The sequence below is a fragment of the Colius striatus genome, chromosome 1 (genome assembly GCF_028858725.1).
Source record: "Colius striatus isolate bColStr4 chromosome 1, bColStr4.1.hap1, whole genome shotgun sequence".
Taxonomy (NCBI): domain Eukaryota; kingdom Metazoa; phylum Chordata; class Aves; order Coliiformes; family Coliidae; genus Colius; species Colius striatus.
In genome coordinates this window covers 121,410,289-121,462,871 of record NC_084759.1, presented here as the reverse complement: position 1 = coordinate 121,462,871, position 52,583 = coordinate 121,410,289, and the positions used below count along the sequence as shown (strand labels likewise).

Genomic DNA, 52,583 nt, shown 5'->3' with positions numbered 1-52,583 from the left:
GGTCATGTTCCTGTGTGACCTGATCAAGGTGAATCTGTTTTAGCCTGGGGTTGGACTGGATGATCTCTAGAGGTCCATTCTAAACCCTAATATTCTGTGAACCTAAAGACTGCTTGTTCCCTTGGGCCTGGCCGTGGCCCCACCAACAACAAACCATTCTTTTCCTCCTGTGGTCAGGAACCAAAAGCTTTGGGAGGCCAGGAAGCAGCAGTACTGCTGTGTGAAGGCTCTTGGCTTCCCAAGGCTATTTGTATTAGCTGAGCTGGAACCAGAGCAAGCCCCAGGTTGTGTACAGAAGTGTCCATCTTCACCCTGTTCAGCCTCTCAGATTTTGGAGGAAGGGAAGATCAGCTCGGAGCTTTGGAGGAAGCTGTCAGCCTTGCAGTGGGCCCCAATCTGATCACAGACCACCTATAGAAGCAGTAGCCAGGGAAAAGAAATCCACAACCTTTTCCAAGTTCATTATGGAGGAGGTTAGGGAGATACAGGAAAACAGCTTTCTTACCACTTGAGATACTCTCCATTTTACTAGCATCGTGTCAACATAAAGCAGCACACAGGTCCACAGCAGGGCTGTAAAACTTGTTACAGCATTTCAAAGCAGCTAGGGTAATCTTGTTCATAGATAGTGATTTATGCATATGCAGTTACCCTGCTACGCCATCCCGCCCTACATCTGCAGGCATGTTGCTCTCTCAGTGCTCTCTCTTCTCTCAGCACCTCCTGACCCGGCAGCATATGGATGCACACATGAAAATGGAACAGACACCCTTGCCCCAGTGGATTATCTGTCAGTACCGGAAAGCACTGTAACCTAAACCCATCACCTTCCCAGTCCAACATAAACTCTGGAGTGGTGTTGAAAGACAAATCAAAGCACTCTGCTTGGCCAACTCCCAGCACACCTTCCCTTCCTGCATGCTGTTGTGGGACACCATGTACTGCTGAGAGATCCCTTTCCCCTCATACTCACTCCATCTTCCCCGAGCTCCAGGGCCCCTGGAAGCCCTCAAGTTCAATCCCTTCCTATACTTCCCAAGAGTTCAGGTCTGGGGCTGAGACAGCAGAGTCGGTATTGGGAGAAGTTGTTTCAGGGATTGAAACCTTGCCCATCTCTGTAGCCAGATGTTTCACCAATCTACTACTTTAGCTGACAATATTGTGCGGTGAGGTGTTGCTAGTGCCTCACACAAGGCTCTGGAGCCAGTTGCCTAAGGTGACAAAATCCTTTTCTCAACCCATTTCCTATACCTTGACCGTGTGGAGCCCCTTTGGCCCTTATCTCCCCACCAAATTGCCCAAAGATGATGTTTTCTGACCATCCATAACCAAGAGGCCTGGTCCCATCATCTACTTAGGCCAATTCTTGTGTATAAAGCCACATTTCAGCCAACAAACACCCTACCTTGGTGGCTGTCGCTGTGCCACAGGCTTATGGTCAGGAACAGTACTGCAGCAGAGGCGTCTCCCAAGGGACTCCCGTGTAATTGTGTCCCCCAGCCAGAAGGTGCTTACCTCTCCTTCAGCACACCAAGTCCCTCCAAGCACTGTTTAACAGTGAAAGCCTCCATCCCTTTTCTGTCAGAGATTTGAGTTGGTAATGCTTAACCCCACATTGCCACTAAGGCTCCATCACACCTCAAAGACCCTTACCACTCCGGTGAAAGACGGACAAACCCCAAAACACCACCCTCGGCTCCAATTTCTTCTGAGCTAGGCACCACAGCCCCTTATGATTCAGATAGCTGAGCTCTGGGCAGAGGCTAAGGGAACTAGTCCCCCCAGCAAAGCCTGTTCCTTCCATCAGCTTCCACAACCCACGGTGAGAGGTGTGCACCACAAACGGCAGCGAGCGGGTGCTGATTCGGTCTCGGCGCCGAGCCCAAGATGAAATGGACCATGGCGAACACACAGGTAAAGACACAGCTCTGGAGGCCCAGGACGAGGCTGACAAGTCCATTAACTTGTTTATGCCAAATTCCTGTTTCTTACACCTTCCTGTGGCACACCTGAGGTTGGCTCCTGCAGAGCCTCTACTCACACAGCTCCAGTCCCCCACGTCTGCTCTTCCTCTGAGGGGGAGGAGGGGACCAGCGCTGGCTGCACACCCACCACAGGCTCTGCAGGGCAGCAGCACGGTTTCCTCTGCCTGCCTGCCCACCTCCAGCAGCTTGACTGCAAATAAGCACAGGGCTGGGCACTGCCAAAGCACCAGCAGGATGAGGGCAACAGATCAAAAGCAGAGAGATCAAGGGAGGTCACTAGGCAGGACAGAGCACACCCCCCTCCCACCCTTCCTGCTTCCTCCCGGGCCCTAGTTCAGCGCTCTGTAGCCTAAACACATTCATCTCCCCCCACAAGCAGAGTATTATCCCCGTGGCTGTTTCTCTCCACCTGCATTTATGTGAGTGCTGCTTATCTCCACAACGGCAGCACTCTATTTTTCACAGCACAGCAGCATCCTGTGGGCTTTTTTCCAGCAGTGGAAGGCACTGAGGAGAGCTGAAGGGCAGGGCACAGTTGCTAGGCCGGGTACTCCCCATGAAAGGGGGCTTTCCTGAAAAGCAGGTACCAAAGACTGTCTAGGTAAGAAAGCTGCTCCCACATTTCCTTGGGCAGGGCTGCTTGGTTTTTTTGAGCTCTTGGCGTGCCGGTGATTGAAATTGGGAGGTCGGGAAAGCTGCACCCACAGTTGTTGTTGAGGCCCAGGCCATGCATGTCCTTGGTTTAGCAGAGCCCGGGCTCAAATCCACACAAACAAGGAGCACTGGCTTTTCCACCTCTCGCCCCTCCTCCTCCCCACCAGATCCAAATAAGGAACTCTGCAATGAATCCTGCACTTCACAAGTTGTGTGCCAACTATGAGAAGACAGGAGGCAGAAAAACCTGTACCTGCTCCCATCACGCTCCCCCCCAACCACACACCCTCCCCACCCCAGCTGCATTTTTTTCCCCCCATCATTTGAGATTTCAGGTGTTCAAAGCAGTCTTTCTTCGGGGAGTGATAAATGAGTTTGCTTTTTTTTTTTCCTGTGGCAGGGCAGATGAGAAAGGTCTAGAAGGAGGGGCATAAAAAGACAAGCCTCAAAAAAGGTTAAACCACATGTTTGCAGGGCCCCTCCCAGCCACGGCTAAGGAATGTTTGAAGGCCTTGAAGAAAAGCTTGCCCTTCCTTTTTTTTTTTCCTCCCCTTTGTCTGAAAGGATAAGAGGAAGGAGCAGGACAATTGGATCTGGTTTCAGTTTATTTCCAGAGTTTTACTGTACAAAATATGCAAAGTGTAAAACGGTTTTATGTTTCAGTTTAAAAACAACAAAACCCCATCCAGCTATAACTTAAGAGAACCCAGCTTGGAACAGAACAATTTACTAGGCTAGACCCCACAGTGCATTCATGTCACAGGACACCAGCAATTTGCTCACTTAAAGGTTCACGATTAGAAAAGGACAGAAAGACCATGTACCATTGCAGTTAAAGTCACATGTGCAAAGAGGAGAAATTAAAAAAAACAAAGAAAAAGAAAGAAATGCTGGTTAGTGTCTATTAATTAGAAAACCTTGGCAAAACCCACCTTACTATACACAGTTTGTGTAGAAAAAGAGTATTACACAGTGATCAAAAGAGGGCGGGGGGGTAAGGGCACTTGCTCCCACCCCCTTCCCCAAGACACCATAATGCTGAATCAAAGAAACAGGCACAGAAGAGTGTAAGGTTTCCTTCACAGTTAGGGCTGTGCAGGTTGCAAGCCACAGCATCCCCCTCCCCCTACCGACTGTGCACACAGGAGACAGGGACTCCCGAGCACATGCCTGGGAAGCGGCAGCCGGAGGGAAGGGTTCCTTCTGGGCAGAGCAGAGCAGGCTGCTGCCTGCAGGGCTTCGGGAGGTTACAGGGGATTAAAAACCGGAGTCTTTTGGAGGGATGCAGAGGGGTGGCCGACACCAGCTGATACCCAGCTCAGGAGTATCCCAAAAATGATCCGCACCGCTCCCGGAGCAGCTGTTGGAAATGGCAACTTTTGGTCGTCACCTATCAGAGGCAGCAGCCCAAACGCAGGACGGTGTGTGTTCCTGTGGGAGACTTCATGGCCCAAAGCCATCTATTTTATAACAGAAATTTAGGGGTTTGGGGAGGGGGAAGGTTTAATTTACCCATCTTTCTTTTTAAAAACAAGAACCCCAAACAGCTCAATCCCAAGAGCGCTTCCTTCTTAACACAGTTTAAACACTGAACCAACAAGCTTGGCTTGAGGCTTTAGATGTGTATCACACACACACACACACACACATTTAGAAGGCAAAAAGCACAGACACACACACATACAAGCTAAATGAGAGAGCAGACACCTGCACATGCATCTCCTGAACAGCCTGTACGGCGAGGCAGAGCCGAGCGCAGCTGAAGAGCAGAGTCTGGGACCAGAATACAGCGTTTCTGACTAAAGACTGCAGGACTTTTGTTTTACCCTTTGAAAAGGGCACGTTCACAAGCCTCAGTGAGCAAGGTGAAATTGGCTTGGACAGGTTTCCACATTTAGCAGGGCATGGATCTTTCCAGTTTCTTCAGCAGCAAGCGTTGGGAATGAGTACATCTCTAACGAGGCCTTGAAAGGCTACTTCTGCAGGGCCTTCCTCCCCACAGCTTTTGGCATACTCGGGCAACAGCAGATTTGCATGGAGATCCCCATCCCAAAGAAAAAGGTTCCCTGAGGGTTGGGATTTATTCACATCTCTAAACTTGTGCCTTTCTTCGTGAGCTGCCTCTGAGCTCCAAACTGCAACCCCAGCACCTTCCATCCCAGCCAACACTTCTTTGCCTAACTAGGGAACTCTGGGGAAAACACAAAGGGAGGAGAGGATGGGAGCGGAGTGACTGCAGTTGCTGGCAGGAAAATTTTTAGAGGCAGAAATCAGAGGAAGAGCTGGCAAGACGCCGAAATCAGATCTGCCTTTCACTCCAGTATTCTCCCTTCAGGGATGATTGCTCTTGAAGGCATCCACGACAATCCTCGAAGCAGGAGCTGACCTTGCTCTGAGAGCAAGCTGCATCATACCACCTTCTCATGCACAGCATTCTCTGCTCCCATGAGTGGGAAAGGGGTCTGAGACCTGGGGCAGCCCCACAGAGAGTGCACGCAGATGGCTGCAGGCATACGGCAATAAGGCTAATAATAGATGTGGTAACAACCTTTGCCCAGGCCTAGTTACAGGACTGGCAAAGTATTAAAGGTCTAATATCTGCCCCTACACTTCTAGATGCTGCAAGAAATTGGAATCTTTCAACTCTTTAGCCATGAAAGGGAACAACGTGGAAACCCAACAGCCATTTCCATCTGATCCAGAACTGCTGAAAGTCTTAGCTGCATCTGGTTTTAGAAGTTCTCAGCATTTAGGCTGTAACAAATCTCAGGAGAAACACTAAAGCCTGTAAAGTATCCAAGCAGCATAATCGAGAGTCACAGTAAAAGGCCAACATGGAAGAGAGAAGTGGGGCAACATGGCACCCTACCAAATGGTTCAGCCTTTAGTGAAGGATGTCAAGTGCAGGGATCTCCTCTGAGATGAGACATTGTCCACTTCACCACAAACATTCATAAACCCCCCAAATTTAAAAGAAACAAACAAACCAGCAATTCCCAGCCAGGTACAAGCATTCAGGCTGGGAGGGAGGAGGAAGAATATGTGCAAGGAGACAGTGCAGGATAGGAGTTTTCAGAGGAAAGCAGCCTGTGCTTGGCTGGCAAACCTTACAAGTCTTATTCACGCTCAGCTCTTGGCAAGCTCCACAGAAGTAAAGGACTGCAGGATTTGGATCAGAGCTTTGTTCCCTGTGACTTGTCTCATGAGCTAGCTACAAACAGAGCTAAACAAACCAGTCTGCTCTCAATGCTCAGTATCTTGAATAAAGAATCTGAATTCCTACAGACGCCACAGATCCATCTGTGGGTCTCAAAGCACTTGACAACAAATTTGAGTTTAGCCTCACAACACCCCAGTGAGGTAGGTATGACAGTGGTCCCCTGATTTTGCACAGAGAGGGGGAACAAGAGAGACCCTGAAAAATAAAATGCCATTTAAAAAAAACACCCTCCCACCCCTCACACATCAGGGAATGCTCAGGAGTCCCAATTCCCCTTTCAGCCTGTCCTCACTCCTAAGCAGGTTGCGTGTCCCTATAGAGTTCGTTTGAGGGGCCGAGTCCTCTCCTTCATATATCATCAGGTAAAGCATTCATACTGCTGAGACAGGGAAGAGCATTTAATGTAGGAAGTGGCCCCTGGTTCAGAGTGCCCTTTTTAGGTTCAGGCAGAAAAGGCGGCGCTGAACCCATGGCACACAGATGAGAAGGCAGACCCAGAGTGAGCACACACCACTCCAGTCTGGTTCTCTCTGTGTGTGTGAGATTTAATGCATTTAAGACATGAGTTTCCTGAGCAGATACTGTTGGACGACCCTCCTCGTGCAGGAGGGAAAAGGAAAGGGGAAGGAAATGCTAGGAAAGTAGTAACATTTTTGCAGAGGTGCCTGTGACAGGGTGATCTCACCTACATAGCACACCCAAGCCCCTGGCAAGGTGGTTCTTGTTCTGGCTTCACAGAAATGAGCCAATTCAGCCACAGGCAGTAGCCTCTACACAGGCGTCAGTGCTCCATAGTCTCCCAAGCTACTCCCAGTCTCTCCCACCTTGCTGGTTATGCACACCATAAAACCCAGATATATGCATCTTTAGGAGAGCCAAGGGTGAGACACTATATGCTCTCACTTTTTTAAGACAAAAAGGATTAAACCAATCTGGGGTTTCTTTTCAAAAAACACCACTGTGAAGGCCACAGTCAATAAAGGAGTCCCCAGACAGGCCAGCAGAAAGTCTGACCTTGAAAGAAACCCAAACACTTAAGAAGGGAAAACTCTATCTATTCCCATCCTCTACGGGACATGGACCTGATCCCATCACGTATCCCACCATCTGGTTTCTTCACAACCAGGTCTGGCACGTTACGTGGAGAAGACGGGATCCAGGTGACTACCATGGACTTCTAAGAAAGGTGTAGGATTCTCCAGGTGTCACTTGGGTAGGAAATGGCCACTTTGGACCCTCACTCACCAGGGTGCTCCCTTGATCCTAAGAAGACTATCCACAGGTGCTGCTGGACATGCAGCACCATTGCTGCTGAAGCTGGAAGAGGCTGGACCCCACCCCATCCTGTCCACCCTGTTGAAAGTGGCTGCTCTCTCCCAGCAGCTTGTGGTGGGCACCAGCCAGCCCACAACAGCCAGGGCTAGCAGAGCCCCACTCTTAGCCAGGCCATCTCATGTTGGTGGGAGCAGCTCCACGGGCTGCTAGAGGAGCCCAGGGAAGACCAAAGGAAACAAGAGAGGCTGTCATAGCCTCCCTCGGTAAAGGATGCACCCTGGCAATGAAAGGCACTGGCTTATGTATCTCACTGAACTGGGGCCTTCTCCATTAAGACATCCTAAGGAGGTCAGGTCAGATCCTGCCTGATAAGAGATATTTGCATGGCAAAAGACTGGGCAGAATCAATGCAGAGTGTTTGCATTCACACATGCAAATCCACCTCCACAGAGCTGGGGAGGGGAGGGAGAACCTCAGAGGGACCTGACTGAAGGCAGGTGACTGCCAGCCTTGGAGGTGGCTCCAGAGCCACGTGATGCCCTGTGCTGGCAATCTGGCTTCAGGCACTGCTTTTAGGCTCCTTGTTAAAAGCAAACCTTCCCAAACCCCATAAAGCTCATGTGACACTGAAGTTGCAGGCTGATGGGCAAAGGCAGCCAGACAGAGGCAAAACTGCGTCTCTTGGGAGCAGATCCCAGCAGACTGAGCAGAAAGCCCCACAGCAGAGAAACGCTGAGAAAGGCAGGCAAGCAGATTTGCAACATTCAGACATAGTTTGGTATTTCATAGCTATAGCTGAAGGCATACAGAGGGGAAGGACACGCTACAGCATTTCCAGAGCACAGCAGTCGTTCTCAGCCCTTCCCTGGCTCCCCTCCTCGAGGAGGTGAAGTGCTTTTGCCCATCTTTCCTCCAGACACACTTGAAGCTGGCGAGAGAGGGATGGGCACATTCTTGCCTGCACCCTCCTTCCCCTCTAAGAGGCTGTCAGGCACAGGGAGGGCCTGTGATTTATCTAAGGAGGGGCCAGCTACTCACCTACCCTGACCCAGTGCCAAGAGGCAGCCCTTGCAGGTGTGAAAGGAAGTGGCGGTAAGGCAGACCAACCCCGAGGGGACCCTGGCTGAGGAAACACAGTGGGAAAGTCAGACAGAAGTGGACAGAAACCCTGAGTGCCAGGGCAACGATGAGGGCAAGCAGGAGAGAGACAAAGAGATCACAGGGAGCCCCATCACGCAGAACGGTTTCACCAACAAGCACTTGGTAAGAAGGACTAGAATAAAATTGGAAGAGCTGTGAGATGGGCTGACTCAGTTCAACACAGGCAACTTGAGATACAGAGAGCAAAACTATTTCACTAGGCAGGTCCAGAGCTGACAGGAGACGGCACATGGAGAAGAGGGAAAGAATAAGAACCTTCAGTCTCCAGACAGTGGCTCACAGAAGCAGCCTCTTCACGCCCTCCTCTCCTTGAGTGAACAAGGACCGCCACATCCCCCTGCAAGCAGGTTTCTACAGGGGAGAGGGAGACAGAAGGAGCCACAGGTAGCAAAAGCAGAGAGGCAACAGCACGGGGTTGTGTAAGGCAGCGCTCCCAACAAAAATACCCACGTTGCAACTGTGCGGAGAATGGGAGCACGCAGGACGCAGGGGATGCCTGGAAAAAAGGGGGGCAGGGAGGGGGAGGAAGAAAAGCAAAATCATCTAAATCATGTGTTCTGTCTCCAAGGCTGAGCTAACCGAGCCAAGTCACCCTGTTGCCTCTTAAGATATTTCTTTCTAGATAAGATATCCCAGCCCCTCCCCCCTACCCTTTCCAAATAAAGTGCAGATGGTCAAATATTACTGGTCCATCATCTGCCAGTTTCAGTCAGCATTGGGGAAATTAAACCCAAAAAGCACAATATTTAAAAAAACAACCAATAAAAATCTCCAAACAACCCACCCTCAAAATCCCTTAGACTGAAGTCTCAGACTGTAAGCGGAGGACAAATTTATGAGATTTAGGGTCTATGAACTCTTCTGAGAGTTTGATGAAGGGGATTTTCTTCACATTAACGACGAGGCTGAAGTCCAAGCACTTGAGGACAAAGACGATGCCGTCCTGTAACCCGCTGGTGACCGCTTCCTCGCTGACGAGTGTCCACTGCTTGGAGAACCAGCGATCCCTGTCGTACTGCAGGGTTGGGCCTGGGCTGAGGTACCGCTCCAGGAACGCCTGTCGGGAGACAGAGATGTGTAACAGTCACAGAATCTTGGCGGTTGGAAAGGACCTCAAAAGTTCATCTAGTCCAACCTCCCTGCCAGAGCAGAACCACCTCGAGTAGGTCACACAGGAACTCGTCCAGGTGGGTTTCAAATGTCTCCAGAGAAGGAGGCTCAACAACCCCTCTGAGCAGCCTGTGCCAGTGCTCCCTCACCTGAACAGAGAAGTTTTTCCCTGTGTTTCTTTGGAACTTCTTGTGTTCCAGCTTATACCCATTGCCCCTTGTCCTATCACTGGACATCACTGAGAACAGCCTGGCTCCATCCTCCTGACACCCACCCTTTACGTATTTGTAAACATTAATGAGGTCACCCCTCAGTCTTCTCCAAGCTAAAGAGCCCCAGCTCCCTCAGCCTTTCATCATAAAGGAGATGCTCCACTCCATTATCTTTATGGCCCTGCACTGAACCTCTCTCCAGCAGCTCCCTGTCCTTCTTGAACTGAGGGGCGCAGAACTGGACACAATATTCCAGATGTGGTCTCACAAGGGCAGAGTAGAGAAGGAGGAGAACCTCTCTCAACCTACTGCCCACAGCTCCTCTAATACAGCCCAGGATGCCATCACCAGCCTCACCACTCGCTCTCCCTCCACACTCTCTTCCCAGCCCGATACTCGAGAGGCTTCAGGCGTCCTATCCCCAGAGTCTCCCAGCTTTTCAGACCTCAGGAACAGACACAACCATCAGGAGATTCCTTTTCAGTTCATCCCGGCAAGCTCACAAATTCAAAGCCCAACTTCTGCTGTCAGTATTGACATATGGCAGCAGTTCAGTAGAGGTGCTTTCTCTCCTACCAGCCCCATAACCCATCCCAAGATTTCAGTCCCAGACAAGCAGATGGGATAGCTGGCCCTCACTTCTTCAAGCTAAGCTAAGGTGGAAAGCAGAGGTTTTCATGTTTGTAGCCTGAAGCTAGGAACCTGAAAGCAGAACAGGGAATGCCATTTGATGTCACTTGTGTTGTAAAAGTCTCCTCTGCAATCTTTAGGGCAGCAGAACTCCCCTTTACAGAGTTGGGCGAGGTCCCAGGTGAATACCAGTGAGAGAGAGAGTGCTAAGCCTCATCTCTTGACAACATTTCTGCTGTTAGCACAGTAAGTCCTGGTAAGTGCCCAGGAGTAAGTTTCTAACCCTTCTGTAGGATTCAGGGGTGTTTTCTTAGAGGGGAATGTGTGACCCATTTCCCTTATCATTCAGTGTGTCTGCAATTCAACAGTCACAGTCAGGGTGTGAAGCAGCAATCTGACATTTGAACAAGAGGCCCAGGAACTAGAAACACTGTCAGACAGACAGGGATTTAAATGATAATTAGAAGCAGTTCAAAATGCAGTGCTAAGGAGGTGGGGGGGAAAACAAAACAAACAGAAAAATTCCTAAATGTCCTTTACAGGTTGCCACCTGCATCATGTTGGTACAATGAGCCAGCTGAGAGAATTCCCTCTGACTCAAGGCTCATGTACACTTTCAGATACAATGAGACAGAAGATGCTGCAGAGGAAACGTTACTTCCCTGGAAGATCTGATGCAGACTACAATGCACCAACCATACAATGCACAGACGGCAACTATGAAAGCCTCCACTCGCCTCCCTTCAGAACTGTCTGTTCTGTGTGCACACACAGCTGTGTCATCGCTTTCCCCCTCTTGCCTGCACCAATAGTCAAGAGAAAGCATTACCTTTGGTGTCATGTTATTGGTGATGCAGAAGGACAAGTGTTGTAAGATGCTCTCCATGCTGTGGTACTGCTGCTGGCGGGTGGTGCGAAGGTACTTCTGCAGAGCCCTTGCCATGGAGGGGAAGATTGCTTGGGCTGCTTCTCGGGGATCCATCATTTCTCCTGGAGCTTTCTGCTCTTCCTCTGCCTGGAGGCGTTTGATGTGAGTGAAAGCCTCCTCCACTGCAACAACAAGCCTGCAAAGGGAAAATCAGGACATCAAGAGATGTAACAAGAGTGGGAGGACGAGTCTGTGGTTAAGGCAGAGCCTGGGAGTCAGGATTTACAAGCTCCTGCTCCCATCTCTGCCACTGAGTCACCGCCTGCCATCAGACAATTTACACAAAACCTTCTCTACTGACAGTTCCACTTAAACTTAAGGAAAAAAACTTCTTTCCCGTGAGGGTGAGGGAGCCCTGGCACAGGGTGCTCAGGGAGGGTGTGGAGTCTCCTCCTTTGGAGGTTTTCAAAACCTGACTGGACATGTTCCTGGATGACCTGATCTAGGTGGACCTGCTTTAGCAGTGGAGTTGGACTAGATGATCGCTAAAGTTCTCTTCCAACCGCTACCATTCTGTGATTCTGTAAACGGCAGCATTTCTTTCCTTGCCAAAGCCATCCGATAATTCAGGGTCATAAACTAGGATTAAGATTTTAAAAGCCTGAGTGTCATACTTGGTTCTGCCAATACAGCATAAACATCAGCTACATGACTTAAAGAAGACACAGCTACTCTTGCTTTTAACGCATGTCTTTGAAAACAATGCTTCCAGCATACAGTACCACAGCATAAAGTTTAAGGTCAGGTAAGCAGTCAGGAAGAGGCTGGCTGTAAATCAGCATAGACTCAGGACAGACAAATCTGAAGCTCTCCATGCTCACAAACTGCAGCCTGCTCTGATTTATACTGACAGGGTACAGCACTTGTGCTGCCAAACGATTGCTCTGCACCCCTCCCCTGAATAGTGACAGGGCTCCCATCTTCACTCCTAACACTGCACACAGGGATACCCTCTGCAAACCCTTCCTGTGTTGGCACAGGTGAGCAAAATCTGAGACCACCCAATAAAAAGGCAAACAGATGCCATGCAACACCTGCAGGTTAGCCCACTGCTACGTAACAAGCGAGGGGCTTACGCTGCAATTAGTGAGGGAAAAGCAACGATAATGAGTCATCCAACAAAACTCTTTTGCCACTCCAAACAGGGCTTGTTTCACACTGGATTTCCACTCAAGTCACCAACCACTGCCCATACTGCCCTCAATAGCCAAAGCATCTGAAAGCCAGGGGAAACTGCCTCACAAGCAGCAGAGGTACAGCGTATCACATCCCAAGGAACAGCATGAGAAGCCCTGGCCCCTGCCCGTTTTGTTTAATGTGACTTGGAGGAGGCAGAGGGTGGAAATCTTTTTCTAATCTCCTCATGGCTTTTTTTGTTGCAAGCTCTGACCTTCCTTCTTTGAAACAGCTGGCCTGATCTTCTAGTGACTGATGATGGTATTCCTCTGACTAAGCAGCTGTTCTAACCAAACTCAGCAAGCAAGGGTGATGGGCCTGAGTCAGGATGCTATGCTGCACAGAAAGTTTAAGTTCCTATTGCTCTGAGGCTGGAAGAGAGCCCAAAAGACAGCAGCTACAGAGCACGGGTCAGGCCAAAGCAGGCTAGTGGGGGGTGGGGGGGACGTGACACTGTGCCAGCACTTTCCCAATGAAACAGCAGTTGCCAAAAGAAAACACAAAACAAGCCAGCTCCTTCCAGTTACAACACACTCCTTCCAAACGCATCACAGTTCAGGGGCTGCCTGTCTGCAAGCAACTTTGACTCAAACTGTTAAGTATGTCAGCTACAAACCGTAATTAGGCCCCAGAGCAAATAAGAGGCATTATCTCATGTCACCTCCACCAAGCATCAACTTTGCAGCCTAAATGTGACTGGCAGAAAACAAAAGTAAGTTCCACAATAAAACTGTAACAGCTTCTTTCCTCCTGAGCTCAGTGAAAATGGCAGTCAAACTGCTCCTTTTAGTCTGCAAACACAAATATTCCCCTCGCCCACAAACAGGCAACATCAAGTACCTGCTGATCCTGTCCCTGGATTACTTGAAGTGAGACAACAAGTCTGGGCACAGGGAAAAATAAAGGGATTTCCTACAGTAACTACAGATTCGTCAAGCGCCGGACCGTGCCCTAATCCGCAACATTGCATTAGCTTATCTATAGAATACACTTGAACTCTGCTTTATGCACGTTCTTCAGATCATTCCAGTTGCAAAATGTCACTGTCCCTCATGCATCTGGGCTTCATACACTTCATTGTTGTGACAGATTTACAGCCGAGCCCCAACCCTTAACCCTGGGTGTCCCCTCGCCTCCCCTGGCCAGGCTCGGTGAGCCCCAGCTGCCCGGGCAGGGATGGCTTTACCTCGCACGGCGTTTCTTCACTCGGCGCTCGTGGTCGGCCTCTTCGTAGTAGAGTTCATTGTGGCTGGAGTCCCTGCGACGGGCGGCTGCTGCAATCATGGCACGGGACTGCCCGGAGGCGTTGTTACCTGGGCCTTTGGGAGACGAGGGTGAGAGAAGAGGAGATGAGACAGTTGACATTACCATCACATGAGTGGGGCTGGGACAGACCAGCATGCCACAGCATCTGTCACAACTGCTCTGGGGCTCCAGCCTTCCCAGTCAAAGCTATAAACCCCTTCCCTGGTCCTCTGGAGCTCTGGTAGAAACTCTGCTAGGCAGCAAGGAGCTGGGTGAGGGGGTTTTGGTGTGTGGATGAGGGAAGTTAGTTGGGATGACGGATCTCACACAACGTACACAAAGGCAGAGGTGAGGTGCACGTGCCAAGGATGCAACTTACCACCCATTATATACGTTTTCAGTTTGAAGGCAAGGGCAGCTGGAACACACCACATTTCAGCAACAAGACAGTGTGAGAGCACAAGTGAGGAGTTGGAAAGAGGAGAAAGACAAACACAAGAACATTATGAGACGTATAGATGAATGAACGAAAGCGAAACACCAGACGCTTACACGCTGGGAGGAAAAATGGGACGCAGAGGCGGCAGGGTCACCTTTAGACAAAGCATAGGGTTGTTTTCCAGAAGGGCAGATGCTGTCAGAGCAGCAGTGCTACAACAGGGCAGGCTGGGGTCTAATACATGAAGCAGCTTCTCAGGGCACGCAGAGCAGCACCTACTGTTACAGTCTCTGTTGCTGTTAACAGATCCCACACGGCTACAGGAACAGGGAATCTGCAATCTGCTCCGAAGCACCCAGCCAAGGGACAGAGCTGACTACTGCAAGACCTTAACTAGTGACCTTAAGATACAGTAGGAGGTTCTGCAGCTTTACCAATGAAGCTCACTGTCTGCTTGGGCAGAGAGAGGAAAAATATTGTCCCAGCAGAGTCTACCAACCCTTCTTATCTAGATAGAAGACAGAATTGGGTCTAACCCACAGGGAAAGAGGAGATGTCTAGGACTGCCTCCAAACCACCAAGAGCTGTTTTTCTGACTAACCACTCTGAAAGCCCACACTCTCAGCTTGCAGTGGTTGAGGCCAATCAATTGCAGACATGCTTGAAACTGTTCTGCTCATGCAAGGGCAACTTTTTAATTTTTTCCTAAAAAGCACAAACCAGATTCCAAGAGAGAAGCCTGAAGCTCAGCAGTGGGAAGGATAAGCATTCACACAAACAGCTTTTTTCTTAAGAGTCTAAATGCTTCAGACATTGTCTGACAGCCCTGAAATGGAGGATATGACTCAAGGGAGATACTAGCTCCCATATTTGGGTTAGAACTGTAATTTGCCTCATTGGCTATGCCTGGCGATGAAAATCCTGGTTTTGAAGGTGAGCTTCCACACTCTGTAGAAGAGAGATTACAGCAAGATGTTTTTCCTTCCTGGCTGTTCCAGTATCAAAGACAAAAGCTGCCAACAAATTAGGCTGCCTTAATAGCATTATTGTCTTCTCACATGGAGGGTGTAAGAGACTGACAGGATGCCAAGGTAATTGCAGCCAGAACTACGCTTTGCTTCATAAAATGGATGGGAATTTAAGGATGTGCCTCGGCCTGAGACTTCCACGTCGGCAAAGACACTGTGCAAAGCACAGCCTGGGGAACTGGTACTGACCCAGAAGGGAAAGCACGAGTTTTCAGACCCTGGTGAGGCTCATAAGCTGGATACTTGGAAAGGACTGACAGCCCCATCTGGAGCTTGCTTCAGATTCTTTCTCTTCCAGCAGAGTTTTGTGAGCTAGCAGCATTTAAGCTACCAACCCTACCAGACAGGCCATTTTCCCTCTGAGCTCACAAGTCCCAGTGTCCCAGCAGGTGCTCCAGGAACAGAGATCCTGCTACCTCCTGAAGAGATGCTGCAATGCAGAAGAGAAGCCATCTAGTAATCAGAATGGCATGGCCTTCAGCCAGCCAGGCTGATGGGCTGGTGAGTCTGAAGAGTATGCAGGCATCTGTGGGATGCTGAAGCCTCCACTTCCCACACACCAGGTCTTACTGAGAATGAGCAGCTAGAACAAAAGATTAAACCTCTAAATAAGTGCTTCCTCTCTCCAACTCAACTTATTCTCTTCTACATGAGAGCTTCCTCACTCCAGGCATCAGAGGGGACACAATGGGCACGCCTGCCCCTCTCCATCCTCCCTGCTTCACCCTTCCTCTGTCAGGGTGAAGACATTTCACTGTAAGGATCTAAACCTTCAATTAATTTTATAGACCCTGGAGTGCTGCATCAGGTTTGGGGAAACATTTAGAATAAGGTCTTTGAAACTTCTGAAGTCACTAAAAAAGGAAACACACAATCCCAAACCCCACCCCCACAACGCACTGAAATTTTACTGAGGGCAAAGCAATGGTGTCTCTCATGCTACTCCATGTGACATATTCTTCGTATTTCAGTCTCCATATCCTGCATTCAGAGCCACCTTGCCTAGCAAAGTCCCTTCAGTCTTACACTCTCAAAGCCTTTCAATACTAATGAATTCATATGCAGTATGTGCCTTGGCACAGGACTTCATCCCTCCTTCACCATAAAAGCTTCCCATGTCAACTGTCAGCTCTTCCATCAAAGGAATGCACACTTTTAAAAAGGCTGTGAGATGGTCAGACACATCCTGCTTATCAAGCCTAGCTTTCACTGATAGGGTTTAAGAGTGTCAAATGATTAAGTCCAGTTTTCACTGTCCACAGGGATCCACCCATCCATCCTCCCATAGGCCTCTAAAGCCCACAAAGTTTAGAAACAGGCTTGCAGAACAGCCAATCTCAAAGGGGATAGTTATCTGCCTCTCTGAATTTCTATGAGCTGCTTAGCATGCTATGACTTGGGAGTGTGGCCACAATTAAGCCAGGCACAGCTAGTTTAGTGCTAAGGCTGCAGGTTGACTGGCACTGCTTTCACTGGCAGCTGCTGCTTAATGTACTTGCCTCTTCCCACATTGCTATCAACCTCCTTTCCTTTCCCGAAGGCTGCCTGCGGAAGCAGCACAATAATCGACTGGGGAACTCATTTGGGTTAAGTTGTGTTTATTGTACTATCACAAGGAGATGACCCAAGGGTGACAAAAAGCAGAGGCTGCCTAAAACAAGCAGCAGTGCCAAAAAGCACTTGTCAAGCCACCTAATAATTAAGCCCGACCCAAAACTTGGCCATTTCACCTGGCAAAGACAAAAGCCTTATTGTGGGCTAAACACATCTGTAAAGTCATCTGGAACTGGCAAAGTCAGCACTGTTAGGAAGATTTCCAGCAAGAGACAAGGATTTGGCAAAGCAAAAAGGTGAGAATGTGTGCATAACAAAGCATAAGGCCAACCCAGCCCTTCCCCATCCCACCCAGTCTCAGAGACTACATTTTACCTCACCTACCATCAACATTGTAGACTTTCAGGCCAGCCATGTGCTTGGTTGCACGGGATTTGGAGGCTGTTAGCAAGGCTGGGTTGTAGACTGTGAAATCTCTGTAGTAATTTTCCAGAACCACTAGTGCAGCTCGCTGGATGCTAAGGAAAAAAAAATACAAACCCACAAGTCAAAATCCCCCCAAAATGCAACAAGTTCTTTTGTTTCCTTAAAAGAAAAAAGACACAACCACATTATTTGTAACAGGGTTGTCACACCCACAGAATTGTGCAGCATGTAGCATATTAATTGCTCTCTCTAGGACCTGAAATTTCACTTGAGATGCAAGATAAACACCTCTGCCCTCACCTCCATGAGAGGATGACAGGAAATCCCTAAACAAGGGCAGCACATAAACTGAAGCACTAGGCTTCACTAGGCTCAGCCCTCCTTGGCAGTTTGATAGCTGTGACAAAAAGACCTTTCCCGGGTTGAAGATGAGAGCATCGCACTAGTTTTTGCTGTAGCTGGCCAGCCTACATGGAGGGACCAGCTCAGAATGGATGCTTTTCCCTTTGAGTCACTTCCAGCCGCACCTTGCAGCTCCTCAGATCTCCTTCATCCCAGCACTGACAAGAACTCAGTCTCTTTCAGCTTTTACAACAAGATAAGATCGATGCCTGAGGAGTAGGCTGCTGAAGAAGGGATTACCTCAGTATGGCTTCTTAAATCCCATGCCACAGACAGAATAAGGAGCAGTGACACTCCCTCGGTCCCTTTGAAGAGATGTCTCTACACAAAATTATGACACAGGGGAGCAAAACAGCACACCACATGCAGCAGGAAAGGCTCAACCTAGAGCTATCTTCCTTTGCAATCATTTTGACAAGAGAGAGAGAGAGATGTCTGTAGGCACAGCTAACAACAGATAGGATGGTATTTCAAAACAAGCCAGAGCCACAATGTTTAAAAAGGCCAACATACACCCAGGATCTAGGCCATAGCTCTCCCCATGTTGCTCTGCCTCTGTGCCTCAGCGTGGCATCTGGCTGGCAGTCACATTCTCCGCAAATCACCAAGATCACCGATTCAGCCAGCTGGAGTTTGCCAAGAACCCACACATCTACTTTAATTTCAGACCCACAAAAGTTGTAAGGGAACTGCCAATACATTTGGTTGCCAGTTAATTGTAAAGCTCACACTGAGCAATGAAGCCTCTCCTAAGGAAAGCAACCAAGTATTCTCACACATGTTTCAACATAGGAAGAAAACATTACAAGGACGGTAACGTGGGAAAGTAAGACATCAACAAATTAAAACCTAAATTCCATTCTCAGCACTAGCACTGATTCAACGAGTGCTCCCGGAGGAGCAATTTCAATTTTCCTGTGCCTTGTGCTAATATTAAACTTCTGCATCACACCCCAGTAATTTAAACACACCTCCTTTGCCAGCCTTGTTCTCCAGCTGACCCCTCCCACCGGACGGTGCATTAAGCGCAGGTGCCAGCCCATTCAGGAGGTTCTGAGAGAGAAGAACAAACCCAGACTTGTCCACTTTCTACCTTCATCAGTCATACGTATTATGGTACAGCACCATGTATTTCCTTAGCTGTGTAACTCTAAAGAAAATGAATTCCGCTTTTGAAGCAAATTCTGTCTTTAGGACTGTTTGGTGGGGTCTTTTGCATCCAGCTAAAGCTTCTTAAAGAAGCTTTACCTTTCAGGTGCCAGTCCTCCATATTTTCTCTTATCAGGTGTCTTAAAAGCAACTCCATTTAAGCTCTTGGCTATTGATATGCAATAAAAAGCCACTATTCAATCGAGGAAATAATTTTCCTTTAGTGAAGCAGTACAGACTGACCCACTTACACACACATGTAGGCACTGACACAGAACAAGTGCAAGTCAGTTTATTGCTCCCTCAAAAAATTCTTATTTCTACTGTGAATTTGCTGCAGCTTAAAATCAGCATTTCATAAAAGAAGTCACATGGCAGCAGCACAGATTCCCCTTTCTGACTGCATTCAAACATGACCGAGTTTTTCCACATGTACTTCCCAGGATGGTAAAAACTCCAGAGAGTTTCATCTCAAAGTACAACAATTGGAAAACCAAGACCAACTAAACCCAAGAAGATATAAATGACTGAGTTATACTCTGTTAATACACTGCACTCGTTTCAGACAGCATTGGGACTTCCATCCCAGCAGTGGGAAACGTTGGGGTGGTGCTCCGCTGACCAACTAGTTCTGTTTGGACAAAACACAATGCATCACAAGAGATAATAGTTTATTTTTAATACGTACACATTTTCCCTAGATCCCACAGAGAGCGTTATCATCAGGATGCCAGCTTTCCTCACCCCTTCCATCCCCCTCACTAAATAACCTACTCCATCAATGCACTGGTACACGCACCCAAAATCCAAACACAGTAAAGCTTTTACATTGCAATAAGCAACCATCATGTCCCTGAAAATGCAAGCCCAGCTATTTTTTGCTGATGTAAATCCAGTATAGGCTCAGTCCAATGTATTAGATATCCCAATCACACAGAAGGTCCACTCTCTAAGCTGCAACTAATTACAATTTAATAAATTCTAATTAAAGATCAGTTTCCTGAATTTCTACCAGCCTATTCCCTTTCCCATGTAGTCCATCCTAAGCGTGGCAGGTTAGGAAGACAGCTGTACTACAACTCTTCAAATTCTCTTTTACAGGGGAAAAAAAAAATATTAAAGAAAATATGCTGCAGACAAGAAAATTAGAAGGGTCACAATAATTAGCATGAGAGAGGAGAAAGCTGAATCACAGCCTCTGTCTGGGCTGTGTTGTTCAACCTCTTCACCCACATCAAGGGGAAGCCTCACCCTGCTCAGCACAGGACAAGCCAGCCCTGCCCCATGCAGGCAGGAGATGAAAAGCAACAAAAGCCCCTACCAAACAGGCCATCCCAAAGACAGCAGAAAGGCACCCACCACACTTAGAAGGAGACAGGTAACCAAAAGCAAATAAGAATCCAGAGTAGCCCTGGGGAATGAGTTAGGAGCAAAGCAAAATGCTAAGGAGGCTTTGCTGTCCGCCAACAGACATTCAGGGCTTTTTGGGACTTTCCACTGTAGGGCAGACCCTGCAAACAAGATGAGGTGACTGCAGCAAGTCTCCTCTCCACCCCCATGCCAGCTCCAAGGGGGATGGAAACTGGCAGGCTTCCTGGAGACCTGTGTTCAGAGGGCTGTTTCCTTGCAGCAGGGTCTCGGGAGGAGTTCAGCACCATGTCGGTCACTGCATTCATTCAGCCCGCACTTCAGCAAACAGACTTTCCTAGCCTCTAGGATTTTAAAAGAATGGGGAGGGGCAGGAAGAAAATGAACGGAAAGTTTCAATACTTGATTGTCTGTTTGGAGAAGGTCAGAGTGAGGATTCCTCCTTAAGTCTTACAAAGAGAATCTGGCAGCCCAACCAATTTCGGGCATTGTTAACAAACTACCTGAACACAGAAAAGCTTATCTGGGCAAAAAAAAATGCATTTTCATGCAACAGCTTAGACTGAAAACCTATGACATGAGGAAAAAAAAGACAAAGATCACCTTGCACAGGCCAGTGACCTGCTGAAAATCCAGTTTTCCTTGTAGCAGTATCAGTTAGACTCTACGTTTTACTCCTTCACATTTTATGTAGTTGGAAAGTTGCTTTTTCTTTTTAAAAAAAAGTAAAAATTATTACTACTAGCCTGAAGAAAGCCACGCCACAGCATGCTGCCAAGAAGGAAAGCAAACAAGCAGACCTAACCAGAAGTGCAGGGTACCTCAACAGCATTTGGCAACAGAGCAATGCACAGTCCTTTACAAACAGTAATGAATTAACTTTTACAGGGCATCGAAGAAAGTGGAGGAGGGGATTATGTGACACAAAGGCAGCAACCACTGCCAATTTTTTTCCTCTCAAAAGGTGAGTTGGGAACAGTTTTGCCTGAATAATTGCTGCTACATGGAATTTTTATATTAGAGGCCTTGCCATACTCGGTAGCTCAGAGGCCATTTTGACTTTGGATTTGCCTTCTGTGACATAGCTACACCAGTACTGAAATTGGCTTTTTAAGAGGACTTCAAGGAAACCAAGCCAGTGCTAAACTGAAGCAAAACATAAGGAAAGAAGCCTATTTATATATTAAAAATACTGGCTTTAGGCCCTGCTGGTTTCCAGAAGATGGAGTTTGAGTCTTCCGAAGTGGTGGGAGCGAGTTAAAGAAAGAAATAATAAAAAAAAATTGAAGCCACACCTCTGCATCCAAAGTGGCCTTGGACACAGTAAGGTCAAACCCAGCAGGCTGCAGCAGCTGTCATTCATATGGTTTTAGCATTTTTGTGCTTTTCTGCTAAGCTAGAAAAGAAGCCTGTCATGGCTGTATACCAACCATCAGCTAGACACCGCTAATCATCAAAGGCAGAGGAGTGCCTCATGCTTTTGCAACGGGTATCAATTCATATCCAGAAAGAGACGAGCTGTTTGCTACCAGAGAACTCACTTCCTTACCTTGCTATGGATGCAAATCCTGCAGCACCAGAGTTTGTAGTGAGCGAGCCACACAGGGATAGCCAGAGAGGCCTGATCGCTGCTGTGCTAATTGAGGGCTGAGAGCAGAAGTGGCCTGGGGTTATTATATCAAATAGCTCCCAACACAGACTCCTCTTTTCCAAATAACATTTTTTATAGTCTCTGAAACAGACACACCATAAAACAAGCCAAGGTCTCTGGGCACACAAAACACATGCCACAGCCAGTTGGGAAGCTTTGGCACCTCAAAGAGAAGCTTAGCAAGGATTGCACAAAGCAGCCTTCCACCCAGAGTTGTGTTTTGCTTTACTGGCTGTCTCCAGCCTACAACTGTAGCAAGAGATGCTGAGGTCTCCTGGAGTGCTAAGGTTGCTCATCCATAGCACTTCTTACTCTCGCTCAGTACTGTCATCTCATATCCAACTTCTGCTCCTTCCCAGAAGCACTTTATGATCATATCTCACTCCCAGAAAACCCCTTTCATTCACATACTCTTTCACTAGGTGCATAGCTGGGGATCAAGTTCCTTGTCCCTCACCACGTTTGACTGCTCTTCCAAAGCAAAATATCACAGGGACTGTGGTCCTGAAAATAAAACTGGAAATAGATAATCAAAATGCTTTCGATACCAACATCCCTGCTGAAAACAGTTACAGAAGCTATTTCTACCATTCTCTACACAGACTTGCTATCCTGCTCTGCCTACCATAGATAGGAGCAATGCCAGTGCAGATGCCTAGACAGATGCTCCTAGGGCCCATCTCCTGCGAGCTGGCAGAGCACAACAGCTTTGGTACTCACTGTCCTTCCCAAGCAGCACCTTGGAGCAGGGCTCCTGGGAGGACCAAGGTCATGCAGAAGCACTGTGCAGCACCGGCAGTAGCACCAATACCTTAGCTATAGTTTTGTCCTCTCCAGTAAATGGAGTCAGATCTCAGCAGAGATGCCAAGATGAGGAATTCCTTCCTTCAGCAGCTGTGGCCAAACAAGCAGAGCAGAAAAATGCCTTTTGATTGTCGTAACTACAAGAGCATTTCAATTTGGTAGAGTCAAGAGAACAAGACCACAGCCCCTAGGAACAGGAAAACCACATTCTCTTGTCAGACAACCACAACTGAGGTCTCTGCTCAGCTAACGCAGGCAAGCACAATCCTCACCCTCCCTGGAACAGGCACCAGGCAACCGGGATGCAGCGTGTTTGTTTTAGATATTCAACTTTTGGCATTTGGTCAGGCAGGGAAGCGAATTTGCAAGGTCAAGCCTTTATAGGGGAAGGAAAGGAAACGTCGGTGTAGTAATAGGTTGCCACTGTGATGGCAGCATGGCTGCTGCCCCCAAGGAAGAGAATATCCATCCATTCATTAATGATGCAATTTGTATGGAGCACACGCACACACACACACATACACACACAGAGGGTTTGTCCCACAGTTTTGCAGCAACCAGTCCCCATCTGTTCTCTCTCCCCCCAGTCATTTGAAAAAAAAAAACAGTAAACACAGGAATTTAAGTGTGTTCCCATGCACTCCCAACACTGGACACCTGAACAACTCTCATATGAATGTTTCAAGTTCAAGGAGAACATCAGCCACGTTTCTAGGTGCAGATCTCCCCTTTTCTGTCCTGCACAGTCCAAGACACAGTGCGCCCCAACATGCAATCTCTACTGCAAGTCTCATGTTTTGTGAGACAGAAATCAGAATTAACACAGCAACTGAGCAGTAGAGTAGCTCACTGCTGATGCAGAAAGGATTTCAACATACAGATTTTATGAACGAGAGAGGGAGAGTAGGATTCACTTTCAGGTTGTTTTTTTCTGTTTTACTCGACAGCAACTAAGCCAAAACCCTGTGGCATGGATGAAAAAGGATCCCTGCAAATCTACTACTAACATTGCTGTCAACATTCAAATATTTTTATTTGGAAGACAAGCCGTGAGCATGGAAACATGAGCGTTTAAAACAGAGGACTTTACAGGAGGGTAAAACCAAGCTTGGGGAGGAAGGGAATCCACTCCTTTATGTCATATGACCCATACAAACAAGTTGTTTAAGCCTCTCTGAAGAACTCTATAAAAGTATTCCCAAGCCAATGCTGGTACAGAAGTACAGAGTGCTAAGTTTTAGCAAGCAGCTATAAAACTCCAGTAAACCCACAGGCATGCTTTCACTGCAATTCTCCTTCTGAGAAACTTCCCAGCCTGATACTTCAGGAAGTTAACTGGTCTTTAGGGTACCAGCATGGGGGCTGAATGTTTTTCCCCAGTCACCTTTATTGGTTGAACTTCAACTTGGATGAATGCTTTCCCAACAGCCACACTGCCCTTGCTTCCACTTCCAACAGCTGAAGGTGGCAGTTGGCATAATCAGCTAAGACAAAAACCCAAGATGGCAACATACAGTCGAGAAGGAACAGGAGGAGGACAGCACAGTCATCTCACTTGAAGAGTGGTCCAAAAAGTCCAGTAATGTGATTTACCAGGAAAAGACAGTGTGTTGAGGTCAGATACTGTGACAGCATCCCACTTTTCTTCCTCCGTAACAACGCGAATATTTAATTTCGCAGTATAGTGTGCTAAGGGAGGCAAATACCATAGGGGCACTTGTTACTCCTGACATCATATTCAACAGACAGAAAGTGAAACAAAAAACATGCTGCAAAAGCCTAATGTGAATTTAGAAACAATGGAGGTCCCAGAAGGAGCACTGGAAAAGCTTCCTATGGGAGGCAGAGAACTCTCTTCACAAGAAAGACTTAAGCTCTTGTTGAGCCTAAGCTTCTTCCCAGGTTCGCCATAAGCAATTCTAGGATGCCTCATTGCAGTGGCTCAACCTAGGTAATAACCAAGAAGAAAAGCTGTCTTCCAGCCCCCTCACAGAATAGCAAGAAGGAGTTTGTTAGCATATGGCAAAGGTATGTTGCACTGATTGCCTCAGCCCATCCATTGGGATGGGTATGTGAATGTACAAGAGCAGCTTCAGGGGCTGCATCTGAAAGAGGAGCTTGTGAAAGTCTGAGCATGTGGTGCAACAAATCTCTTTCTCAGAAGGCTGAGGATGCTGACTGCCAGGAGAGCAGGGTCCAAAGCAAACCACTCGCATTCTCCTATGCCAAGACCACCTCTCCAAGAGGAACAGTGTGTGTAGGTGGGTATTTTCAAGCACTCACTGTGCAGAAACCTAGCTGAACCACTAAATCCAAACGGTATAGCTCACAGATCAGCCAGTGGACAAAAGCAGCTTTCAGGCAATAACAACTTGGGCTGGATTTCAACCAGTTCCTTAGACACCAATAACCACACACAGACGCCCCAACGGCTCTCAAACTAGAGACATCAACTTCCCTTTGATCATATATAGGACATTCAAACAGGCGAAGGCACTAACTTCTCATCAAGCAGAGAGCGAACCCAGTGCCTCAGGGCCTACTGCAACGAAGAGAAGAACGATGAGAGCAAAGAAGCTGCCAGTGTCCAGCCATGCATCTGACATGTCCCAGATACCCACAGTGAACTGAACCAATACCTATCCAGACATCTGTACCACATGCCCATCACAGTGTCCTCAGGAGCCAGTGGTAGGTGAATTGTATCTGGAGCACAGTGGCTAATGGCTCCACATGCTAGAGCTCAGAAATGGGTTTTCCAAGCATATTGCTAGCACACCAAGCCACTGCTTGAGAAGAGCACAAAGGAGATTACTTAAGTGAAAAGCTGATGGGAGGAAGCTGCTGCTGAGCTGTCCCCACAAATCTTCACAGTATGGTAGATAGAGGCACACCAGACAGATGCAGTTACCAACAGAGCAGGGGTGAGATGGCTTTGCCAGGCACCTGCAGGCATTGCACCCAGCTGCCAGCAGCCCAAGCAGGCCCCACTTGTCTGCACCCAACCCAACACTGACTGTGACCAATTTGAGAGAGTCAGGGACACTCCTGAAGTTGATCTTACCGTTACCACCTCCACGGCTGAGAAGACTATTGATACCAACAAGCCCTGTGCAGGGAGACCTGCATGGTTCAAGATAACAATTTAAGAGATTTCAGTCTCACAGGTGGAGTGATAACTCTACACCAAACACATAGCAATAAGCTGCCATCCATGTGGTACATTGTGTTCAGCTCTACACCTTAAAGGACATGGTCTAGACTTTTGCAGCATGATACCTGTTACTCATGCTTGGGCCAGAGATGGTCCCTTTTTAGACCTGCTAGGTAGGACAGGAAAAGGAAAGATGTTAGGCTCTCCTTTCCCCAAGCTCCGCAGAGGGGCACACTTTTGCTGAGAGAACCAAGCACCATCAAGGACTGTTCCTGCTTTGCAGAAAGACTGCAGCAATAAATCCTCGTGCGGGCATCAGCAGGACCACTTTCAATGAAACCATCACCACCATGAGAGAATGCTGTCCTAACTTTTTCCTTCTGCTCCACCAACCTTTCTTCTGCCACCACCAGCCTTTGTGACCCTTAACCACCAGAAGGACAGTAAAAAAAGAACTGTAGAAATTGAGCTGAGCTTAATAATCCAGGAAGAAAGATGCACAAGTGAACTACGATATATAGATAATACAGAGACATAAGTTACCAGTTCCACCATTCAAATTCCTGTGAAACTAAACAAGGTTTCTTTGGGAGGAGTGAGGAAGGACCAGATAGTTTACAGAATTTGTTTTTTTCCAGCAGCATTAGTTTAAGAAGTGATGCACAACTATGATCAAACATTTATGCAACTGAGGAGTGCACCAAGTATTTCTGAGGGAGGCTTAACTTGCATTAAAAGTTCCTACATGCTTGAGGTTATATTTAGGATTTAAGGAATTTCAAACAAGTCAGGAGAGACAGGGCAACACGAAGGTGTTCTGAACACAGGAGCTGGGAGTAAGACCAAAACTTTACCCTGCATGCAAAAGTTAAACACTACTAGTACAGGTAGTAGAAACACCTAGTCAGGCATCTTAAGGGATGTAATAGCAGACTCTTCCCAGCCCTGTGCTACAGGGCACCCATCAGCCTCCACCTTATGCTTGTGCCCCATTCAAATGCCTAGCAACCTTGCAGCAGCTAGCAATATATGGTACTCTGGATTACCACTTCCAGTCCCTGGGAACAGCGTAATCCACGACATCCATACATTTCCTCTTCCCAGTATGTATGCCTCTGATTAGTCTGAGCTTCAAAAGAGAAAAAAAGAAAAAGCAAAAAAGAAAAAAAAGCAGGAACTGGCAGGTATGGCAAGAAGTTTGAGAGTCTGCATTTTCAATTTAAAGACCAGCCGTGCATCAAATGAGGCCAAAGCCTTTAGACAAGAAATTCTTCAAGTTACATTAATAGTAACGAAGTAACTAAGGGTGTGAAGTTTTTTGTTTGAGATTTTTTTGTGGGAGAGCTGGTTGGGTTTAAGTGAAAGCTAAGACATGCAACTTTAATTCCAAGGAAACACAAAGGAAGCGTTCAAAGCTTCTACTGTCGGAAAAAAAACTTCAGTGCTGTAGTAAGACTTCACATTTAGATGCTGCTGCCATGAAACATCAGTATTCAGCTCTTGTTCCGACAGCAGCCTGGTAGGATGCTCTCTCAGAAAAAAGGACCACCTCTTATTGACCCTCAGCAGGGGAAGGGATTAACGTGGCCAGACTTTGAATGAAGTTTGCCATCTGAGTCAATACAGCAGATTTAACTTCTAGAATTTCTCTCGCAACACCTCAGAGCCTTATTTCCCTGCAAGCCTACATGGGCAGGCCTGAAGAGGCAGCATCAATCCTACCTGTCAGCAGACCCTTGCACACAGATGAGTATCAGCTCAGACTACACCCAGCTCTCTCTGTTACAGCATCTCTCCACCACAGGGCACATCCCAACCAGTTCCACTCCAGCAAGCTTTGTACAACCTCATTTTATAGCCAGCCCCCAGCAACTCTACAGACAATGCTAGGGTTGCAGTGATACGGTCTTCAGTGCTGAGCATCAAAAATCCAGCCCCAACAATGATGCACATGATCCTCTGATAGGACTTCAGGAGCACAAAGTGGAGTCATAAGCCCCCAAAATGCAGCTAAGGTCCTCTGCTGCTGTGCCGGGAGCCTGTTTTGCTCTCAGCTGGGTAACAGCTCTCCCCCAGCTGTCAGTTGAGGTCCTCACTTGACCTAAATTGCACAAGGGGAATTTAAGCACAGAGGTTCATTTAAGGGGAGCAGGGGCCGGAGGTGGAGTCAAGTTATAAGTGAAAATACTGCCCTCAGTTTTGTGGCCAAAAAAAACCCCCAAACATTTACTACCACCCAGTTCTCTTTTAACTGTTCCTTATTCCCTCAGGGTAGCATCAGGAATTAGCTTCCAGTTTTCTTGGACATTACTCAGTTGTGCTGTGAATTTACAGTTCTTATACACTTTTTTTTCACTTTTAAGAAAACTTGAGACTCCTCCTTTGCCCCAAAGGGCACACAGCTCACTCATTAGCAGAATATTTGTATTTCATCATTCACCACAAGAAATAGATGTCAAAGGTTGAGGGGGTGGATATTTTTTTCTTCCCCAGTATTTGAAGATAAAAGTATCCTCATGGCCACAAAATTTGTTCAGCCGCTTAGAGAGACCGTCTGTCTCTGTGGGTGGTACACACAGGGGCTTTGGAGGGCACTGACAGCAAGGGAACAGAAATTACATGACAAACCCCTAAATATAGGGTGGGCTGGAGTGCAGGCTGTTCTTTTACTTCTCAGTAGTGTTGGTTTTGAAAGACAAACCAATGAGGGAAATCCTCGCAGATGAAACCAATGGCATTTCCTCCACACCATCTCTTTCAGAAAGATGAAGCCTGGCAGCTCCAGTCAGGGAGCAAGTAATACCATGTACTAGCCAGGGGGATTAATAATTGACAGCAGGCCCTTCACTTACAAGTAGGCTTGTAAACTTTTAAAGTATTAAGTATTTGAAAAATGTGGGACCGCTCCAGGGTATAACGATCACCCTGCACCACTCGCCATTGCTGCCTGGCGCATCTGCAGGAGCACAGTACGACTGGTATTGTAGCGCTCTGGTACACACAGCTTCACGCTCCTGGACCTGGTGAAAGGGAGAGAATAGGTGGTGTGTGCACAAGGAGTGCTGGAGGTGATCAAAGATCAACATCAAGCAAGGGAGGAGAGAGGAGTAGAAAGATGACCACAGACACTTCAGTTCCCAGAGCTCTGTCATCTTTATCAAAACAAAGAGCAACTCTGTGTGTAAAGCTATATATAAAAATCTCCTGAAAAGTGTGTTCAGAAAGGCAAGAGGGGAGGAAAAAATGCTGCTTTCAGAAAAGCAGAGCCCTCCCAGGCTTTGGAGTCAGGCTTTACCACATCACAAACTCTCAGATTAGTCAGATACTGACAGCCTATCCTAAACTCTCCTCTCTAATGAGAAGCACCTGGAACTCCTGGAGTCTGCTGTTCACTACTGTCACAAACAAACATCCTCTTAATGAGGTGTTGCTCTGACCCAAGCAAGAAGCCCTAACTGAACTTTGCTGACAACATGCCTCAAGCACCTCCAAACAGACCCCTCATAAAACAGAATGAGGCCCCATCCCCATAACTCATCTGGAGCATCAAAGGACTCTTCTCCCTACTCGGCAAGGAACAGCACACATTTTTTTTTTCAGATGCTACTGGAAAATTCCCTTCTGTGATTCCACACGTACCCTCACCGCAAGAGCAATCAGATGAACAGTTCTCTGTGACACCATCCTCCTGGAGGCAAGGCAGCAGACACAGGCAGGAGGGGGAAAGGTATGGCTGGTGACTAAGAATGCAGTTGGAAGTCTTTTCCCCTTATGTCATTATTAATTGAGCCCCAAGTCACACCTTCCTACCCCATGGCTGCTCCACGGCACAAGGTGTTTGAAGGGTGCTAGTGCTCAACTGCCCATGCCACAGGACGGTGGATGAAATTCTGCAAGCTCAGGGACTTGAGCATGGAGAAGCTGCCCAGTTGCCCAGAGGATGAGTTGCAAAAATGTGGTTGTAAACAGGCAGTTATGTGAAGTGCTGCTGGAGAGACATTGGCTTGGAGGTCACAAGTCTGACACCTTGCAGTTAGTGCTAAAGATGCTGCTCTGGAGCAGATCACTCCATTTCTTCAGGAGCTTCACACTTGCAGATGCAATTAACACCCATTTAGTCAGGTATCCCAGAACTTCTTGGCAAGAGAGACTATGCAAGGCTAGTGCTCACGCATGCTGAGTTTGGGGGTGGGGGATACTCACATAAATGCTTATCAGAATGCCTTGTAGGGATTTCAGGAGAGAGAAAATGCATTTAGGAACAAGGCTAATTTCACACACGCTGCTGGCTGGTGAAAAAGCTGCTCTGCGAAGTCACTAACTAGTCTATTGAACATGCTGTTTGAGGAAGCTCCTGTAAATCAAGGCAGCAGGATGTTTTGCTACAGAACAAGGTAAAAACTCATCATCTCAATCTCTTTCATGACCATGGAACATGATGAGGATTGAAGAAACTTCAAGGAGAAAGAGAGATCAGTGTAATTCCTCTAGTGCCTGTGAATGTACACCAAGCAAACTGCACACAGCTTAGAAGGAAGAACAGAAGCCCAGAGTGCTTCCACAGCAGGATTCAGCTGGGCAGGCACAGCATTGAAGTAATGTGCACCAAAGCTTGTTCTGTAATTCTGACTGCCCAACTGGAAAGACAAATAGCCCACAGGCTTATGGGATCAGTCCCCATTGCAATTAGACACACACATTATGAAGCTCCTCCACGAGAAAACAGCAAGATTTCAGCAGCTCTTGCCTCAGGCAAAAGATCCAGCTTCCTAAGCCCATAGTTAAATTGATACATTTCACCATAGCAGAAACAGAAATGAAGGTGCCTATATGCCATGGAAGCTTTCCTTTTGAGCGGTAGGGAGATTTTTAGGACAGTATAATCTCAAGAAAAGCGTTGATGAATCCAGGCAAGAGAGCTCTGTACAGTTCAAATGTTGAGCAGGTGTCCTTCATTAGAAAAAAATTCGCCCTTGGTAAGGGGAGGCATATTTGAACACCTCCTCATTGCTGCAAGATCAGATGTGCTAGGCTCAGAAACGCAGGTTGGCCCAAGAAGAAGGTTATTACTTCTCCTTAGCCCTCTAAGCACTCCCTCACTAGGGAACAATACTTTGGTGGCACCAAGGAACACAGACAAGACAGTGTTCATCAGGTTAGATCAGTAAACACTGACAGCCTAGAGAGCAGTTTTATAAGCCACAGATTCACTAGATAAGAGACTGCCAACCCAAAGCAGCTTGGTCAAAACTGGCATCAGCTTCCACCATGCAATTCGGTTTCAGCTCGACCTTGTATTAAAGGTAACCGCTCACACACCACCTAAGAAACAGCTACCCTGCTGCTCCAGTTCAAGCTGGGAGACTGGCTGAATATTTTCCCCTTCCACAAAACACATATTCACCTGGTTTTGTGAGCACATGCAAGCCACAGGATTTCTCAACAAGATATTGATAGTTTCTGCAGTGAAAATACAGGCTCTCCAGAAACAGGTACCTGTTCTGAGGAAGCAGCTGCTCCTTTCCTAGATTTTTAAACCACAGTTCAGCAAACATCCATCTTTATCCAACATGGGTACAGGTAATAGTCTAATGGACTTCTTCCACACAGAGCTGTTATTGCTGACTACTAAGCATCTCTTGATTAGATAAACAGATCTACAAATTGTCTATAAAAACATACCCCGATTCCAAAGGCGTACTGAAGCCTGCCCACTAGCTTCCCAGCCAGATGGTTCATAAAGGCAAGCCCATGCCAGGGAGGACAGAAAAGCAGACTGAAGCGTTCAGTACTTTATACAGCCCAACACATGACAAACTATTGTAGCCCTACTCCCCTTATCCCTACTGCAAGGATAAGCAAAAGAGAGGAGAAAGACCCAGTCTCAGACATTTGTAACCTCAAAAAACCAAGACTATGCTGGAGCCCAACACTCAGTCTATGTGGAAAATCAGTAATTACCACACCTGTTTGAAGACATTCATTTGCTTGAGCTGTCTAGACTAGTAAAGTTCTAGGGTGGGAAAAAAGTATTCACTGGTGAGGAAGGAAACATGTTTAGCACCCTATCTACAGTAAAGGAGGGTTTTCTCCAGCAAGATCCTTTCTACATAGTATTCTAAGCCATAAGAAGGTACTGAACTACAGATGACAGGTGCCATCAGTGTCCTTATCTGAAAGTACAAATCAAAACTTCAACTGCAGATCCAAGCCTCAAAAAGCTCACAAAACTATCACACTTTCCACTGAATAGTTATCTACTGTCACTCTCCCCTATCTTTGAAAGCAACAACAAAAGGAAACAAAAGTCTCACCAGCATTCTCAACCTCTCACATTTTCCCAGGCTTGACCTTTCTTGCATCCACTCTATCCCCTGCTCTTTACCCACACATACCACCAATAGAGCATTTCCCCTGCATGGCAACCCTCCCTACAAGGACCAGCTGAGCAGTCAGTGAGCTGAGACTTGGCACCACAAACATTGGGACTCCAATTTAATTTTTTTACCTCCCCTCCAAGCTCCTGAATCGATGCCAAAGGGAACACTAATTTTGGCAGTCAAATCTCCCAGAAGAAAAGTTATAGCCAAAGTACTGGGGGTGGGACCAAGCCAGCCTATTAATAGGTCAACTAATATGAATTTGGGGAACTAGTCCCAAATATGCTTACCCTCCTGGACCTAGGGCCCTCAGGGGTGGAGTGGAATATCTAACTCAGCACTTTCAGCTTCTTTACTGTGTTCGGAGGCAGGAAGGGTGGAAAGGCCTGTCTGTATCATGCCTAGCAACAACGTGGTTTTCCAGGAGTGTCTGAGCTATTGTTGTCTTTCCCCTCAGAAATGTTGTTTTCCTCATACTTATATAGCAGTAGAATTTGAAAGCTTCCACTTTGGACTAAAAAGGTTAATATCAACAATTTTCTTGTGGAAAATCCAGAGGTACTAGAAGAACAAGATGCCTCAAGAGCCTTCCCACCACCACTTTGACTCCACAGACAGCCAGGGAGCAAGACTTTTAAGATATCTGAGAGCACAAAGAAGACAAAAGGCTGGACTGAGGCAGCAAGGCTTTGACTTCAGGAGACAGTCAGATTGCTATACCCGTTAAAGCTTGCTTCCTCCTTCCAGATGGCAGCCCACAACCTAGGACTCCTGTAAAAGTGCTGGAGTGAGGCAAGCGTGCATGGTAGCAAATGGAGAGTGCAGAGGAAGCAACAAGTAGTATAGGTATACTCCATCAGAACTACAACCACCCTCTCCAGCACACCCACAAGGCTGCTTCTCCAGTCTTCCTGAATAATTCAAACTGTCCTTTCATGTCTCTGCATTTTCCGATTAACAGATCTCCCATGCCTCAGCCTGAGAGACAACCAGAGGCTGAAGACAGCCCCTTGTGACTTTGATATTTCATTGACAAGCATGTCAAGACCTTCATGGAAACTTAGCACAGTTATGGTGCAAAGATGTCCAAAAGTTCCCAAGTTCGCCACATTTCAGTAAATATCTCACAATCCAAAGCCTTTAGAAGTTGAAGGAGATAACAACTACATTCACCCCTTACAGTATGGCTCACAGTCTGTATCAAGACCAGCAGCTCTTAATATTTATGTGCAACTAACTTTCCCTGTTGCTTGCAAGCAAGAGGGAGAGGAAATGAACCCTTAGTTGGAAGACACTTGGCCACTAATCAAATCTATACAACTCTACCTTTACATTAGTAAAGACAGAAAGTCTCACAGGCTTCAAAACATGTGTCAATACATGTTACATTCATCCGTCAGAAACTGAATAAAAAGCAAGTCTAGTTTACCACTATTGCACAAGACTGACAAGATTCTCCTGCAATACAAGACACTGAAGTATCTACATACTCCATGGTTTGGATTCAATATGCCAAACAAAATTGCAATCAGCTTGACAACAAATGAGAAGTTACTAATTTTCATACATCTCTGATTTCACTCGAGCTTTTACAACTCTTTGTTGCCCTTGCAACACCCAAGGCATTTCAAAACCTTGCTGAAAAAAGAGAATTGGAGAGAACACTGTTTCTAACATGTGCTACTAAATATTTAGGCCTTGATTCTCAAGCAAATTCTTTGCCTCCGATGGCAGGGTTACTTACATCGTTAAAGCCAGGCACGTAGACTTTGGCAGGCATAGGATCTTAATTCCTCTGAACACAAACCCAGAGTCTAGCACCAAGCAACCAGGAAATTCTCTCAAACCAAATCTGCACACTATTGTGTACATAGGTAAATATATACACATGTACTGAACTTTCTGTGCAGAAGTCACTTACGGGAGGACTGCCCTGGCACATCAAGGCACAAAGCTGGGGCACGGGGGAGTTCTTTGATAGTCACCTCTCCATCTCTCTAATCTTAAAGACTGCACCAGATCTGTCATGTACCACAGAGGAATTTTGAAGTTTAAAAGAAAAAAAAAGGTTTCACAAGAGAACCAGCAGAGAGAAGTTCATTTTTAAAAACCCTGATGGTGACCTTTCACTAAGTCGATAGGAGCACGTCCATTACAGAAGAGGGGCTCTCCTTAACATTTTACATCGAAGAAAAATACAGCAGAGTCCAGACCTAGTTCACTCAAAAGGCCTTGAGTTCTTCCATTAAGCCAGAAACGACATCCAGGCATCAACTCCCAAGACCTGAGCTTCAATCACTAAATCAGCTTCAAAGCAATTCCATTGCTAAGCTAATGGCTGCAGGAGACTGTTTCTACATCCACTTAAACCAGCAGACACTAATCTCTCCATCTGCAAGAGATACACATGCCATAGGGGTCTGGACAGGATAAGTAGAACAGATGTTTAAGTGCACATACAGTCAGGGGAATCATCTTCAGAGTTCAGCTGCTAGCTTCACAAGGCACAGGAACTAAGAGATTATTCTAGAGAGCTTCACAGGATGTTGGAACTAAGGAGATTGAGACACCTGTCCTTTCTGGTACATTTGCTGAGGAAAGCATTAACCTCAGCAGGAAGGTGGAAGCAGGCATGCGTGTGTTATACCTACAGATACTGCCCAGCTCCCAAACACTCACAGGTACGTCTGACCCAGCAAATCCATCCATATGCACGACAGAAACAGTGTCATGCTTCAAAACGAAACTGTTGCCAGAAGAGCACCTACAGGTGCCCTGGTACTCATTAAAAATATTATTCCTAAATTCCTGAACTGCTGGGAGATCCTGGCTGCATCAAGGCAGTTGCTTCTGCAGAGCTAAACACCACTTCTCTCAAGTCACCACAAACCTGCAGAAAACTGCTGACCTTAGAAACAAGGGTGTCCAGTCACTGGAAGGAGCACTGAGATCCCACAGGGTAGATATCTGGCTTCAAGGCAGCCCCAACCTATCACAGCAATGGGCTTTAGAGCACAAGCACCACAACACAAGCATTTCAACCGTCCGCAAAAGATGCACACAGGATCCGCACACAGGATCCAAACTACAGTGTTCAATCTGACCTGAGGGATGTTTATTCCTGTTCCTTATACAACTCTTGGCTGCACAGGGCGATGAAGATGAAATGAGCATTTTCATCAGCATGTTGAGTTGATGAATGCTTTCTCACACAGGGCCACTTTCTTCTTTCTCCAACCCTCGCTACAAGGACTGGACAGCTGTCAGGAGGCTCCGAAGAGTGATGCTCTGCATGCTCTGAAGGGTTGCTCTCAATCTGGCATCTGGCCTGTACAGCCAAAGAGCACAAGCTACACAAGGAGGCCTCTCCCCTTTCTTACAGTAAGAAGATAAGGCAAAAAGCCCAGAGAAGCATCTTAAAAGATCTCACCAGGCTTAGTTCAATAACCACCCCAAAGCTCCAAAGTGCCATCAGCTCTTTTCATTTACAGGAGTGCATGGGACTCCTTTGAAGCAGGGACAATCTCTCCCAGATGGGAAGACAGGTTCAGTTTGCCAACTTCAGAAAGACTCTAGAACTCCACTGTGGGGAGATTCTGAAACCTGTGGTGTTACATATACAAAAGCAGTTGATGCTTTGCGCTACAATGATAGAATTTTAAAGGACTTGTACCTACCTCAAGTGCCCCAAGCTGTAGTATCTTGCCTCTCCATCTGTTGACCGAACTACCTTGACAGTGAACGTGGGCTGCAGCTGCCGTAGCTCCAGCAGCACAATGGCCAGGTAGTGAATGAAGAGCAGAGCGTCTACCAGAGACACCGCATACTGCACTACTCCTTGGTAGTTGGTGTCCTTTGTGTCCAAGATGCGAACACCATAGAAGAGCCAGTAGGAAAACAAACACAGGAATATGAGGACCAACAGAAGGGCCCGAAACACAAACACTCTTGGTATATCTGCCTTGGGCTGGCGGAAAAACAGAGCCCAGGTCCCAATCAGAAGAATGAGGAGTTTAAATGCCACAGAGATGAACAGTCCCTCACAGACAGTACCACACGGCTCCAGATCATCCCGCCACAGGATCTGGGGTAACAGAATGAAGGCGATGGGGGTAAGGAAGACAAGGAGTCCGAGAACAGCTGCCACTGTTAAGCCCAGGTAACGTTTGCAGTCCAACCCAACGCTGTCCTCCAAATCCTTACTGATCCGAGCAATGTCCTCCTGGGAAATACTGTGCTCAGAGGTGCCTGTGATTGCTGTCGTGGTCTCACCCCAGTTGTCATCCTGAGGAGGAAGAGGTAAAGAAGAATAGCATTCAGACAATCATATTATTCCTTCCTTGTCTTCTATTTTTCTTGTCTACAAAGAGATTGCTACAGTAGGCTTAAATCCCAGAGAAGAATAACAGTAAAAGCTACATCTTCAACTTACTGAATAATCAACCCTGAAAACTAGCAAAGGTTTGGAAACAACAGCAACTTGTCTAAACCAGTGACTCTAAACAGTAGGTGTTAAAAACCTGTAACTGTAGAACAGGTCGCTCAGCCTGCTGTGCGACTCACTGCACCCCAGAGGTTCCTCTTCCAGCACACTTAACAAGTAATATCACATAACTCTTGGAAACTGCGGTAATCGTCAGTTCCCATGTGCAGGGCAAGGACTAGCACTCTTCCAGCCCACAAATTCTGTGGTGCAAGTACACCACAGAAGCACCTGGAAGGGAAATTTTCATTTCAGTGTTTCAAGCCAGTTGTTGTCATTACACAATCAAAAACATGTTCACACATTGGTTTTCCATCTGTAACAGAAACAGCCACAATTCCAGCAAGTTCCTCCACTTTGTTTTCTTTTCTTCTCCTCTACAGTAGCACCACCCCCCGTAGCTGACATTCTAATAAAAGTTTAGTCAAATCAACAAACCACAGGTGGTCACAGAGGATATTTTCAGGTGTGGGGCTTGAAGTTTAGAGGATCCTAGACTACCAAGTAGCTCCAGTATTAAGAGGCCAAGATGACTTCAGAAGCCACTCAGCCACAAAGCAGCTTATCCGTAATACAGTCAGTATACAGTCAAGCTTCAGATTACACTACGTACTCTCAAAGTCCAACTTCCTCCACAGCTAATACCAGAGGACTTCTGCATGCTAGTTCTTCCATCCCATGATGTCTCCAATCGCTCCTTCCTGGTGCTGGCACAGCCAAAGAGTTACACTGACATGTATGGATTTGACTCACAGCTGCTGCTGGAGTGACTCATGCACATGAAGACTCCTGGTGCTTCCCACAAACACACACCAAACAATGGCAGCACATATGCTTTTTTTATTGCTTGGCACACCTTTGTCACTGCAATGCTCATTCAGAAGCATAAGTTTTGCTCTTCCTCCTACCCTCCTGATTGTATCTTCCTGCAGCCTGTGTCATGAATAAGATTTACACCTTCCCCCAGACTTGGAGGTATACATGCTAAGGAAAGCACTTTGTTTTAATGAAACAGGTATCATTTAAAAACTTTATTCGCCTCTAATTCATAAAGAAGTGCATAAAGAAGTGTCTAAGTCTTCAAGAATCTTTTGAAAAGGACTAGACAGGCAGCAGGAGTACTTTGAACAACTCCAGGGATTTAACTTCTCATGCACTGCAAGACATGAATACCTCCAATGCCTAAAGCAGTAGGGTTTCGAGACAAATCAACCACAGTCAGCATCTTGAAGCAATACGAGGGTTTTTTGAGTCACTTCACAACAAACAGAGGCCCCAGAAGAGATATCTGCATTGTAGTATGTCCTGAAAAGCAGCATAATCCAATCCCATTTTCCTCTTTGCCAGTGTCTCCAGTAAAGCAACTTAAGTATTTCAACTATTTTATGTTTATGTATGAAATAACTCTGCATAGTCTCCTTCATTTGATGAGCTGAGAAACCGTGCAGAAGAGAGAAGGGACAGAAACACCACAGCAGCTTAAGACTACAGCCCAGAAGACAAGTCTACCTAGTCTCAGTCTACCTCTTGTAACAGCTCTTCCCACTTTAAGTGGCACAAGCAAAAAAAAAAAAAAAAAAAAAATTGCAGTTACATGGAATTAGGAGACTCAAATCTCTAGTGGTACAAAGTTGTTGGACACAACCCTGGGCACCCTGGTCCCTAGGCAAAAGTTGTGCTCATGTATCGACCTATTTTGATTTGGCTTTAACTCACATTGAAGAGATCTGCATGAAAAAAAAAGGGCTTTAGAATTCACCAGTACTCTTGGATTTCTTAGAAGAAATAGCTGGGACTCATGAGAACAAGCACCTGATTACAAAATACAAAATACCAGCACATGAAGTGAGCTCATTTGTAGCTACGAGAATACTACTACAGGTACCACCATACAGTTTAGCTGGAAATTGGACATCAATTTTTAACCTAACTTTTTTAAAGGGCAGAGGTGGAGCTCCACAGACCAGGATTAACATACAAATCCAGCCCAGGAGACACTGAAACATCCTGCATTCTATGCCTTGCAGCATCAGCCATTCTTTGAAAAAGAATATGTACCTTCACATATTGCTAGAGAGCATACCTTCACAACTGCTAGAGAGCAGAGTACTGGATCCATCCTAGGCGCTATCTAAATCCAGCAGTATTCCATTCCTTATTTAACCCAGTGTTGATGTACTAGCCTTCACAGAGTTCACTCTCTTTCCCAGCTATTTTGCAGTAGGTTTTGCATTTCTTGTCTCCTTGCTCTACTGGGATTTTGGTCCTGATCTGCTTCACACCATTACCTAGAGCAAGTCCTGCTTAAAACCCAAAAGTGCACACGGAAGTTAAAGGGTTGACCTGAACATTGCATGGTAAAATGATAGAAACTGATGTTTGTATCAAGTTTAGCAGATAACATTCTGGAGACAGAGGCAAATGACCGTCCTAGGAGCAGTCACACCAGCAGTTAATGCTGTCAAAAGTAATGCTCTCAGAGCAGAGGTAAAACTGATTGAGACCCTGGCTTTATGAATGAGTGAAGGGCACCCATAAGCTGTGATTCTTTACTAACGGCACTCAAGCAACGCTTTTTCCCTACTCACGTGCTGGTAAGTCATATGCTCTGTTGCAGAAACCATACTCGACCATTTGTTTTCACTCCCCGCTTACCTGGCCATCCTCTGCCCGAGAGGCATCGTTCCCAAGCAGCGGCTCTGCAGGAGGCGTCTGGATAGTGACAGACTTCTCAGAGCGACTGCCATCTTTGCTGCGTGGAGATTTGTGCCTGTCTCGACTCCTTTTCCAAACAGAGCAAGAGAACAACATTATCAGACAGTTTCCACAGCAGACCTTGGACTCTGCTACACCTCTACCTGCAGTAGGTGCCCCTAAGCATTAGGTCATAGTCATGCTTGTGCATCTCTTGATCAATATAGACTCAATCTGTCACAAAACAAGTTGTGGAAGACCTTGCCCAGAGCAGCCTACAGCCTGAGGGCTGGCACGGTCTACCTTTGCAATGATCGGAGAGGAGAGCAAACAGGACAGGGACACTTCCCCACCACCTCATCGCCTCTTAAAACAGCTTTCTGCTTGAAAGGGATGTTTGGATTCTCCAAACAACTGGCAACTCCAGTTGGAATTAACAGCTATCTACCTGCGACAAAGTATCTCATGGTGTACAGTTAACACTAGGAGCTAACCAAGACAGCTTCAGTTCCTGCCACAGAGTCTTAGCAACGAGAACCTTAACATTGTAGGGCAGTTGGCGAAGTTTATTTCTGTTGGTTAATAACCCCCAGCTAATCTCTTACAAAGAGAGCAAGAACATCAAGGGTACCAGGCTATTACTTACTTTCAGACTACCCTTGGCTTATGACCAAGAGACTCCACGGCTTCTCATTTGAGAATGTCTTAACATGAGTTAAACCCTATCAATCTGTCACCAATATATTCCTCCTTCTTCCTACCTGGAGAGAAAAGCAGCAGAGATTCCCACTGTGCTCACGGACTGCTTAAGGCGCAGGAGCATCCAGTGTCCAAGCTCAGCTCTCTCCATTGCATCTCTCTTGGAACTACCAAAGCCCAAAGGTTTTATGTGACAAGGTTTTTTTTCCTGATCAGAGTAAGAGGCTCTAGGATTTATATGTTCTTTTGGGAACTTCGAAGGCTTCTTTCCACATGGCATTCTAAGCTTCAAAGGGCAATCCATATTGGGGATGTGAGTTGTTAAAGAAGCAAACAAGATGTTTTGCTAAATAACCGGACTGCAAGCAGTGAGATTTAATTTTGGAAAATAATTATTTTTCCCACCACGCTGGATAATCGCTTCTGAAATGCAAAGTTATTTTGGATCAGTTCAGTTCTAAGTTGCAAAGACTAAGCGGCACATGTTTTGCATGCAAAACTAATGATGATGCAGGGAAAAAAAAAAGATAACGTTTCCAAGTAATCAGAAGTTTCAGAGTAAGATGATTTTTGAGGCTGATGAAGTACCACCACAGAGAGGACTTGCTATTCAAGCTCTGAAAAGCCTGATTTCTAATCCAATCAATGCTGATAATGGAGTTGTTTCAGCCTCAAGTACCACTTAAATTCTACTAAAAAACTCCCAACAAGGTAGGCAGGAGGAGATAGGAAACCTTGTTATTATGCAATAAAGAAAGGACACCAGAAAAGAAAACAACTGGCAATTACCAGTTTAGTAAGCCTGACATATCTTCTTCCCAGAGACTTTACTCATCCCTCACACTTTTAAGAGCAGAGTAAAGTGTTCTTTTCCTTCTGCTGGTGCTACCTCAGTCTCTCCAGCCATACACGACCCCAGCATATATCCAACAGGTTGAATATCATTAAATGAACAGCATTATTGCTTCCAGTCTCCTCATGAGGACTCTCCACGTGTACCTCCTCCAGAGCTGTGACCTCACAGATTTCATCGTAGCTTACAGGTTTTTTTTCCATGGGATATGTCCTAGCTGAGAGCAGTCAGTAATTAAAAACTAACATTTCCTTACCCTTGTCTGTGGGCTTTTTTGGAGTGACCTGAGTAGTGGGAGTATCCTGAATATGTTGATTCTGTATCCATTGCAGCAGACATTGGGTCTGCACAGAAGGGGCACGGATTTTGCTTAGAAGGTGAGTTCCTGGTGCTCCTGAGGGGGAGTCCGTGGTAAAAGTGCTTTCCTGGGTACTCTTTGTTTCCCAGTCATCAGTGAGGTCTGGTCCTCAGACAGCAAGTGAACTTCACTTACAAGGAATCTGATCAGATGGGAGGAGAAGGAAGGCGCTCGGCTCCTCACAATCGACCTAAGAAAAGAGAAACAGGCATCGAAGTTCACTCTAAGCAAAGCCAGACATCATTCCTACTGCAGTAATTCCACATCACAGTGTGCCACGTGTCACACTGTGTGCTCAAGCCACAAGCTTGTCCTGGACGGCATCTCCCTTTCCAGCCTAGTGAAATACATGCATTTGTAGATAATGGATCTCTGACTTGTAAAGTCTAACCCATTAATCTAAAAATCTTGGAGACACAGTGTAAGTCATTTGGAAAAGGCAGTGACTTGGAGAAGGCTCAGCAGCCTAGACAGAAATTCACCCCTAGAAAAAAAGTACCAGGCTTGACTTTCTACATCTCCATCTCTTCACTCATGTAACACACAGTGCAAATATCCCCAAATTCAGAATGGCAGCATTGTAGCCTATAGATGGGGGGAGGGGGAGGGTGACTTTCCTAGAAGAAATGCAGGAGAGGATCAGACCACCATGTCTGAACCTGCTGTGTTTTCACAACTGCGAGGTGTGCCCATTTTTACAGCATTAGTTACCTGACAATCAATGGCACCATAAGCACCTCCCTTTCTCTATAACCTTTGCCTTTACAAGCTAATTTGGGCCTTGAAGAACTGAGTTTTAATAAGAATCGCCTCTATATATACACACATACTAATAACACTGGGGAGAGTTGATTAGAGATCACATCTAGATTATATGGGCCAACACTTCTAACAACATACTTCCATTCTGAACAGAAGCTTAAGTCCAACCTATAAAGGGCAGAAGAGGGTCACGTTTTTTGGAACAGGCGCGGAGTGACAATCAGAACAATTCCCAGCAGTGACTTGTTCAAAATCCCTGAACCCTGTGGGGATGAAGGGTAGAGACCATCCCACTTTCCAAACCCACATCCTGTGTTAGGTGAGAAGAGAAAGGGGAAGGAAGGCAGTTAGTCACCAGCTTGGGGAAACGCATGCAAATGGTGAAGAGGTGCAGACGGAGGAGCTGCAGCTATGGATGAAGATACCTTGGCACAGCCCAGCGTTTGGCACAGAGGAGCATTCTCACATGCCTCCTGCCCAGAGAACTGCTGTCTCCAGTCAGCACAGGACTACAACCATGCCGTACTTTCAGATGAAGCAACAGGCTGCTTTAAAATTGGACCCCTCCATTATTTTCTGCTCACAGCAGTTTTCAAAGCTGTTAGCAATAAAAGAGTCAACCACTGCTTTCAGCCCTCTCCTTCTCCAGACACAGAGGGATAACAGAAATCAGGCTTCATACTTGGCCAACTATTCTTTCCAGTCCTAAGATTCCTCCTACTAACACCTCCAGAAAAAGTTCGTAACCAAGCAGAGAGCTCTGCCACACACAAGCCGTGCCAAGGAACGAAGCCTCCTCCCCACGGGGTTCCTTGGCTGGCAATACAATCTGCAACAGAGTAAAGAAACATTGCCACTGCATCAGGAGCTGAAGGTATTTCCACAACACTTGGGTTTGTCAGGGTACTTGGAAAGGAAAAAGCTGGACTTTTTTTGTACAAGAAATCCCAAGCTCCAAGAGCATACTGTGCCTTAAAGGCAGCAGAGAAGGAAGGATGAATAAGGATGGGAACATAAGACCTGTTTTTGGGAGGAGAGGAATAAGGAGAGATTTAAACACAGCAAAAAGTAAAGCCAAGGCACAGCACAGTTTGGAAAATGGCATCATTACTGTAACAGGAATAAAAATCCCCCAGTCCAAGATGCATGATGTTAACACTTATTAACTCCCTAGATGTGCACACAGCCTGCAGCTTATGGCTCCAGCAATAGGCTGGAGCTCATTAAAGATGATTTTTACCTCTGTCCTGCTAGGCAACCACAGAAAAATCCTTCCTCTTTGTCTGTTCTTCTCCACTAAATGGGGGAGAAGCCGTCACCTCACTGCCTTCAGGAAGCTCTATGATACCAACAGAGGAGCTTGCTGCACAGGACCTTGCAATCAAACATTGGCATTACAAACCAGAAATACTCTCAGCTGTACAAAAAGGTGTTAACAAGTATTACAGGCTTAAATAGCTGACTCTCTGTGATGCTAAGGGAGTCCCTTTGAGAATAAGCACTATCTTCACAAACACAGAAGTAGGACAAGCAAGGAGAGCTGATGGAATGTATCAGTAAGGGTTACACATTTTCCTAGGCTTCTAGGAAAGCATCAAATCCCATCTTTTTCCCCTAATCACGTGAAGTAATTTTCCCCTGACTCCAAGACAGAAGAAGTAGAGCTGAGGAGGAATGGGAACAGAGGTCTTCTTTGGACCTCTCTCACCCCCAGCAGTACAGGGTCACACTTCTTTGGAGACACTGGAGAACATTTCAGTAGGCAGAAGCTGCTGTGGAAATGCACAGGCTGCCTAGACAGGAACCAGGAACAAGCAGTGCCCATTCGACTGTGGATGAAGCAAAGCAGTGCCAGGCGCCAGGCAGAGAAAGCAAACTCATGAGAAGACCAAAGCAGGAACGTCGGGGCAGGCTGAATCATGCCAACTTTCATTTTCTGTATAAACAAGAGCAACGGTTTTGACACTGCTCTGGGAAAAGTCAACAAGGTGGCCCCCCAAAAAACCGCTAAATCTCCTGGATTGTTGTCAAAAGCAGTATGATGAACTTGGGGACTCTGCACTGCCTCCTTGTCCCTTCTGCAGGACACACCAGTGGCTGAATAGATCTCCCTGACCCAGCAGTTGCAGGGCTGCTGGGAATAAAACGCATCTGTCCAACTTCTGCTGCAAAAAGCAGACCATTGGCTTTATCTGGTGCCCAGCCATGGCTGATCATGAACAAGGGTTCCTAGATTTCAACCAGGGTTCCTAGATTTGGTCAACAACGGATAGCCTGGGCTGTTAGCTAGACACCACTCCCAGTCTGAGCATTATCAGATGAAGAAATCAAGGAGGGAGGAGCACAGTCCAAACACATACTCCTCATAGCCAAACCAAGCAGGTTACCTACCTCCTGGTCTACTTTGCAGCAAAAAGGGGAACAGCCTTACCCCCTGAAAAGCTTCTGGAACTCCTGGGGGAGAGTAGTGAGGGGACCAAAAGACAACTAACATGCTAAACTACATCTCCGTGTTGGAGATCTTGCAGTGGCACAGACAGAAGTCAACCCTGGATTAGCCAGTACATACAATAGTGTTCACCACTAGAGCCTGAGCAAAGCTAGAGAAGTTGTATTTGTATCCTTCATAGTACATCCATATCCAGACTAAGCACAGCCTTTAAACACCTCTGCTACTAAATCACTATTAATGATGATTCTTACCCTACTCCTCTGGGCAAGAACAACTGTGCTGCATAAAGAAGCAGCCTTATCATTTGGGGCCTCATCCCTCCACGAAAGTGTGAATTGAGAGCCCAGTTTAGTCAACTGAAACAGCTTCACAAAAGATCATTCCACCTCGTGGGATTACACTGAAGTCATGGCCTGTTTGCAGAGCTTTTAGCTTCTAGTGAAAGAAAGCTCCTTCGGCCCGAGGGTACAGCTGCACTGTGTTTTGGCCTTGGCAAGAAAGCCAGTGTAAGTAGCTTCCACCTCCACATCACGGTTCACCACTCTTGGTTGTGTCAACGCAATTGTCTGCGAGCAAACAGCACCGCTGGAAAACAAACCAAACCAAACCCCTTTTCTCCCCCTCGCCATGTTTTTGTCTTGGATCCTTTCTGTGACCTAGTTCACAGCACAGTCCCAAACAGCAAAACCAATACCTGGCTAAACAGCATCACACACCGATAGCTAGAGGGGAGATGGGAATGCCTCCTCCCCTCCAGCCACCACCACATTGTGTAAATGCACACTCAGCACTTGGCTCCCAATAGGGCCAGCACTCTCACTTTGCCTTTCCCTAACTCACTGATGACAGAAGGATGTCAAGCACTAGATGGAAAACAACGCTAAGGATGCCCGCAGGAACATTTTGGGACCTTATTCTAGCAAGAAGGATGCTGCATCCTGTATGACAGTGGAGAAATGTAGTTACTCCCTGAATACCACAGAGATCACTGTAACTACAGTTTCCACGCTGCTACACAACTCATCGTAACTCTGTCTTTTCATACTCTCATAAATCTCCAAAAAGAGTTCTTTTGAATTGCTATTTTCCACGTCGGGAGCCCAGTCCTATTTCCAATGAAGTTTGCTTTGTGATGGCCTTCAAGGGAGCACAGTTTGGCTCCCAGCCCAAAAGAAATTTAAAAGAGCAAGTTACATCTTTAAATCAAAGAGGACAAACGCACACAAGAGAGCTCTTTTACATCCCATGCCTTCCCAATGGTTTTCCCCTGTGAAGCTGAGGCAAATAACTCCAATGAAGTACAGCTTTGAAACCCTTGTCTGTATAGTTTCAGTCTTACTCCACTTAAACTTGCAATCAATTAGTTGATTTACCAGTCAGTTCATGAAGTTACATACGTTTGGAAGTGCCATCTGGAGCACAAGCAGCCACAAGTGTCCGTGAGGATATGCGCACACTCGGCTCCGTACGCTATCAGCCTCGCTTGTTAAACGGCACCAGCTGTCTGTAGGGTAATGGATGCCCACGAGCTAGCGTGCTTTTTTTCCCCCCCTTCATTTAGTGAAACAAACATCATTACAAATTAAACACGCAAAACCCCAAGAGCTAAGCTTTGGGATAGCGTTAGGGTTCAATAGTAAAAAATAATTAAAAGCTGGCTAAGCAGTGAGGAAGCCTTCCAGCTCTGGCATTAGCACGGCTGCACGGTACAGCTACAGCATATTCCTATTATTTACTTCAGAAAAACGACAAGTTATGTAACTTGCTATGTTCAACTGCATGTTTAGTAAGACCTATGAGCAATGCCACTGGAACCTTTTCCTTTTGAATTTCCTGAGTGGGCCCCAATCCAGCGATTCGATCTGTAAGCACAGAAGTTCACCCTTGCTGATCTAGATGCAGAGCTTGGGCTTTCAGTTTTGACACCCAACAACCTTTGCAAAACAGAGTTTTTCCAAAAGCTTTCTATTTCTTTTTGCACATCATTAAATGAGGTTAACTCTGGCTTTTAAAACATATGTATATAACCCAGGGTTTTTATTCTGCAGCAGTGGCTCTTGATTTCCAAGACCACCATCCTAAAAAAAACCACTTAGTAGTCAAGAAATTCAAAGCCTCTAGCAACAGGCCCTCTCTTCTTTTGCTTCTCAGAGGCTTCTTAGAAAGATTTCGCAGACATCCCCTCCCCCCCAGGGAATTTCTAGCCCCTAGGCTGAAAGCCATCAGTCCATGACATGGATATTTCAAAAAGAAAAGTCACTTGGTTTATTGAAGCACTCCATTTGCACATTTAATCAGAACACGCAGCACCACCACCACCACCACCAGTCTGAAAACATAGTGAGACTGTTTCAACTGACAACAGAAATAAATGCCCAGCCAAAACCACCAGCCAAGCAAGTGGTGTTGCTAAGCAGTAAGCCCCAGTCTCTCACCTCCCTGTTATGTAGCTTGAAATTGGGAAGTGCTCTGCGTTGGATCCATTGGTGAAGCACTTTCGCAAAGGACATCCTTTTGTCTGCTCCACGACCCACATCTGCACCGTACAAGTTTTAGAAGTACAACCAGGGTTCAAATCTAACGTGCAAAATTGCACCTCATCTGCTGTCCTGTCATGACTGGTGAAAGCTTGTGCTTTCCTTCTCAAAGGTCTCTCCTGTCTTACTAGACTCTCAAGTGCCCCTCTTGACCCCAGAGCTATGCAACACCATAGTTCCAAATGTCAGTATGGAACAGTTTTCCATATTGACATGTAAAGTCTTACTGAAACAGACGGGAAAGGTTTTTGCAAGATCCTTCAGACTCTTGACTATTTAAGCAGGCAGTAACTGTACCTTATTTTCAAAGTTTACTTTTAGCCGTAGTATTTAGACAGCATTAAAGGTTATAAACCACACAAGATTTCTCTACTTAAAGTGCACTCCCTTCTCTATGATACTGCAGGTGTTCCTGCATTTTCCAATTTGAATTTAAAATGAAAAAGAAGTCTACAGACACTGATCAAATCCCCAGTACACAACACAGTTGGAGAGCCTCTTTCTACCTCCCTCGTCCTGCTCAACTCTGTACAAAGCCACCGTGATTCTGACCTTTCAAGGAGAAAGGGCAAGGGTATCCACCCCTGAGGAAATAATCACTGGCTTTTTTTTAATTTGACCTAAATTTGGTGATTCTGAAGTAAAGGCTAATGAGAAATTAAAAGAAATCATAAGATAGCTTTCCCAAAGGTCCATTTTCTCCTTTTGCCAAATTTCCCAGTGAGGGTACCAGATACAATGAAACATGGCATTGCTTCCCATCAGAAGAACTGGACATCACAGTTCTCCACTGAGGTCTGTCTCTCAGGTCCCTAACACAGCCCAACAGGACCTACAACAGCAGAGCCACGTGTTTGATACCATTCTTCACTTTGGTTGACAGACAGGGTGGAAGGAAAGCAGACCACCACAACACAACACGCAGTTTTGCTAGGACAACTGCAGACATTCTGACAGCGTTCTCCTAGTACAGTATACTGGTGTCTCAGTGACAGTAAACCCTCCCTAGGTGCACATATTGATAGCAGCGACAAAGAACACTGCCACTACAAACCAAAACCAAAAAGGCCAGCCAGCAGTCACAGGCCAGTTAGATACTTGCCTGGGTGGTTCTGACACAGGCTGGGATCTTTCCAAAATTCCAGCTCGTATGGAGCGTTCTTAATGGAAGCTTTCTGTAAGACCCTGTTCATAATCTATCTTTCGTAATTAACAAATGAAATGATCATAGAGCCAACACAATTGTGTCCAGCTATACAGCCAAACCCCAGCAGAAGAAAAGAGTCAAGTATGGCCAAAACAAAGCTCTTCAAAGATGGCAATACGCTCTTCTCCTCAAAGTCAGGACGCCCCAGTGACAGGCTCAGGGGCAATGATATCACAGAACACATTCCGCAACATCCTAATTTGCTCATCCAAACACTGAAACTTTCTTAGCTCTTTAAGGCTGCAAAGATCTTGTAGCAAACTGAAGGCCCAAAAAAACTCTGCTGCTTCAAACGATCCCAGAATTGCAAAGTCGACCTCACCAGACCAAAACCCTGCCGTCCTTTCACATTTATCCTTTCACAGGCCCTGCAAGCCAAAGAGCCCTTGGCATAAGAGAGTTAGTTTACAACCTTGGCAGTCTTCTAAGTAAGACAGCAAGGTTGCTTCACGGCGGCCCTCCAAAGCGTGCCCTGGCTGAAACCGAACCGCTACGGCAGGAGCTTTGCCCTCTGTTGGGCGCTCCCAGAAGCGCTCAGGTAACGCGTCCCAGGCCAGCGCTGCCCAGGCGCGGCACGACGCTCTCCATCCGTCCCTCTGTCCGTGCCTGGAGCAGATGGATGCTTCTCCGGCCATGTGAGCCGCAGCTTCCCCACGCCCTAACTTGCGGAATGGAAACAACCGTTCAGTCCTGCGAGCCCACGGGTTCGGGCGTCGCTTCAGCCACTAAACCAGCTTCTAAGCAGCATGATCGTGTCCTCCCTCCCTTCTCCGGACAGTGACCCCCGTGCTGCCCCGCGGGACGAGTAGAGGCATAAAGCAGCTTGTCTTAGACGGCCTGGGTTTACAAGCCATTAGCAGAGCCATCACATCAGCGTGAATTCACTTGTGCCGGAACACTAACAGCACGCGAGTTCCTTCAAAGGCAAGGCTAGGCGGAGAAACTGCTGCCCACCGTGTGGGGCTGCACCTACGGCCCTAGCTCCTCGTTTCACGGTTTTACCCCGGGAAGTTGATCTCTCCCCTGTCCCCGGCACCAGAGCCACGACCACCGTCTCAGCAGCCTCACCGCAGGCGAAGGCAGCACGGGCTGCCCAGGGGAGCCCCGGCCGGCGGCAGGGAGGGAGGGAGGGAGGCCCGGCGGCCGCCCCCGCCCAGTCCCGGGAAGCAGGCGCAAGGGGAGCGGGGATGCAGCGGGCTCCCCTCAGCAGCAGGCACCCCCCAGCAGCAGGCACTCCCGGAGCCCAGCCGGGCTCTCAGCGAGGGCTGGCGGGGGCGCGGGAGCCGAGGAGGCTGCTCCCGGCCGGGCACCCCGCGGCAGCGGGAGGGCACGAGGGGGGCAGCACTGCCCCCCCAGCCCGCACACACAGGCAGACAAACAGACGGATGGACTCACCTCCCTCCCGTAGGCGCCCCATGCCGCTCCCGGCACCAACCCGTCGCCGTGCCGTGCCCCGCCGCCTTCCCCCGGCGGCGGCCGCCGTCGCTGCAGCCGCCGCTTTCCGTTTCCTGTGCCCGGCACCGCCCCGCAGCCCCAGCCCTCCCCTGCCGCCGGCCGCCCCGCCGGAGCCCCCGCCTCCCGGGCCAGGCTTCCCTCACCGCGAAGCGGCCGCCTTCATCTCCACCGGCACCCAAGTCTCCTGCTCGCCAGCCTGCAGGAGCCGGCAGTCCGGCCACCGCTGCAGCTATATCCGGCAGGGACCTGCAACTGGACCCTCTAACTCACTGCTTCGAGGCCTCATGTCACCCTTCGCATCTCTCTCTGAAGCTCTGCCTACTTTGCACCTCTGGTTTTACACACACTCCCTGACATGTCCTGCCGCTGCTCCTCTCCCCGAGACCTACGCATCGTCCACCTCCTCAGCCCCACAGCCTATCCAAGGCTGAGCCCTTACAGCACTACAGTTGTCCACCCAGCCTTGCCCCTCACCTGTCACACTCCCATCCAGCAGAAAGACCGGTCCCTTTGAGCTCTCCCATCCAGAACAATCATGTTCATGGGTTTTCTTCAAGGCTAAATGCACTGTTAGGCACTGTACTGCCTCACTTTGGGCACTGCTTGGCCTGCAGCTTCAGTACATTTTGCCCCTGGTCACAAGAGGTCTGCAAGGACGAAGGACCTCCTGCCTCCCAAGGAGAGTGGCCTGGTTTGCTGAAGCTTCTGTCAGGTTGTCCAAAGCCTGCCCTGGGCACCAAATTCCTTACACTTCTTGCTCTGGGTAAGTGAGAAGGAAAACAGGCAGAGTTCCGTGTGCCATCACCTTTTCTGTATTCAAATGTTGCCTCCTTTATGTTTTACCTCTGTGTTGCCTTACCCTTTAAAAACATTTAGGTTTTGAGGCTGTACAATGAACCAGCAGCTGGGTTTTTAATGAAGAAAATCTAGACCTCCTGTCTGGCACTTTGAACTACTCAAGAAGAATCCAGTCTGCAAGAGGAACAAATGCAGAAGATGCTCCCATCAGATGGTTTCCGTGTTGCATAACGTGGCTGCTGTAGATTGCATCTTTATTTTTCCTCTCATCCCCTTTTTTCCAAAACAATGCCATGGGGTTTTTTTGTTGTGCTTGCCCCTTACTCAACAACCCTACAACACGCTAATGACTTTACAATATAAGGGTCAACCGGGAATTAGAGGAAACCTTCTCATAGCACTCTTGATTTGGTAGTTACATGCTCTCCTGTTTTGCATGGCATACATGCCTACCCAGCCCCAGGACCAACAGGAAGAGGCCAATATCAAGTGATAGGGTCCATCTTGTATTATGTATCAACACGTGTCTAAACTCCCCCAAGGCCCCAGTGCTCTGTTGCATTCCATTGCCTTGCCCTGGGAAGCATCTAACACCTCACTGCTAATGGCTCCTCATGGCTTGACTGTCGCAACAGGGCTTGTTCTCTCCCTGCTTGGAGCTCAGGGAAACATGATCAAAGCTACACTTTATGTAGGCCATGCACCTGGCACTGGAGAGAGGCCTGGAGCAAAGAGGACGAGGAAATGTGTTCAAGTTGCACCAGGGCAGGTTTAGACTGAACATTAGGAAGAACTTTTTCACAGATGGTGTTGTTAAGCACTGGAACGGGCTTCCTAGGAAGATGGTGGAGTCACCATCTCTGCAGATACTCAAAAGATGCATAGATGAGGTGCTGAGGCACACAGTTTAGTGGTGGGCTTGGCAGCACGAGGCTAGTGGTTGGACTTGATGATCTTAAAGGTTTTTTCTAACCGTTGTACCAGTGCTGCGTGGGGAAGGGGACAAGGGGACACACTGCCCTGCCTGAAAGGGGAAAAACAACATGGGGCCTTTTTCAAAGGTCTTTATCTGGACTTTGAAGAAGTCTTTGAAAGAAACTCTGTTCAGTCTGTATTTCTTCTCCTAACATGCTTCCCCAGAAGCTGCTCAAGATTTAGTGGACTTCTAAATATTAGTTTCGTGGTCCAGAGCAGCAGGACTTGTTGCAGTAAGATTCTTCCCTGCAGAAAGGAGACTACTAAGAGATCCAAGCTGTGGCTGCATGTGAACCTCAGAGAGGACCAGCACCCACGCCCTGTCCAGACCTGGCTGGTGTAAATATCTGTCTGACCCAGCAGCAAGGCCCACAACTAAGTCAAGATGTTACACAGAGTATCGGCAAAGGAGGAACACACCAGAGATACGCTCAAGGGCAGATGCTGAGACGTGGTTACCCTCTTACCTCTCGTCATCTGTTTAAACCACCAAGACATGAGGAAACTCTTCACATGAGTCAAGGTTCAGAAATTTGTGAAGTGCTGTGCTCCTGTACATTACTGCATAGGTGAGATCAGAGTTGTGGGTTTTGGTTTTTTTTAAGTACCCAGAGTGGATCTCACAGATCCACAGAAGAATCATTTAAATTGGAATGGACTTCTGGAGGTCTGGTTTCTCTGCTCAGACCAGGGTCAACTACAGCATGTTGCTCAGGGCTGTGCCAAGTTGGGTTTTTAAGCATCTTCAAAGACAGAGTCCACAACTTCCCTGGGCAAATTGTTCCAGTGTTTAACACCTGCACAGTATTTCTCAATTTAAATTGAATTTCATGTATTTCAATTTGAACCAGTTCCCTCGTTTCATGGGATACCAACAAGAAGAGTCTGGGTCCACTGTTTTACTTCCTTCCATCAGCTATTTACACATGTTGATGCACATCTACACACATTGACCCCACTCTCTTCTCAAGGCTAAATATCCCATCTCTCCTAGCCTCTCCTGGTATGTCAGATACTCCAACTACAGAATCATTTTAATGGATTTATGCCAGACTAGCTCCATGCTAAATGAAGATGGTCTCTAGTCCAGAGTGTGCTCTGTCTGCATGTAATACAAGACACCTTCACTGCTTAGCTCCCTTTGTTTCGATCTTTGCCCATTCCTGCCAGCACACTGGCCAGGAAATGCTTCAGGAAGGATCTGTAAGTGGTCAAGTACATGGATTGGCATGGCTTTATGGCATGCTGTAAGATGTACACAGACAGACAGACAGATGGATGAAGATGCCTGTTTCATGATGTGCCAAGGAGAAAAGGGATGTGATCTCAGATTCTTCATCCCTTTCTGCAGTGGGCATG

The 52,583-nt window shown here is 47.1% G+C and overlaps 1 protein-coding gene across 1 annotated transcript; it reads right to left on the bottom strand.

Moving 5' to 3' along the window:
• Positions 1-3,226: 3,226 nt before the first annotated feature.
• On the bottom strand, positions 3,227-49,476 carry VANGL1 (VANGL planar cell polarity protein 1). The gene is made up of 8 exons (XM_062005213.1): positions 49,392-49,476; positions 40,937-41,228; positions 39,090-39,216; positions 35,629-36,236; positions 17,002-17,135; positions 13,538-13,670; positions 11,077-11,311; positions 3,227-9,352 (listed from the first exon to the last, which is right to left on the bottom strand). The coding sequence occupies exons 2-8, from the start codon at positions 41,017-41,019 to the stop codon at positions 9,092-9,094; spliced, it is 1,581 nt and encodes a 526-aa protein (XP_061861197.1). The 5' UTR covers positions 41,020-41,228; positions 49,392-49,476; the 3' UTR covers positions 3,227-9,091.
• Positions 49,477-52,583: the final 3,107 nt, after the last annotated feature.

Bases quoted from the DNA above. Each gene is read 5' to 3' on its own strand.
- VANGL1 (XM_062005213.1), bottom strand. From the start codon at position 41,019: ATGTCTGCTGCAATGGATACAGAATCAACATATTCAGGATACTCCCAC. The intron at 39,217-40,936 runs GTAAGGAAATGT...TGTTTGGAAAAG, and splicing joins AAAAAAGCCCACAGACAAGG to GAGTCGAGACAGGCACAAAT. The intron at 13,671-17,001 runs GTAGGTGAGGTA...CGTCTCCCAAAG, and splicing joins GAAAGTCTACAATGTTGATG to GCCCAGGTAACAACGCCTCC.